The sequence below is a fragment of the Felis catus genome, chromosome B3 (genome assembly GCF_018350175.1).
Source record: "Felis catus isolate Fca126 chromosome B3, F.catus_Fca126_mat1.0, whole genome shotgun sequence".
NCBI lineage: Eukaryota > Metazoa > Chordata > Mammalia > Carnivora > Felidae > Felis > Felis catus.
This window is the reverse complement of record NC_058373.1, coordinates 11,629,570-11,700,282: the sequence shown is the minus strand read 5'-3', so window position 1 is coordinate 11,700,282 and position 70,713 is coordinate 11,629,570. Positions and strand designations below refer to the sequence as shown.

Genomic DNA, 70,713 nt, shown 5'->3' with positions numbered 1-70,713 from the left:
GAAATTCCCTGCAGTCACATCAAGGAACAGAATAGTTTTCAGAGATGGTTTTTATTGCTAGGCTGTTACACAAACATGCTTTCACCCAAATAGAGCAAAGACTCGGCAATTTCCTGAAAATCAGAGCTTGGAAATCACGTTCCCCAGAATATTTATAATTACTGTTAGCAATCCACTTATCAGCATTTCAATATGCGTCTGAAGGGGGAAAGACCAGCCAACCAGCACAAGCCCGTATCAACACTTAGTGGAGCTACTACTTTTTCTTAAGTTAATTACAAAATCTGACTTAATAAAGTTGTCTGATGGCTTGTACCTTTTTTAAAGATTGGATAAAACTTAGAATTTATTTATGCCTTTACATTATTGTATTTTAAGCCCTGACCTACTATATGGAAATAAAACCTGAGATGTGATAAGTAATAGGTGATCGTGTTTTCCTCACCAGAATATTTGGGTTGAATAAAAAAATTGACACGCTGTTATTTTTTTTCCTGTTTTAATCATTGCCCGTTTGTTTAGAACGTATGAAATTCAGTTCATTCCAGGGTCTCTACCACCACCATCATGCTCATCATGAGAGCTTGTTTTAGAACATGTTGATAACAAGTTTGCTGACACATTAACTTTATGAAATCAGAGTGAAAAGTTGGGGTGATGTATGCATCTGGTGCTGATACTGCTAACTTGCTCTGGTTATACTTGGTTAATACTTCCAGTGGACAACTTTGCAGTTGGTAGGGGGCTGAAATCCTTTCCACCAGTCTTAAAAATAATTCATTTTATTAAAAAAAAGTTTTAAAAGTTTATTTATTTTGAGAGAGAGAGAGAGGGAGTGAGCAGGGGAGGGGCAGAGAGAGAGAAAAATCCCCAGCAGGCTCCAGACTGTCAATGCAGAGCCTGACATGGGACGGGAACCCATGAACCCCGAGATCATGATCTCAGCCGAAATCAAGAGTCGGATATTTAACCGACCGAGCCCTCCATTGTGGATTCAAATAAAAATTACCATCTCTCTACTTTAGATATCCTATGTATTAAATTTTTTTAATGTTTATTTATTTTTGAGAGAGAGAGAGAGAGAGAGAGAGACAGAGAGAGAGAGAGAGAGAGAGATGAGTGGGGGAGGGGCCTCCAGGCTCTCAGCTGTCAGCACAGAGCCCGATGCGGGGCTCAAACTCATCAACTGTGAGATCATGACCTGAGCCAAAGTCAGATGCTTAGCCGACTGAGCCACCCAGGTGCCCCTAGATATCCTATATATTTTAAATGGTACAACTCCCTGTAACAGTGGGATACACAGCATACAAAGAAATGGACGATTCATATGTTTATTAGGGGCATTAGTAAAGCTATATTGTATGCTTTTAGCACTGACTGGGTGCCAGGAACTCTGGGTTTATTATCGTGATCCTCACAAGTCCATGGGGATGGTTTATTGGCTGGGGAAACGGAGGGTCAGGAGAGGAGAGGAAATTTGCCCAAGATTTCACCGCTAAAGTGGCCAGAGACATTATTGTAAGATACTCCTATGCTGCTGTTGTTTGACACAGAGAAGCTACCCATCAGGGTGAAAAGGAAATAAGGGAAGAAAGGATTGGAAAGGAAGAAATAAAACTGCTCACATATGATCTAAATATCTACTTAAATAATCCAACAGGATCAACCAGTAGAAGTAATAAGTAGACTCAGCAAGATTTTGCTGGATATGAGATCACTTAAAAGAAATCAATGGTGTGGGGGGGGTGCCTGGGTGGCTCATTCGGTTAAGCATCTGACTCTTGATTTTGGCTCAGGGCATCATCTCATGGTTTGTGAGTTCCAGCCCCGAATCAGGCTCTATGCTGACAGTGTGGAGCCTGCTTGGGATTCTCTATATCCCTTTCTCTCTCTGCCATGCTTGTATGCTCTCTCTCTCTCTCTCAAAAAGAATTCACATACGTAAAAAAACATTAGAGTGGTTAAGAGCGGCAGAGGTGTGTGTGCAAGTGTGTTTAAGTAGGAAAAGGGATCAAAAAGGAAAAAACAAAACAAGAAAGGGTTTTGCACTAATCCGTGATGATAGTACATCTTAACTGGGGAACCAGAGGGCATTTCTCTAGTTACAGGCTCAGATCTTTGAGACCAGATGGAGAAAGGCCTTGGCCCAGACAAGTAGGGAACCAACTACTCTGGAAAGGAGAAGCTTAGCAATACAGTATCTGAGATGAGGAAGGTCCGACAAAGCAATCAATTAATCCATTGAGGAATACTTAGAATTTAAAAGAGCCAGAGGGACTGGCCATAGGAAATGAAACCAAAGTTCCTTGACTGTTTTCTGTGTGTCAGGCACTACTAGGCATTATTTCATTTAATGCTGACACTAACCGCAGAAGGTGCTAATGTTTGCTCCTATTTTATAGGTGAGAAAATTGAGTTTGGGAAAATGTCTTTTTCACTTAGGATTGGTTTTAGCGACAGGTACCAGTGGCTTGGACCCACAGGACATTTTAAATTTCATTAGCAAGATTTCTAGAAGTAGGTAGTCTCAAGATTGCTCAGAGGCCCAACAAGATCACCAAAGACACTGTCTCTGTCTTTCTGCTGCTGTCCTCGGTGTAAGGGCTCGTGTCCTAGGCTAGTCTCCCATTATACCTTCTGGTGTCCCAGTCTCACCTGAGAGCCTCTAAAGCAAGATGTCAGAGAAGGGGTCAAAAGCTTTTTTTTTCTCACAAGCCCCTCTGTTATCACGGAGGGAGAGAAACCTTTCTGGGAAATCCTCAACGGCCTTTCCAGAACTAGATCATGTGCTCACATTTAAACCAATTGCTGGAAAAAGAGAATGCTGGCCATGATTATTTTAGGAATGGGCGTGTGACCTACGTTTATCTAATGAGATACAATTTGGGGACTTGTGTTAGAGCTCTTGGGTACTAAAGAATTGCTGTTTCCATTAGGGTTGCTGAGAGGGTAGGATCTCCCAGTTTGACGCTGGGGCTTTGGCCCACCATATCATGCCACCATGATATGCAGAGAGAACCTGCCAGAGAATGCATCCAGTGTGCAGGAAAGCAGAGGTAGGAGACAGAGTGGGATCTCAATGGTGACACGTTCCCTCCCTGAGCGAGGGAACTGCTGTCACTTGCTACTGGACTTCGTATAAAAGAAAACTGACTGTGGATATAATCCCATGCTAATGTAATCATAATTATTGCAATACAGGAGTATTGGAAATGAATATCTGTATTAGGATTCTTCTGAGAAATTAAGATGAGACATATATCTTTCCTGTTGAATAGGGCAAGAGAGACAGATTTGTTGTAAGGAACTGGCTCATGACATTGCGGTGGCTGAAAAGTCTGACATTTGCAGGGCAAGCTGGAAGGCTGGATGTTGAGGCAAGAGTTGATGTTGCAGTCTTGAGTCCAAGGCTGGAAACTCAGGGGGAATTTTTGTGTTGCACTCTGGAGGCAGAATTCCTTTTCTTTGGGGGACCTCAGTCTGGACTTAAGGTCTTCAACTGGTTGGATGAGGCCCACACTATGAAGGTTAATGCATCTTACTCAAAATCTACCGATTTAAATGTTAATCTCACCTAGGGGTGCCTGGGTGGCTCAGTCGGTTAAGTATCCGACTTCAGCTCAGGTCATGATCTCATAGTTCGTGGGTTTGAGCTCTATGTTGGTGTCTGTGCTGACAGCTCAGAGCCTGGAGCCTGCTTCAGATACTGTGTCTCACTCTCTCTCTGCCCCTCCCCCGCTCACACCGTCTCTCAAAAATAAACATTAAAAAAATAATAAATGTTAATCGCATCTAATACCTTCACAGCAACATCTACACGGATGTATGGCCGAACAGCTGGACGCCATAGCCTAGTCAAGTTGATGCGTAAAAGTAACCATCATGGGGCACCTGGGTGGCTCAGTCAGTTCAGCGTCTGACTTTGGCTCAGGTCATGATCTCACGGTTAGTGAGTTCTAGCCCCGCATCAGGCTCTGTGCTGACAGCTCAGAGTCTGGAGCCTGCTTCGGATTCTGTGTCTGCTTCTCTCTCTCTGCCCCTCCCCTGCTCATGCTCTGTCTCTCTCTCAAAAATAAACACTAACAAATCTTTTTAAAAAGTAATATAGGCTGTTACAGGCTGAGTTGTGTCCCTGCCCCTCCAGCCCCCAACTCATATGTTGAAGTCCTAACCTCCTGTACCTCATTATCTGTAACCGTACTTGGAAAGAATGTCTTTAAAGAGGTAATTTAGTTAAAATGAGGTCTTTAGGGTGGGTCCTAATTCATTATGACCGGTGTTGTTATGAGAGGATTTGGAAAAGACCTGTGCATGCACAGAGGAACAACTGAACCCCAAAGTGAATACAAAGTGAGGAGGCAGCCATCTGCCAGCGAAGGAGAGCAGCCTCGGAAGAAACCAGGCCTGCTGACACCTTGACCTTGGACTTCTGGCCTCCAGACTGTGAAACAGTACATTTCTGCTGTCGAAGCCTCCCACTCCGTGCTACTGTGATACAACAGTGAACAAATATAATATCAGACAGAACTGAGAAGAGCTGATTTTTTATGCAGGATTTCTTGGAGCAGCTAGGAGGAGGTGAGGAGAACAGAAAATGGGGTTTGATATTCCAGACCCACTGGGTCCCCTCAGGGGTCCAGGTGACAGGAACTCTCTGCCAGGGAGGAGGGCGCACATTCTGGGGGTTCTGTGAATCCTGGCTGAATGGGAAGCCCCCTCCCACATACCCACCAAGTACTGGGAAACCTGGGCTTGGAAAAGTCTGGCGTCTCTGGGCTTAAGGCTGGGGCAGCCTCTTGCTTTCCAGAGTACGAATTGCCTCTCCTTGCTGGGAGCTTAGGAGCAAGGGGCTTCTCCCCAGTCCAGGGCTGACCTTACGTGGGGAGGGACCCAGTAAATACTGCTCTCCCTGCCCACGTTTCCTGGGTGGGATTGGAGTCCACTAATTAGTTTCACATAGGTAAACAAGCATGGCAGACGTGTGTACGTTTGATTAGTCATTTACACCTTACGGAAATAAAAATGCAAATCTAGTTTGCTTAGTTACAACTAGCTAAAAAGTGCACAGGAAAGGAGGGCCTCACCTCCAATGGCCTTGTGATGGGAGAAGTCCCTATTCCTGAGGGGAGCATGCTGTCTCTCTGTGCAGCAACAGGGCCAGCCCTGGGCCCCACCATTCCCCAGCCTCAGCCTGACCCCTCTTGCTCTGTTCCCCAAGGTTCCCCATCTCCCCTTGTGCATCCTGTGGTGAGCTATTCAGAAATCTAGAGAACATTCAGGATGACCTTATATGGACGAAAAGAGGTTATGGGCTGAGGTTAAAAACCAAAGCCCAAAAAACATTCTCCTTCCCGGCTGGCCCAGAGCCCCCTGGGGGGATTTGTGGGAACTCTAATGGCGGCATGGAATGTTCCCTGAGCAGTCCTCGGGAAGGGGCATGTTCTGTGCCTCCTAGAGAGTTCTCATCTTTTTTAGTCTAAGAAACACCTCATGACAACAGCCTTCTTCTCTCTGTTCTGCATTAAGGAACCTGAAGCTCAGAGAGCCTGTGTTCAAGGTCAGTGCCTGGATCAGAATTCTCAGTCGGGTCTGCCCCCAAACCCTTCTGGGCTTCATCCTCTACCTAGAGTTGTTGTGAGAGGATCACAGAGCCACTGGAAGGTGGAGTCAGAGGATGGTAGACCTCAGGAAGTGAGGTCTGGTGGGGATGGGTGGGGAGGGGAGGAGAAAGGGCTCAGTAGTGATGAAGTGACTTGGCCAAGGACACATAGCTGTTAAGTGACAAAGTAGTCTCTACCTGTGTTGACAAAGCAGACTTGGAGCCCAGGGAGTGTCCCCCACTCCAAACTGCTGTTGCTGACCTCTGTATGACCAGGGCAGGACCTGACAGTGCCCCCAGGTGATTCCGATCTATCACCACAAGTTTCCAAACCAGGAAGGAAAAGATCATGGAGGACAGACAACAAAGACTGGAATTATTTTTGTCATCTCTTAATTAGGTATAAAATAAAACTAGATAAAACTGTTCATGCTTACAGCTCTTATACACCTATAACCTCCCCCACCCCGCTCCAAAGTTATAAATTAAAAGCAAAAGAAAGTGCATAGGCACAACATCTAAATAAACGGTATTATTTTGATGGGATTTATGGTCAGGCTCTACTAAAAATAAATCACGATTGCTGGCTTAATAATGGAAAGATGTAGCCTCGGGTCTAGTTTCTGTATTTCCACTTCATATTCCCAATGCAGAGACTCTCTCTTCTCATAAGAATAGTTACAAATGGTATCAGTCGCACCCAAGCTGTATTTGCTAGTGCTGGACAATCAGACAGTGTATAACCACCAGTGAGCCAGTGAGCAATTCTCAATTGCTGATGGTAATGAGGTTTTAATGAAGTGAATCATTATTTTAATGATCTGTAGATGACTCACGTTCACTAAAAGATATGGTTAGCCTTACTAAAGTCTATTTTATTTTAGAGAGAGAGGGCATGAGCTGGGGAGAGGGGCAGAGAGAGAGCATCTTAAGCAGGCTCCCTGCTCAGCTCGGAGCCTGATGTGGGGCTCGATCCCACGACCCTGGGATCATGAACTGAGCCGAAATCAAGAGTCAGATGCTCAACCCACTGAGCCACCCAGAAGCCCTAAAATCTACTTTAATTTTTTTTTGACATTTTTATTTATTTTTGAGACAGAGAGAGACAGAGCATGAGAGGGGGAGGGGCAGAGAGAGAGGGAGACACAGAATCGGAAGCAGGCTCCAGGCTCCGAGCCGTCAGCCCAGAGCCCGACACGGGGCTTGAACTCATGGACCGTGAGATCGTGACCTGAGCCGAAGTCGGACGCTCAACCGACTGAGCCACCCAGGCGCCCCCCTAAAATCTACTTTAAATGGGAGGGGCGCCTGGGTGGCTCAGTCAGTTAAGCGTCTGACTTCGGCTCAGGTCGCGATCTCATGGTTCATGGGGTCGAGCCCCACGTCAAGCTCTGGGCTGACAGCTCAGAGCCTGGAGCCTGCTTCAGATTCTGTTGTCTCCCTCTCTCTCTGCCCCGCCTCCACTCGTGCTCTGCCTGTCTCTCTCTTAAAAATAAACATTAATGAAAAAATTAAATGGGCTTTCTCTACCTAGGGTTTTGGAATGGGAAAAAAAGTATCCTAAATGTATCTTCAGTGCTAATTAGCCGCTTCGAACATTATGAAAAGCCACACACAAACTGGCTTTGTTTCTACAGCTGATTTGACACTAAGGCTACTTCCTGGTCACTTTGAGTCTGTTTTGCTTCTACTGCCTGGTGCCATAGCAGGACTCAGTTTTCTGCCTTGCTCCCTCTGTTAAGACTATTCGGAATCTGTACGTGTGCACGGCCTTTATGTTACAAAGCACAAACCCGGGCACTCAGTTCCTGCAGTGGGTCTCTTAAGACGGGCCGACCAGAGGATGTGCAGTGGTCACATTTTAGATTATCAGCAAGTCGAAAAAGCCAACAAAGCTTTTCTCACGCCAAACTGGTTGGTCCCTGAGAAGATGTCTGTGGAGCCCCTTTTGAGAAATGCTGGCTGGAAAAGAAAACCATCTGTGCCCTTAGGGTAGACACAGATAAAGTGACCTCTTTTCATTTCTTTCTGTTCCTGAGAGATCACGAAGCTGTGAGGAGGCTGAGGGGAAGGGAGCAGCAGGGGCCAGGCCAAGGCTTTAGAACCAGGTAGGGTACCAGCCTGGGATGGGTAACAGGAGAGGCCAACGCCTGCTCCCCTCAGGTCAGCTGGAAATTCTCCAGTTCTTGCCCTGAGGTCAAGGGAGGGGGACAAAGGGAATTAAGCCCTTTTGACTGCTGACAACAGCTACATTAGGGATAACTATTTGGAAAGACTCAGCCCAGCAATTAAGAGTTAAAGAGTGAGGAACCTGGTGCCCTAAGGCAGAACTTCTCAACCTGGCCGCCTATTAGAATCTCCAGGGGAGCCCTTTAAAGGGGCTGATGTGCGGATTCATCACTGGAGATTTGAATTAATTGGTAAGGGGTTGGGCATCAGTCTTTGTAAAAGTTCCCTAGGGGGTCCTAATGTGCAGCCAAGGTGGCTGACCACTGTTTTAAGGGCTGCTTTTTTTTCCTGTGGCATAATTACACTTAAGGCCACCTGCATTCATTTATTTAATGGCAGGAAGGGAGCAGCCTTTATTGAACGCACTGTGTTAACTCTTTAAATAATAATACATAGGACAATAGTAATAGCAGTTAGCATTTACTGAAAGCTTGTTATGTGCCAGGAGTTATTTGAACCACTTTACATCCATTTAATCTTTGCAACATCTCTATGAAATGGATATTATTATCTTCCATTGTACAAATGAGCAAACAGAGGCTCAGCGAGACCAAGAAATTTGCCTCGAATCATTTGGGGACAAACAAATAAATATATAAATGAAAGTAATAACTTGCCCAAGGTCATGCAGGAAGGGGGACAGGATTTGAGCCGTGGCCAATAGCTCTTCTGCTGCCCCAATTAACTGTTATCTCAGTGAATACGTTTAGCAAATATTTATTGAATATGGACCATAAAATTTTAAATGTGCCTGACACTAGTCTAGATGTTGGGGATATGAAGATAAGCAAGACAAAATTTGTGCTCCACAATCCTATCAGAAAGACAGCTAATTCCTAAACAATGTGATCGATGCTATTAGGGTGACCAAACGCCCCATTTGCGTAGGACTCTCTGGTTTTAGCACTAAAAGTCCTGCATTCTTCAAAACCCCTCAGTCCTGGGTGAGCTGGGAAGGTTGATCACCCTAGCTGCCATAGAGGGGTGTAACTGGGCTGTAGTAAGTTTGCATGGGATGGTGGGGGGGGCGTGTGAATGAGAGATGAGGAAAAGCTTCACAGAGGAGTCTATGTCTTATTTGTAGAAATGATTAGGAGGGGAGAAGGGTAGAGAACATTTCTCCTAGAACTAGAGACTAGCTCAGACAATAGTCTGGAGGGGAGGGACAGCAAGTGGTTTAGTAGAGTTTAGGGTCCATGGGGTTGAGGGTAGATGAAGCTGGGGGTGGGAAAGCTGAGGCCAGGTTATGGGCTTTGGTCTCTAGAGGCGGAGTTCACCTACAGGGTTTCAGCAAAGGAGTATTAGGCTCGATTTTGCATTTGTGAAGATAACTCTGGTTCTGAGAGTAGGGTTGAGGACTCACCTGAGGGGAGGAGTCTGGACCCTGAGGGACCAGTTTGGGAGATGATATGACACAGGTGGGATCTGAAGACAGGAAAGAATGACAACAATCATATCTAACGCCTACTGATGCCTTCACGTGTACCTGGCACCGGGATGAGCTCTTTACATGTGTTTTCTCATTTCATCCTGACAATGAACTCTTGAGTCATCTGCTATTTTTATGCCCGCATTAGAGATCAGGAAATTCAGACTCAAGGCAAGTCAATTCAGTTTAAAAAGTCACACAAAGAGTAAATGGCAGAACCAAGACTCAAACTCTTGCCTTCTGAATTTAAATAGATATGCTTAACCACCATGTTACCTGACATAAACTCAGTCATTATGTATTTGTTCATTCAGTGGAGTGACATTTACTGAATATTCACTCTGTGCCAGGCATATTTCTGTCTGGTGGGGATATAGCTGTGAACAAAACAGTCAGTTCTGATTTGATGGCTATTGCATTTGTGTGTGTGTGTGTGTGTGTGTGTGTGTGTGTGTGTGTGTGTTGGGAAGAGAGATAAGCAGATGAATGTGGGTGGCTTTGGAACTTCATTTTGAGGGAGTAGAGACAGGGTTTGGCAATGTGGCAGTGAGCAGGGGGAAGAGTATGGGAGCCCCCCAGGTTGCCAGTAGAGCTAGGGCGTTCTGGAGGCAGGAGAGGTTGGGGGTGGGAAGATGAGAATCCAATTTTGCACATTTTTGAGGTTTCTGGAATCAGAAGATCTTTTATTTTATTTTTTTAAGTTTAGTTATTTTGAGAGAGAGGGAGCATGAGCGAGGGGGGAGGGGCAGAGAGAAAGGGAGAGAGAGAGAATCTCAAAAAGACTCCACACCGTCAGCTTGGAGCCCAACGTGGGACTTGAACTCATGAACTGCGAGATCATGACCTGAGCCCAAATCAAGAGTCAGACCCTTAACAGACTGAGTCACCCAGGTGCCCCTGGAATCAGAAGATCTTAAGAATGGTCATGGGGCACACGGAGAGGGTGGTTTAAAGCTGGGGCCATGGTTGAGGACCCAGGGAGATGGTGCGGAATGAGGAGAGGTCTCGGGTGGAAGCCCTGAGGACTGAGCTACAGGCAGAGGTGCCGGATGCAGAGAGGGAGACGGAAGGTCACAGAGAAGATGGGACACCCGGAGAGAAAGAGGGCTAGGCCCTCCAGGGAGCAGAGACTTCGAAGGCAGGAAGCCCCAGCATCATTAAAGGCCACCTAGAGGTTCGGGGGAGGAATAGCAAGAGATATTGAGGGACGAAGGAGACAAGCAAAGTTCAGGGATTTTTTTTTTTTTTTTCGAAAGCAGGGGTGTCTAGCAGAGGACTGAAGATCCTGGAGAAAGTAGAGGCGGTTGGTGGAACAAAAGCCTTCGAGGACACAGAGGAGACGGGATCCAGGGTCAAGGTGGAGGCGGGCCACAGCCCTGAGACCCCAGGGGAACCCGGAAAGGTGGAGAAGGATGCGGAGTAGCCCTTCTTGGGAAGCAGGTGGCAAAGTCATTTTGGAGAAAGAAGGGTCCAGAGTGGAGCCAGGGAGGCATCCACAGAGGGCTGCAGGTTGGGAATTCGCAGTGTGGGGTTTGGGAGAGATGCCACCTGGGACCATCTCAAAACTTACCACTTCTCTGCCCCAGTCCTTCAAAGAGCTCTGCCTGGGAATCAAAACATGAACTTTCGCAAACGTGCAACCTAATTCGGGCCTCCGGCGGGGGCTGATGATGCCAGTTGTGGGAATCACAGCAGGACAGGCCTGGAGGGGTGTCTCTGGACACAGGTGGGTGGGTTGGGGGGGGTGGCTCCCGCTTGGAAGTGCAGACCCTGAAACACAGAGACAATAGCTGATGTGTTCTCGTCAAGCAGGCTGGAGTTGGCCTCATGATGTTCGCTATTTATTTTATAAACAGCCCCCCAGAGGGTGAGCTGCCCCCCTCCTCACCCTCCACTTGGCTGGAGAAAGAAGTCTGTGGCTTGTTTAGTTCTGCCCAGCTGGTCTTCCCCTCTCAGAATCTTCATTTTGAGAAGAAAGCAAATGGATGTGACCTTGACATGTATGAGACCAGCACGGCAGTGCAAGACGAGCCGTGGACAGAAGGTGCAGCCCGGGCTCAGAGGTGGGGCCCCCCCCACATCATGCCCCCAGGGCTTTGTGTCCTGTTGAAATCCCATAGAAAGTTCCTCACTGCGTGGTATCTTCTGCTGCAGCGTGATTGTCCGGGAGGGCGCCATCAGCCAATGTTATGTCATCACTGGTTGTTGGGCGGTCTCCTAGGGGACACTGGAGAAACTTTGATAGAAATATTTCTCTTTGGCAACGGCCCACCGTTTCCATGGTTTGACAATACTAACCAGATGGAGGCCAGCAAAGGAGAGGCCGGCCTCGGGGAGAGAAGGCCCGCAGGCACTCGTGTCCAGCCCTGGGCAAGTTACATGACCTCATCAGGCCTCCGTTCTCTCTCTCTTTTTTTTACTGTTTATTTTTGAGAGAGAGAGAGAGAGAGAGAGAGACAGAGCACGAGTCGGGGAGGGGCAGAGAGAGAGGGAGACACAGAATCTGAAGCAGGCTCCAGGCTCTGAGCTGTCAGCATAGAACCTGACACAGGGCTTGAACTCACGATCTGTGACATTGTGAGCTGAGCCGAAGCCCGACGCTTAACCAACTGAACCCCCCAGGCGCCCCTCTAATCTTTGAAATGGAACAACCACGAGAGCCCCACTTACCTTCCGGTGTTGTGAGAATGAGTATTACAGAAGTTTGTACAATTTTGAGTTCTTTGGGTGAATCATGGTAAAGTCCCTTAGAGTATATGTTTTAGGAACTAACGGAATAATAAACGAAGCAGAACTTAAATGTAATAATGTTAATTTTGCACGGGTCTCGTAAACTATCGTTGGCCGTTTGTAGAGGTCTAACTCATTTTAGTAAAGAGCCCTCTCACCTGATAGTAACAGCACATTTTTAAACATGCTATTAAAACATTTTTATCGCACGTCCTGGTAGCACAGACTGCTGTGTGGGGGAAAGTTGGATGTGAAATAACCTTTGCTTCATTCGTTTCCATAATACTTAATAGATCCAGGCCTATACTTTCATTTTCAAAATGTATCATTTTTATTGTTACAAGGCAATACATACCCATTTCAGAAAGATCAGAAAATGCAGACAAGAAACAAAGATACTTTTTTTAAAAAAATTATGTTTATTTTTTTTTGAGAGAGAGAGAGAGAGAGAGTGTGTGAGTGGGGAAGGGCAGAGAGAGAGAGAGAGGGAGATACAGAATCCGAAGCAGGCTCTAGGCTCTGAGCTGTCAGCACAGAGCCCGACGTGGGGCGTGAACCCATGAACCGTGAGATCATGACTTGAGTCGAAGTCGGATGCTTAACTGAGCCACCCAGGCACCCCAGCACTTTAGTATTTTAGATTGTTTTCTGTTTCTTTTTAAATAAAAGTGAGATCAAAACATGCATAGTTTGTAACCTGCTTTTAATATATTTATTATTTAATGTATCCCTTAATATATCAGGAACATATTTCAGGATAAAAGATTCCTCTACAGCATCATTTCGGGCACCTGGCTGGCTTCTGTTGGCAGAGCATGTGAGTCGTGACCTTGGGGTTGTGAGTTCGAGTCCCATTGAGTATAGCAATTACTTAAAAAAAATAAAATCTTTAAAATTGTTACATATTATTCTACTGTCTGGACATTATTATTTATGTTTGCAAGCTGCTATTGTTAGATATTTACGTTGTTTCTGTCTTTTTACAATCACTAACAATACTGCCACAGATGTTTTGGTTGCTAAATACCCAAGCTCGTTCTTATTTCCTTACCACAAATTCCAAGAGGTGAAATCATGTAACATTTGAGATGTTTCACCTGTCGTCAGATTTAGAGACAATGGCTTCAGTGGGTATCCGTCAGCTCAGTTGCTTTTTCGTGGTGCTGCGTTTTAGTCCTACCTAGTTGTGTGGATTAAACTTGATCAATGGAGCATATACCATGGGATGGAGTTTAATGGTTTGTACTCCTTTGGGCAGGCTCGAGAGTATCACCTTGCTGTAAAACACAGGATGGTGATTAGTACTTAACAAAACATTTCTAACTTATTTTTTGGAACAAGTAATAAACTCACATGGTTCAGTGTTCCAAATGTGTGTAAGGGTATATCGTCAGCATTTTCTCCCTTGCCCAGGGTCCCAGTGATCCAGAGTCCCTCAGCATAAGTGGGATGTCCAACTGGTTCTGCTTTGCCTGGGACTTTCTGGCTTAGCCCTGAGAGTCCCGAGTTCCAGGAAAACCCTCAGTCACCAACCAAGTTGTTGGTTACCCTGTGTCACAGGCAACCGACATTATGAGTCTTTGTGTGTTCCCCTGAAGATAATATGGCAAGAGTAATCTTAGTATTTGAGAGATCATCACAGGTGGCAAAAATAAAGATCTTGTAAAAGACATGATGTCAAGGGGAAGGGAGGACCCATGGTCACACGGGCGCCCAAATCTTATTGTCTGCCAGTTGTTTCTAAGCGTTTCCAACTCTGGAAATGCTGTCTCTGCAAAAGAACTCTCCCTGTCAGCCTTGGGAAAAAGGCTCACGTAAACATTAACAATCTGTGGCCCCATTTTCCATAGCTGTGGCTGACCCTAGACTCCATTATCCTTTTGTTTATGATTTATTTTTTTTTGTGGAGTTAAAAAAAGCATTTGTGTACCGGGGGCCTGGATTTTATAAATATGCTATTTGCCAAGTTGTCTTTTAGATTTCCCTCTGTGAATGTAACTGATTTGGGAAAGCCCGCATTCAGAGAAAGCATAACACTGCCCTTATCAAGTGTGAACTGAGAAAGACATCGGAAGGCCTTTTCCAGGCTAAAAATAGCCCCAGAACTCGGTGTATTTTAGCTTTGGGACTTTCACAAACTGTCTGGCAAACCAGCACATTATTATTTTATGAATAAGGCACCAACGTTCCTTTTAAATGTTCTGGCTTCAGGCTGTTTAACTTTTCGTGCAAAAAAAAAGATGAATTATTTATAAAAATAGGCATGAATATCCTATGATAATATCCTCATTTCTAGCGGGGAGTAAAATGAGCTGCAGCTGGTGCTCTGTCAGCTCCCCCAGAGAGCTGAGTGGGGAGCAAGTCGAGGATGGGGACCGGGTGCCTGCTTCGGAAGGGGTTGCCCAGATGCAGCATGTTCTCCGGGAGGATGATCAAGTCTCCCAACTCACTCCTGCTCTCTCTCTCTTACCCTCCTTCGTCTCTCCATCTTTCTTACATCTGTTCTCCCCCTTCCTTCCCTCTTCTCTTCCCTCCCTTCCTTCTGTCCAAACTTCCTTCCTTCCTCCCTCCCTCCCTCCCTTCCTTTCCCCTTTCCTTCCTTCCTTCCTTCCTTCCTTCCTTCCTTCCTTCCTTCCTTCCTTCCTTCCTCCTTTCCCTCCTCCCTTCCTCCCTTCCTCCCTTCCTTCCTTCCTTCCTCCCTCCCTTCCTTCCTTCCTTCCTTCCTTCCTTCCTTCCTTCCTTCCTTCCTTCCTTCTTCTTTCCCTTCCTTCCTCCCCCCCTCCCTCCCATCCTTCTTCCTTCCTTCCTTCCTTCCTTCCTTCCTTCCTTCCTTCCTTCCTAATTTCCTTCTTGAATCCTTCTTGACTTCCACCCTCCCTCCCTGTCACTCTGGCAAACTTCAGAAAGCAGAGTAAACTTGGTGGCGGGCAGAAACTGTTTTATGGAGCTATTTGCATATGCATTGTTTACCTGTCTAAACCTCAGTTTCCTCATCTGTGAAAGGAGGTGATCATTGTAATTTCTCCCTGGTCCTGTGCCGAGGTTTAAATGACACAACTACATTAAGTTCCTGACCCCAAGGAAACAGTGATGACGGTGTTAGCTGCTAGCAAAGCCTACCCTCCGGGGACCACACGGAATGGGGCATTCACGTGGCTGGGAAAGACAAGAGCAGGAGGTCACATTAGGAGAGGTTGGGTGAGGTGACCAACTTTTCTTGGTTTGTCCGGGACTAGCTTGACTTTAAAAGGCAAAATCCTGCCTGCTGAGTGCTCTCTGAGACGCCGGTGCCCTGGAGAGCTGGCCACCCTCCTGCGTTAGTTCGGATGCCCACTTTCATGTGCCCTCTCTTCTCAGCTGGAGAGTGTGGCAGTGCCAGAGCTGTGGCACGCATGAGGCCACCTGTCCTCCTGGTGACGAGGACACTGACTGCCCTGGCAAGTGGAGGGGAGGGGGAGAGCCACCTTGCATGCCCCTCCGTCCCTCCCGGCCACTTGGTTGTGGGGCACAGGGACAGAATGGCTGTGAAGCCAGCTCCCTGTCCCCCAGCAGGCCCTCCAGGCCTCCTAACCCACCCACGAGAAGCGGGAGGAAACTGCAAGAACTCAACGGTAAGAGAAGTATGATCCCTTTTATCACATGGGTGACGAAACTGTGCATCAAAGAGCTTATTGTTGACTCTGATTTGAGCGTGACATTTACTGGTATTCCAGGCGTGTGTTTTATACCATTGGCTGAGGCCTGTGCAACAGGGTTCCGGAAGCTTCTCCCACCACACCAGCATTACTCTCCTAAATGCACTCTGATACTCACAGCACGTTGGAGGCTCACAGGACATTTCTAATTGAGTAACAGACATCTGGAGGGGGTCTCAGACTTGATTAGGAGTCGGACAGACCGGGGGTAGGGATCGGGCTCTGCCCCTTGGTACCAACTGGGGTGGCTTCAGACAGTCGTCGGACCCCTCAGGGCTTCAGGTCCCCAGGGGGACCACAGGCCACAGAGGTTGCTGCGAGGATGGAAAGAGGGAGTGTGTGAAGTGGGTATGGCACACAGCTAGCACTCTGTAAATGAGTTTCCTGTCCAAACTTCCCTAGCAGTGATTGTGTAGTACAGCCAAAACCTATTTATCGACTCTCCCTGACCCCTTTCTCTGAGGTCTGGAAACTTTGTTCACTAGTGATTAGATTAGTGGCCGATAGGTCTTGTCTGCGAATCGGAATGGCTTTCATTAAGGCCAAAGGCCACGTGTCACATGCTTCTTCGCTCCCTGCAGCGCCTAGCTCGTAACAGGAGCACACGCAAAAAAAAAAAATCCATTGCCATGGAAAGAAGCTTCCAGATGACATGAGCTCTGCTGATGGAATAAGGAAAAGTGAAAGACTGGCCGAGACAGCGTGGACTGCTCCCCTGGGTTTCTGGCCGAGGAGCGCCGGGCCTTCTCCAGTCCTTTGCTATGAGTGCCCTTCAGGAGGGTAGCTGGTCGCTGCTTCCCCAGCCTACAGGGGAACCCCCACCAGGCCAGACCTTTCTCCTACTGCCCGAGCACATGTGTCCCTCTCGAGTCCCTAAATTGAGAAGGCAGATGAGCCCCGGGTTCTTCATCTGTAAAACAGGGGTGCCGATGCTTATTTACTCCCTGGGGTTGGATGGTTCAGTGCAGTCATGCATGTAAAGCTCAATGAACAGTGGCCATTATTATCTGGAACTTCTTTATCCTCATGAAGTCTTTTGTTAAAAATTATTTTCAGTGAGCCTGGGTGGCTCAGTCTGTTAAGCATCTGACGTCGGCTCAGGTTGTGATCTCGTGGTTCGTGAGTTCGAGCCCCACGTCAGGCTGTCTGCTGTCAGCATAGAGCCCGCTTCTGATCCTCCGTCACCCCTTCCTTGTCCCTCCCCTGCTCTCGCTCTTTCTCTCTCTCAAACATAAACATAAAAAAAATTAAAAAAATTATTTTCACTAACAGGCACCTGGCTGGCTCAGTCGGTGGAGCATGTGACTCTTACTCTCAGGGTTGTAAATTCAAGGCCCGTGTTGGGTATAGAGATTACCTAAAAATCAAACCTTGAAAAAAGAGAGAGAAAAATTATTTTCACTAAAGAGTGTTGGGGGTTGAGCAGCCCTGAGGTTCCCAAGCCCACCTTTCACGTTTTCCTCATACACACACTCTTAAGTGTGATCTCAGGTCATCTGCATACACGTGTTCCCAAAGTCATATTAAAAAGAATGATTGAGGGGCACCTGGGTGGCTCCATTGCTTAAGCCTCCGACTTCAGCTCAGGTCACGATCTCACAGTTTGTGAGTTCGAGCCCCGTGCCGGGCTCTGTGCTGACAGCTGGGAGCCTGGAGCCTGCTTTGGATTCTGTGACTCTCTCTTTCTCTCTGCCCCTCCCCTGCTCATGCTCTGTCTATCTCTGTCTCTCAAAAAATAAATAAACGTTAAAAAAAAAAAAGAGTGATGTCATGATCAGTTTTAGACAAAATCATTAAAATATATAGTGTATATTTTAAATGTAATAAATAATATGTGAATACATAATTATATATTATTACACACAAAGATAACAAAATTAATATGTATTTATTTTAGAGACTAGAAAATTCTGGTAAGGAAAGGAAGAAAATACAAACGCCCCATGACAACACCCTTTGGGATAGTTACTATTAACATGTTGGTTAAAAATTATATAGATGTATATTTTCCTTCAAACTTTTCTCTCTGGTGGCCTGAGGACTGAGATCTGTCTTCTTTTAAATTTTTTTTTTTTCAACTTTTATTTATTTTTGGGACAGAGAGAGACAGAGCATGAACGGGGGAGGGGCAGAGAGAGAGGGAGACACAGAATCGGAAACAGGCTCCAGGCTCCAGGCTCTGAGCCATCAGCCCAGAGCCCGACGCGGGGCTCGAACTCACGGACCACGAGATCGTGACCTGGCTGAAGTCGGACACTTAACCGACTGCGCCACCCAGGCGCCCCTGAGATCTGTCTTCTGAAGGTTTAGGGTACTTGCCTGAGACTCACTGCCTCTGGGCTGATAGGGAAATAGGTGAGAGCAAATAGGTGAGACACGTCCAGAAGTTGTCTTGCTCTGAGGTCAAAGGTGGCATCCATGCTGTTACCTAAGGTAACTAGTTTTGCTTCTCAGCCCCTGACCCTGGAGGTGTCCCCAGCAGGAAATCAGAAACTTTCCTCCTTGGCTATTGGTGAGCCTTGAAGGTTGAGAAAATAATTTTCAGTTAAATATATTCTGCCATGTCAGCGGGCCTGGGTGGCTCAGTCGGTTAAGGGTCTGACTCTTGATTTCGTCTCAGGTAATGATCTCGAGGTTCCTGAGTTTGAACCCCACGTCAGGCTCTATACTGACAGTGTGGAGCCTTGGGATTCTCTCTCTCCCCCTCTCTCTGCCCCTTCCCTCTCTCTAAATAAATAAATAAACTTAAAAATTTAAAAATATTTTCTGCCATGTCAATGTTCCTTCTTCACTGCTCTGGTATTAATAATGAACATTTCTAGACATTGTGCTAAGCATGTTACAAATACTTTAGTCTCTGCAATATTCTCATGAGGTAGGTTTTCTTATTATCCCTGTATTACAGATAGCAAACAGAGACATAGGTTTAAGCAAGGGCACACAGCTAGTAAACAGTATACTGGAATTAAATGACTTCTCGTGCTTGATATGAATAAATAAGTAAGTAAATAAGCATAGCTTTGTATGTATATATAAAGTATGTGTATATAAATTTTTTTTAACGTTTATTTATTTTTGAGACAGAGACAGAGCATGAACAGGGGAGGGACAGAGAGAGAGGGAGACACCGAATCCGAAACAGGCTCCAGGCTCTGAGCCGTCAGCACAGAGCCCGACGCGGAGCTCGAACTCACGGACCGTGAGATCATGACCTGAGCCGAAGTCGGATGCTCAACCAACTGAGCCACCCAGGCGCCCCAAAGTATGTGTATATAAGAATCTCATCCGTGTCTGTCTGTCTGTCTCTCTATCCATCATCTACCTACCTATCTATCTATCCTTGTTTGATCTGAGTTATTTCTGAAGAATTTTCATCTGTTCAAAGGGAGTACTTGTCATTTTTGGCCACCTGCATCCAGATGTCCTTATTTGGGTGGCTTTCCTCCGGGGCTGTGAGTCTTGGTGGAAGGGCCACGCCTCTCCCGTGGGAGCTGAAGGGGGTGGGACATGCCCTCTCCTGCTCCTGACAGTGACATGCGGCTTGGGTAAACCAGTCTGATGCTCCATCCCGGGACTTTGGATTCAAGTGATGCAATTCAAGGTCACTTTTGCAGCGGCGGTAATGGCAGTGGCATCTATGGTCCAGTGACAAAGGAGACAGTAGTTGTGGTGGAACCAGCAGAACATCTGCTGGACAGAGCCACTGGTTACTAGCTTGCTAGCTGGATCCTTCCTGGGGTCTGATTTTGACGTTGGCACTAGCAGCCCAGCCAGACTCATGTCTCTGTTTTCCTGCCCGTTGGAATGAGAGTTGCAGCCTATGTGGCATCTACTTCTTCCCTTCCTCCTCTCTTAAGAACCTTCCCTCTCCTTTCGTTTTCCTCAAGGGGCTGCCCAGACCTCAGCTCCAAGGCAGGTCCAGTCAGATCAGTGCATGGCATTCCCCTGGTGGGTGCTAACTCATGATGGACTGGTCAGACCAACAGGAGGGTTTATATTCCGTGGGCAGCAGAAGGTTTTCTCTTTCTTGTTTCTTCTCTGCTGTATGTGGACAAGAAGACATGCCACTCTGATTGTCACTGTCATGATCTTGTGACCACCTTCCTAGGGTTGAAGCCAAAGCTGTGGGCAGCAGAGCAGAGGAGTGGAAGGGTCCAGGGTCCTTGATGTGATGTAGCTGCTGAGTCAACTAACCTTGGAGCAGCCCCATCTGGGACTTTCTTCATGTGAGAGAAGAGATTTCCTTTTCCTTTAAATCAGTTAAAATTGAGTTTCTTTTCTTTAATGCTTATTTATTTTTGAGAGAGAGAGAGAGAGAGAGAGAGAGAGAGAGGGAGAGAGAAAGGGTATGATTGGGGGAGGGGCAGAGAGAGGGAGACAATACGAAGCAGGCTTTAGGCTCTCTCACTCTGATGTGGGGCTCAAACTCATGAACCGGGAGATCATGACCTGAGCCAAAGTCAGACACTTAACCAACTGAGCCACCCAGGTGCCCCCAAATGGAGTTTTCGGTTTCTCATAGCAGAAAGTATCCTAACTGATTCGCTTCTTTTCTCCTCCAGACCTGATTCTCTAAGCTCAGCATTTCTCAAATAGAGTTTTAGTCTCTGAATGTTTTGGTTCCTTCTTGATTTCTAGTCTTAATAAAGATGAAGGACCTTAGAGAGTCTTTGTTCATGTAGGTTATACCTATTGATATTTACTGTATTAGAAGTTTATTGTTTAAACATTTTTAAGCAATTTGTTTTATGTTAAGTAATTTCTACCCCAGCCTGGGGCTCGAACTCATGACCCGGAGACCAAGAATTGTACGCTCCACCCAGTGAGCCAGTCACATACCACGTTAGAAATTTAAAATGGAGAAAACTTAAAAATACTTATTAATTCATTTAAAAAACTTTAAGGTTTATTTATTTATTTTGAGAGCGACAGCGCAAGTGGGGGAGGGCCAGAGAGAGGGAGAGAGAGAATCCCGTGCAGGCTCTGTCCTGTCAGCGCAGAGCCTGATCTGGGGCTTGAACCCACGAAGCTGTGAGATCATGACATGAGCCAAAACCAAGAGTGGGACAGTTAACTGACTGAGCCACCCAAGTGCCCCTATTAACTCATTTTAAAAACAAAATTACAAATACATTAATATGTTAACATTGATAACATTGTTATGGAAAAATAACTGTTTTCTCAAAAGTTTTCTCAAAAAATAGAAGAGTGGCATTGTTTAACTTTTTGTTTTTCAATTTTTTTAATGTTTATTTTTAAAGGAGAGAGAGAGAGAGACAGAGCGTGAGCAGAGGAGGGACAGAGAGAGGGAGAGAAAGAATCCAAAGCAGGCTCCAGGCTCTGAGCTGTAAGCACAGAGCCTGATGCGGGCCTTGAACTCATAAACTGTGAGATCATGACCTGAGCTGAAGTCGGACGCTTAACCCACTGAGCCACCTAGGCACCCCAACCTTTTTATTTTTGTAGATATTTTTAATATCTGACTCAATAGAAGATAAATGGATCTTTATATTTGCTTTTGCTTTCAATCTGTTGCGAATCTGAAGAATATGAAGGAAATCCAGCCTTACCCAGATATGTGCTCAGACAAGGGAGGAGAATTTTAATAGTCTTCAAATAGTATAGACATTCTTCTTTGATACTACATCCGAACTTACAACTAGTAGTTTTTTTTAACGTTTATTTATTTACTTAGAAAGAGAGAGAGAGAGAGAGCATGTGTGCACATGAGTGGGGCAGGGGCAGAAAGAGGGAGAGAGAACGCAAGCAGGCTGCACGCTGTCAGCACAGAGCCTGATGCTGGGCTCGATCTCACCAACCTCGAGGTCATGACCTGAGCTAACACCAAGAGTTGGACTCTCCACTGACTGAGCCACCCAGGCTCCCCACAACTAGTCGTTCTTAAACATCAGTTACAATGTGAAATCTAAAACCATGACAATGGACTGCTGCACTTTGTTTCCTCAAAATCTGTTTGTTTACCTTGCACTTTGAATGGATCTGTTACCCACACGTGATTCCCCCACCCCCACCCCATGCATGATTTTGTAACATTGCACATTGGCCGTTTAGAAAAATTGGTTTGCTGATTTATGCAGAGCTTCTAAATGTTGACATATATCATTATATAACATCTAAATTCGAAAGCTAATCAGAAAAGTCTTGAAGGATTGGGAAGCGGTCTAGCTCACTGCAGAGAGCATCCTAATTGACAAGTTTTCTAAGAATTCAAATTTTCACTCGAAGGTTTGAATTTTATCATTGGCTACAATGCAGTCAGTTATTATTTGTGAAGTGACAGGCTCATCTCGTTCATTTTTGAGAAAATGCCTGCCAAAAACCAGGTTAAAAGCACTCTTTTGATTGGAAATGGTATTCCATGAAAAAAGTGGCTTGTTCAGTTTGCAACTCTAAGAATGGCACATGTGCTTTTTCTTAAGACAAACATCATGCTTCAGTGTGCAGCAGAAGTGACTTATTCATACTTTCCATTTCATCACATGTAATATTAAAATGTTCTGTTCCCAAGGGTCAAGATTGAATAATTTCATGGCTATAGCTTTTTTTCCCCCCTATCGCGCATGGTTGTGAAGAATTCAATTACTATGGGTATAGTTTGTGTTGATACATGATAAGACACCATCAGTTGTCTTTTTTTTTAAGTTTAATTTTAGTTACTTGATGTGCAGTGTTCTATTAGTGTTATATGTACAATGTAGTGATTCAACAATTCCATACATTACTCCACGCTCATCATAATCAAAGTACTCTTAATCTTCCTCACTTATTTTACTCACCCCCCACCCACCTCCCTCTGGTAACCATCAGTTTGTTCCCTAGAGTTTTTTTTGGTTTGTCTCTTTTTTTTCCCCTTTGTTCATTTGTTTTGTTCCTTAAATTCCACATATGAGTGAAATCATATGGTATTTGTCTTTGACTGACTTATCTCACTTAGCATTGTACTCTCGAGCTCCATCCACGTCCTTGAAAATGGCAAGATTTCATTCCTTTTAATGGCTGAATAACATTTCACATCATATATATATAAAACATTCCATTATAATATTATATATATCATATCTTCTTTTATGTATATATCACATCATCTTATACATATCACATCTTCTTGTGTGTGTGTGTGTATGTGTATATATATATATATATATACATATACATAACATATATGTATGTAACATATATATACACACACACACACACACAACTCACATCTTCTTTATCCATTCATCAATTGATGGACATTTGGGCTGCTTCCATATCTTGGCTGTTATAGATAATGCTGCTATAAACATACGGGTCCATGTATCCCTTTAGTTAGTGTTTTTGTATTCTTTGGGTTAAAAAAAATAGTGCGATTGCTGAATCGTAGGGTAATTCTGTTTTTACCTTTTTGAGGAAACTCCAGACTATTTTCCACAGTGGCTGAATTCCCACCAACAGTGCCCAAGGGTTCCTCTCTCTCCACATCCTCACCAACGCTTGTCATTTCTTGTGTTGTTGACTTTAGCCGTTCTGACCGGTGTGGAGTGAAATCTCATCGTAGTTTTGATTTGCATTTCCCTGATAAGTGAGGATGAGCATCTTTTTGTGTGTCTGTTGGCCATCTGGATGTCTTCTTTGGGGAAGTGAGACACCATCGGTTTTTGTCACCATTGTGTTTGCAATATTAGTGCAAATGTTAACTCAGTGAAAAAGTCAAATACTATTTTAGTATTATTATGGCATTAATCTTCACTCCATCAGTGAAATTCCTTGAAAGGATCTCAGAGACTTGAGGGGTCCACAGACCACACTTTTAGAACTTCTGCTCTAGTTACCAGTTGATTCTAGAAGCAACCCAACATGCTTCCAATAAACTCCCCTTTTCTGAAATCAGCCAGAGTTTTCTGTTGCTGGTCATCTGTGTTCCATGTTAAAAATGTCACTGTCTATGGATGGTTTAATCTAAATGTTTAAGGAACTCTAATTTAGGGCAATTTAGAAATAAGTCCTTTGTTATGATGATTTGTGCAGTAAATAGGAGGAATGAAAGATTCTAAAGTTTCACTTTACTAAAAATATCTAACATTTATACTTTTTACATCCTTGGTGGTAAGTCGATGTTAAATAATCAAAATAAGTCTACACAGGTCCAGGAATTATAGCAAAAGAAGGATAAGGTACTAATATTTTCTCCTTTCTTATGGATACTTCCAGTGACCTTACTGAGTTAAGTATTATTGTCTTTATTGTAGACATTAAAAATAACTTGGATTTGATGGTTAAACACCTTGACCGAGGCCACTCCGTGCTTAAACCTCCCATCCTGGCTGAGAGACTCCAGAGCTCAGGACCTCTCTGCTCCACTACACAGGAATTTTGGATAAGGACAAAAATATGAACCTGTGATGTCTAAGGTTTATGCCCTTGAACGCTGTGCTGTAAAGTCATGGGTGTCAGAGTAAGCTCTTCAAGGAACTTCTTTTTATAAATTCTGTCATGCTGATATGATAATGTTGGCTTTCTACCAAAGCAACATTTCTGACATGCCATAACGTGGCATTTTAGAGATGGAAGAGACCTGAATCATGTGATCTGTCCAAATTTATCACCACTGGGGCACGCTAAAATACTCAACATACATTTCAAATAGTATTTGCTGGGTGATAACCCGATTACTGTTCATCCCACTGAATCAAAATGTATCACATACAGTGGCAGGCATCTTCATGGATGGCCTCAATAATCCCTGCTTCCTGACTTTCACACCCCTGTGTAATCTCTTCCTCCTGAGTGTGGACAAGATTGGTAACTTGCCTGTAACCAACAGAATACAGCAAAGGTGCTGGGATGTTGCTTCTATGATAAGGTTTCATAAGATAGTGACTTCTGCCTTGGTAGTAGACTCCCATTGGCTTCCAAGCTTGTACATTTTGATGAAGCAAGCTGCCATACTGGAAGGGCCCACATGGTAAGGAACTGAGGGCAGCCTCAGGCCATCATCAGTAGGGAACTGAGGCTGTCAGTCCAACAGTCCGTGAAGAGTTGCTTCTGGCCAACAAACACTGATGGAGCTTGGAAGAAGGTCCTTCTCCACTTGAGCCTTCAGATAAGACCCCAGCACCTGCTAACCTGCATATACCCCTGAGAGATCCTAAAACAGAGGTCTCTGTTAAGCTATGCTCAGATTCCTAGCCTACACAGACTGTGAGATAATACATGTGTGCTGTTTTAAGCCTCAAAGTTTTGAGGTAATTTGTTAGGTAGCAACAGCTAACTGATACACTGTATTATCTTTATCTGTCTCTTTCTCTAGCAGGACCAGGAGAGAGCTGTTTAAGGTCAGTGAATCCTTGTCATGTGTCCTTACCTGTTCAACTGCCATTAGAGAGTTTACTGCCACGTTCGGTCCTCAAAGTGAAAGGTGGCAGGTCTTCAGTGTAGTTTCTAATGCTCCAGGAAAGCCCTCAGTTCCCACCTTTGGGCCTCACACTGGACCCTCCACAATGATCTTTCTCCACTTCCGCATCATGTAGCTTCCAAACCAGAGGCAGCCAATTACTTTTGGAGCCTAAAACTTTGGTCTCGGAGGAAGCCTGTCAATGCCCCCAACTACTGTTCCACAGCAAAGTTTTCAAGGCAGGAACGCACTTCCCAATCCAGTTCATAAGCAGAGGTGCTTATGTCTGAAAACTGGTAACATAAGAAACGAGACACAGAGGGAAATTGGGGAGATACTAAAATATACTGCAACGCATAGGGCATGGGGCAAACCCTTCACTCTGGAGGTCTGTTTCCTCATCTGTAAAATGGGGGTTTACCTCTCCGTCCCATAGGCTTTGGTTCTTAGTCTGACAGAATCTGGGTTACTGTGAGCTGGCTCTCTGGGTCCTAAATCAACGATTAAATGAGGATAAAGAATTACCTGCCTCCTAAAGGGGCTTTAGGATTAAATGAAATAAATAAAACGTACACTCTGAAGCACAGAGCCGGCGCAATAGTGAGCCTGACCGTGATTGCTTCCACGCAGGGGTCCCGGGCTCCCCGGGGTGGGGATGGCGGGGGGGATTGAAGCCGCCGGTGAGCGGGGCGCAGCCCGCACCGGGGCCCGGGTGGCCTGCTCCGCCCACGTGGGGCCGCGGCCCGTCGAATGAGTCCGTGCAACGTGTTGGTGGCAGCGGCGGCGGCTGCGGCTCGGGCTCTTCCGGGCGCCGCAGCTTCCTGCCGAGCACCGCGCAGCCGCCTCCGCCGCGGAAGCCCCAGGTGCAGGCCTCGGCGCCGGTGCGGGACCGGGGCTCCGCCGCGCGCGCGCGCCCCGCGGGGCCCGGCGCCGCCCGACCGCACGATGCGCGCCGCGCCGTCGCCCGCGCCGCTCCTGCCGCTGCTGCTGCTGCTGCTCGCGCTCCTGGCCGCGCCCGCCGCCCGCGCCCGCAGAGCCGAGTCCGCCCCGGCGCCGCAGCCCCAAGCCGAACGCCAGCCGCGGCCGTCGCCCGGCCCGGGGCCCGGCAACGCCACCCGGACGGGGTCTGGGGCCGCGGCGGCGGCGGCGGGCGGCGGCGGCGGCAGCTCCAACAGCAGCGGCGACGCCCTGGTGACCCGCATCTCCAGCCTGCTCCGCGACCTGCCCACCCTGAAGGCGGCCGTGATAGTGGCGTGCGCCTTCACCGCGCTGCTCATCGCCTGCCTGCTGCTGCGCGTCTTCAGGTGGGTCCGCACGCTCGCTGTCGTTCCCCCGCGGGCCAACCTGCCCCGCCAACCTGCTGTCACCGCGCGCCCGCCACCCCCGCGCGCACGGCTGCTCCGGGCGCGCGGCTCGGCTCGGGGCCTCGGTGCGCTCCAGCCAGCCCAGCCGAGCGTCTCCGGCCCTACCCGGCGGGCGTGCGCTCTGCCGACCGCCCCGCACCCCCCAAACGTTTTATAAATTTTCTCCCCCCTTTAACGATAGCTGTCGTGAATACTGGATTCCTTTGAACTCTCTGCTAGCACTTAAGCTAACCGTAGCGCTCCAGTTCTGGTAATTAATTCAGTATTTATTTTTACACGGAATTTATTTTTACACCCATTTCACAGATGGGGGAAAAAAACCCTCCAGAAAAGCGGGGTGGTGTATCCAAGTGAACTCAGTGGTGGAGGTAGAATTTGAGCCCAAGTCCGTCTGCCTCCAACTTTACCCATCTTGCTGTTCTTTCCTCTTTTTGCTTCGGAGGTTCCCCAGTGCTCCACCTGCCCTTTTCCTTTTCCCTCCTTGTGCTACCAAAAAGAAAAGCAACAACAACAACAAAAGCATCGAGGATGGAATGCGCCCAGGGCGTGTGTTGGAGGTGACTTTGCACCAGGAATTGGAGCTGGGCACCAGGGTGGGTGCTCGGCGACCCTTGGTGGTCTGAGGGACTTCCTCTTGGGGGATACAAATGGCTCTCCTGTGCTCCTGCCTGACGGGGCTGCCCCAGTGAAGACTTACTGGGGCATGAGGGTCTGGGGGAGGCTTTTGTAGGTTGCTCAAGTTCAGGGGGAAAGTGTATGGGAAATAAGGAAGGAGGACCCTGGGTCCTTGGAGCAGAGATGGAGAAGACCACAGGGAATGCAAGGGGGACATTTTCTCTGAATGCCTGGGAAATCCTGTTTTTGCAGGAAATGATGCAAATGTGTCCTGTTGCTCAGGCGGGCCACCTGGAAATCTGGGTGTGTGTGTGTGTGTGTGTGTGAGTTATTCCGTGCCCACCCCACCCCCCTTCTAAGTGTACACAGTGTGCTTTGCTGTTTGATCAGCTGTTGGAGGGTTGGGGCCAGGGGCTGACTCTCCTCGGGGGAGCGTTTTCAGCACAGGAGTGGAAACCAGACCTGGAAAGGCAGGGTCGGGCTGTCTGTTGAGGTTTGCTGTTGGTGCTGTGCAACTCTGCGTCCAAGTGTTTCCTTGCGGGTCTGTAGGATTACATGCCAGTGGTCCTGAGAAAATGGAGAAAGAGGAATAGTGTTCCCACATCCACCCCCCACTCTGTCCCCTGCCCTGGTCCCGGCCATGTTGTTCCTCACTGTGCTGGTCCCCTTGATGTACTTTGGTCATTGAATTGCCCCTCATCACCCCATCCTTTCCACTGCCTTCGCTCCTCTGCTCGCAAACTTCGGTGGCTCCCTGTACTGCTACCTGGGTGTGGCCTTCAGGGCTCTTACAGACTGGCCCCAGCCCACCCGGTGGCCATCAGCCAGCCCTTCTGAGCTTCTCTCCGTCCCTTGCTTATTTTGTTATGCTCCATGGTTGGCCTGTGCCTTCCCACTGCTGGGCCAGCTCCTGCGGCACACCTTCCAGGTCTGCATCAAGCTCCCATGCTCCTTCCTCTGAGTAGTTTTCTGGACATTCGAGTGAGGTCCACTTCCTTTTCTGGCTTCCCCCAGCGCTAGCCTTGCGCATCCTCCGTGCAAGCCTTCTTGCGCAGGGCTGGGTGGCTGGGTTTGCTGTCAAGCTCCCATTCTGAGCAGACAGGCCTGGGAGACAGGGATGTCCAGTCCCCCCTCGTATCTCAGTGCCGGATGCTGGCCTGGCATCCAGCGGATGCACCAGAGTCCTTCACTGACTCCCTGATCGTTCAGCTGGAGTGAGCTGTTGATGCCTAGACTGGCTCTGAGCACAGAGGTTTGAAACATTTTGCTCAAAATAGGCCTCTGAGCCTACAAGGCAGTGTGCTTTTTAAGAAGGCATTTGAACTATTTTGCTAGTCTGCTCCTTATTACCAAGGGGTGGGGGAGAAAGGCAGTCAGCATGTGGCCAGATGTGAGCTGCCTGTTGCTCAGGCCTCGTCTGCTTGTTTGCTTCGTGTAGGAAGAAGGTTCTGATTTTGTAGAAGCTGGTCATATATGACTTGCCTCTTCGTCCATGGAAGGTGTCTTTCTTGGGGTGAGTTTGCAGGTGGACCACTGGCATCCTGGTTTCTGATGCCGACAGGAGCTTAAAGCATTTTACAGCTGGGAAGGGCCTTAGTGGTACACAGTCCCCATGTGGTCCTTTGCAGACGAGAAAGTCACATTCCAGGGAGTAGAGTGAGTTGCCCACTAGATTCTAGAATGTGCTATAAATCTGTGGCTGAGACAGCACCAGCGCCCCATCTTGCTCGTGCTCTGTACCGTGAACTTTCCTCCTCTCCACAGCCCTTGGCAGGCTCGGTTCGTCGGGCCTCCCTGACCACCTGCTGTCCCGGCCGGGTGTCATGCTTTAATGTGCTCCCTCTCTCAGATCCTTAGCGTGTAGTCACTGAGTCCTGGCCATTCCACCCTTCGAGTGACCCTGAGGCTATCTCGCTGTGCCCACATCCCTTCTTCCCCCATGGAGCTTCTCCACCTGCCAGTACTACTACTTCTCCTTCTCCTTCTCCTCCTCCTCCTCCTCCTCCTCCTCCTCCTCCTCCTCCTCTTCCTCTTCCTCTTCCTCCTCTTCTTCTTTTTTTAATGTTTATTTTTGAGAGAGAGAACGAGAGAGAGAGACAGAGCAAGCGGGGTAAGGGCAGAGAGAGGGGGACAAAGGATCCAAAGCAGGTTCTGTGCTGACAGCAGACAGCCCGATGTGGGGATTGAACTCACCAACTGTGAGATTATGACCTGAGCTTCATGACCTGAAGTCTAACGCTTAACCGACTGAGCCACCCAGGCGCCCCTTCCTGCCAGCACTTCTGCTGGACTTGCCTCCCTACCTTGTCTCTAAGTCACAGCAGTAGCCTTCACACTGGTGCCTCTGCTGCCAGCCTTGTCCCCGCCCTGTCCATCCTCCCTCTCTGGTCTTGTCCTTCCTCTGCCCACCTGTTCCCCCGCTCCCCCCCAAACAAGCTCCTTAGGCTGCAGACTATGTTGGCTCTTCATGAACAGGGCTCTGCCTCTCTCTCGAGTCCCTGTGTCAGCTCTGCCCACCGTTCCAGCCCCGCGGGGCTCCCAGAGGTTCTCCAGAGGTGCCACATGGCCTGGGACCTGCATGCCTTGTTCCGCTCTGACCCTCTGCCTGGAGTCCCCTCTGCCACCGAGACTACACGGCCAGCTCATGGCTCTTTGCCCTCCTCTGTTGCCTCCTCTGAGAAACCTCCTCCAGCAGGGCCCTCCAGGGCTCCCTGAGCACCTCTGGAGTTTGGAAATTCCTACATGGAGTCGAGACAGTCACTGAACGTGTGTCCCTCTGCTTTCCAGCCTGGGGACTCCCAAGAGCAAGGCTGGCCCTTGATTGTCTGTGCCTCTCTGGCACCAGGTAGCCTCCAAGCACAAGCTGGCATCTAATGAAGATGTTGTTAGCAAATGAATGTTGAACTCCTCTAAGTATTTTATATTACTGCTGTTTCTCAAAATGTCCTCTGTGCCCAGATGCATGGCTCATGCCAGAAGCCTGCGAGGTAGGGATATATTTGGATGGAGACTCTCCATTTCCTTAACAACGCAGACAAGGGAGGAAGAGTATAGTCAGGGTATTGCTTACCAAGCAGCAATGCTAGCCCCTTTGTGTGTTTTCCCTGAAGGAGCCACCTGGCCAGACAGCAGGAAAAATGTGGAGCCAAGGAAACTGTTAAAATGGAAAGCACAGAGGGGCACCTGGGTGGCTCAGTCTATTAAGCATCTGACTTCGGCTCAGGTCACGATCTCGGTTCGTGAGTTCGAGCCCTGCCTCGGGCTCTGTGCTGACAGCTCAGAGCCTGGAGCCTGCTTTCGGTTCTGTGTCTCCCTCTCTCTCTGCCCCTCCCCTGCTTACTTACGCTGTCTCTCAAAAATGAATAAACATTTAAAAAATTTAAAAAAAGAAAGGAAAGCACAGAATGTATATTGTAGTGAAATATATAGATACCTTTAATGAAGCAATTCCATTCCCAGGGTACACACATTTTTCACTGTGATCCGTCTTTCTTCCAATTTTATTAATTAGAAGAAGCAGCAAAGGTCCATGGGCAGGAAGGTTCAGAGCAGTTCTGTTTGGTAGTAAAAGGATTTAAATAACCTCAGTATTTAACAACTGGGTCTTGGTTAAATAACTTATGGAACATGTGGAATACGGTACAGCTGTTAAAAATGATGGCATTGATCTAATAGCTATTATTGAGTGGGACGGGTTACAAAATAGTATGGATAGTACGATGGCATTTAAATCATACATTATATGCATACAATGAGTGTGCAAAGAAATCTGTGTGTGTGCACATTTATGGATGTGGGTGATTATTATTTTTCAGGTTATGTTTTTACATAACCTGAAAAATAAAAATTTTTACATGCTCTGAGTTTCCTTACAACAGACACATGTTCTTTTCAGCTGTCCCTTGTCTGTGCACTCAGTTCGTTGCTGTGGCTTGGGACATGTCTTTTCGAGGACCTGTGTGGGGGCATCTGGGGTGTGCACGTGGGGTTTCTGGGCCCCAGGGTGACTCATAGATGATTCTCTGGAGTATGTACCAGTTTGCCCTTCCGCCTGTAGTGCCTGAGGGTTCTGCCATCCTATCAAGTATTAGCACCATTTGGCTTTCTCACTGTTCCAATTAGGTGGGTGTAATTGGAATCTCATTGGTTTGTTTTGCATTTTTCCATTTTCTTTTTTTTTTTTTTTAATTTTTTTTTTCAACGTTTATTTATTTTTGGGACAGAGAGAGACAGAGCATAAACGGGGGAGGGGCAGAGAGAGAGGGAGACACAGAATTGGAAACAGGCTCCAGGCTCCGAGCCATCAGCCCAGAGCCCGACGCGGGGCTCGAACTCCCGGACCGCGAGGTCGTGACCTGGCTGAAGTCGGACGCTTAACCGACTGCGCCACCCAGGCGCCCCTGCATTTTTCCATTTTCTACTGAGGTTGAACAGCTCCCTCTTCCCGGACTTATGAATCGAGCCGATCCTGCCATCTGCAGAATCATTGACACCTTGTTCATGTGTTTGAATCATTAAGCAACACTGTTTTAAGATGAGACAAAATTGGAAGGAGAGAAGGGCAGTGTGGATGCAGGGTGCCTTCACTCTGTGTGTGTGTGTGTGTGTGTGTGTGTGTGTGTGTGTCCACACGTGCAGTTCTGCCCAGCTGGTAGTGGGGCTGCCTCCCCAGGTCTCTTACTTGATCTGTTTCTGAGAGCTAGCAGAGAAGCAACAAGGAGGCTGTCTAGGAAGTAGAAAACAGCAATTCCTCTAACTTGTGGACGTTTGGAAAGATCTGGCGGGTTGCATGGAGTCAGGGATAACACAACTTAAGCCAGTATTGTGCCCCACATGCTCTCTCAGGTCTGACATTTACCCTTTGCAGTCTGGGAGGAATCTGGCTCTCCTCTCCGGTGTCTTATGACCGGGGTGGAGACGAGGCAGAGAAACTACCACCTCAGCCACGACTTTCCTCTCCTCATGGGGATCCTTTCCCCATCTTGGCGAGTCTCCGAGCTCCACTGCCCAGGCCACATTTCTCCCAGATCTCTGCTGGCTGCATTCCCAGCCATTTCTTATTTCAAAAGCTTTGCAAAATCCTCTTAATGTTGGAAGGAGGGTTTGGGTGCTTCCTGGAGGACGGGGGAGGAAGATGAATCCTCGGTGGTCTGACACTGCCCGGCTGTCACATTTGCCACAGTGGCAGAGGTGCGTGCCGCCACGTCCTGAAGACGTTGGGACCCCAGAAGCTCCGTGAATTTATTAACCCAAGTAGGGGTGCCTGGGTGGCTTAGTCGGTTGAGGGTCCAACTTCAGCTCACGTCATGATCTCACAGTTCGTGGGTTCAAGCCTCGCATCAGGCTCTGTGCTGGCAGCTGGGAGCCTGGAGTCTGCTTCAGATTCTGTGTCCCGCCCCCCCCACCCCTGCCGCAATCACACACTCTCTCTCTCAAAAATAAATAAACGTTAAAAAATTAAAAAAAAATCTAACCCAGGTCTTTGAAAAGGAATGAAGACTTTTCTGCTTACCCCAGATTCCCCAAATTTCCCATCGTCTGTGTATTTACATTTATAATAAGAACAAATGTTATTTAAGAGAAAACATAACAGCTTCATACTTTTGGGATTTGGGGAAACTTAACCGTTCTGACATGTTTTTAGTTATTGCTCGTTAGCGTAGGAATATTCTTTTAATAAACAGGCTGTAGGCAGAGCATGGTTAGAAAGTTAAGCCCCTTTTTATGACTTTGAGAGAGATCATGCAGTTTGTTTTGCATCAGGTAATTTTTGATTGTTTGACCAAAGTTTTTGAATTGGGGGGAAAAGCTATAGAAGTGACACATATTTATCCTAATTTAATCTTAATTTTTTACTGGATTTTCTGTTTCCTTTTCAGTTTCATTGTGATAAAATCGACATACAGCACTGTAAGCTGAGGGTATACAGCCGAATGGTTTGGATTACGTATATTGTGAAACAATTAGCACAATAAGTTTACTTACTATCTATCACCTCATATAGATACCAAACAAAAAAAAAAAGAAAAAAAATGTTTTTGTTTTCTTCTTTATGACAAGAACTTTTGGGATCTACTCGTTTAGCCATTCTCAGAAGCACTGTACCACAGTGTGAGCCACGGTCATCATCAGGTTAACATTATACCTTCCAGAACTTGTCTTCTAACTGGAAGTTTGCATCCTTGGGCCATTTTCATCCAATCCCCCGCTCCCCCCTTCTCCCGTTTAATTTTATATACCACAGTGAAGAAAGAGTGTTAAATAATACAGCAAAAATTCAGATTAAATTTTTTTAAATGTTTATTTTTGAGAGAGAGAGAGACACACACACACACAGATAGTGTGAGCGGGGGAGGAGCAGAGAGAGAGGGAGACACAGAATCTGAAGTAGGCTCCAGGCTCTGAGCTGTCAGCACAGAGCCTGATGCGGGGCTTGAACCCATGAACCGTGAGATCATGAGCTGAGCTGAAGTCTGGCACTTAACCATCTGAGCCACCCAGGTGCCCCTGGAGATATTTTTGATTGTCATGACTTGGGGAGAGGGATGCTAGTGTCATGTGGTATTTCGAGTCCAAGGATGTCCCAGAATCCTCCTATAGCACAGGACAGCCCCTTAACAAAGGATAGCCTGAGACTTCGGTAGTGCTGAGGTTCCCTGACAGTCTGGGCTGGGAGGCTGTTGGTCGCCTCACGTGAGCGGTTTACTGGGCCTTTCTGGGCATTCACTGGAGTACACGCCTCCAAGGCCTGTGGGGATATTTAGAATGACATCAAGTCGACCAAGTCCCTGGCTCCCCTTTCAATAGCGAAGTATCCTCTTGTATTTAAAAATCCGATTCTGAAAACAGATGTAATTTATATCCAACCTTTTGGTCCTGCTTCTGCCTGTCAATGAGGACACAGCCATATGGCCAAAGTAATCAGGCAGGTGCATCTGCCTCTGAGAGCCTCTTTCAGATGTAATTGGTGACTCTAACGTGCGTGAGCCTCCCTGGACACACAAGACCCTGAGTGGAGGAAGTGTCTCATGGCTGCTTATCCAATGTGTCTATGAGGACTGGGCACCTGCCAATGATTTCTTCTCTCAAATCCGAAAGGGAGAAAAATCCCTCTTTAATTTAACCCTGAGCCCTTTGCCTTATATAACTTTACCTATAAACTTCCATGCGCACGTATGCATTGGTTGGGGGGGTGGGCTTTGCAAACTCAGGTCCCTGCTGACACATGAGGCAGGGGTGGGGTGGGTGGGGTCTCCAGTGTTAGTGTCTGTGTAGCACCCTCCTAGCTTTAAGCAGAGAACGCTTGAGGGGTTGAGCTGGTATTTTAGTTTTACGGCTGATGCTTTGGCGCTAACTATTTGCAGAGGTAATTTCTGCAACCATGCGTTTGGAATCACGTTGTCATGGTTTCACTTAAAAAAAAAATCCGTACTTAATCTAAGGGTGATCTGCCAGGAACCCAGACTTTATTTTCCTCAGGGTGCAGGGGACAGGAACTCCACGTTTATTGGCAGGTGTGGCGCAGGGGAGAGGCTGTGGCAACAGAGAGCTCCCTTGACCTCCCTCCCTTCATACGGATGAGAAAACTGAGGGCCACAAGAGGGGAGGGTTTACTGAGGTCATCCAGTGAGTCTGTAGGAAAAATAGAACTTAAGTGCAAGGAGTTCTGATGCCCAGCTTGGTCCTTTCTGGGCCTCCAATCTGTGGTGGGCTGGGTTTTGGTCTGGTCCCGCTGTGTCTCCCCAGCATATTCGGCCAAGGACCCAGGAGAAACCATGGTTGAATGGATGGAGCATTCTTCTTCCCAGTGTATTTACCGAGGCCCACTCTCAGCATAGGGGGGACTGTGCTGTCCTAGGAGCTTCTAGTGCAATCCAGGAGATAGGCTGATGCCCCTGGATGATTCTACTGGGTAGAGAAGAAAGAATCCAGTTCAACTGAGGAATGATATAACAAAAGCCACACTCACAAGCAAAAGCATACACTGCAGAAGGTTGGCCCCAGGGGCTTTGGCCCCAGACCGAATGGTCTGGGAAGGCAAGTGGGGAGGAAGAGGATTTTGTCGTGGGGGGGTGTGAGAAAACAATCACTTGGAAATCATGATGATGACAATAATAGTAGCAACTAATATCCATGAAGCCCTCACTGTGTGCCAGGCTCTGTGCTAAACATTTTCTGTGTTTCCTCATTCCTCCAATTGGTGTGAGGCCAGAGCGCCCAGTTTCCAGATGAGTAAATCAAGGCACAGAGTGGGGCGCCTGGGTGGCGCAGTCGGTTAAGCGTCCGACTTCAGCCAGGTCACGATCTCGCGGTCCGTGAGTTCGAGCCCCGCGTCGGGCTCTGGGCTGATGGCTCAGAGCCTGGAGCCTGTTTCCGATTTTGTGTCTCCCTCTCTCTCTGCCCCTCCCCCGTTCATGCTCTGCCTCTCTCTGTCCCAAAAATAAATAAACGTTGAAAAAAAAAATTAAAAAAAAAAAATCAAGGCACAGAGTGATGTAGTCTTGCTCACGGCCATGCCGCTGGTGAAGGGCTGGAATCTGACTTCCGAGCCAGGGTTCTCTGCCCTTCCCTTCTCGCCGCCAGATTTTGGAAGACACCAATTCTAGCTGGAGGATTTGGGGAATTGTAGTGGATGGGAGAATCGTATGGAATGAAATAAAGTGCTGCTTTAATGCCGACCCAGGCTAGGTGCTTAGTAAGTATTTGCTGAGTGACTGAGTGAATAGTGATGTGGCTACAGTGGGGACTCAGGATGGTTGTGGAGACCTGTGGAAGGGGCTGGAAGGACCAATAGGGAGGGCTGGAGGTCTGAGCCTATGAAGAGGAAGAGGGGGAGGAGAGTGTCAGGAGGCCCTGAAGGACCTGGAGAAAGGGGTCATGGTGGGGTTAGGCAGGGGAGAAGGGGAGAAAGAAGATGATGCAGGGGCACCTGGGTGGCTCAGTCGGTTAAGCATTTGACTCTTGATTTCCGGCTCAGGTCATGGTCTCATGGTTTGTGGGTTTGAACCCTGTGTCGGGCTCTGCACTGTGTCAGTGTGGAGCCTGCTTGGAACTCTCTTTCCCTCTCTCTCTGCCCCTACCCTACTTGCACACACACACACTCTTTCTCTCAAATAAATAAACTTAAAAAAAAAAAAAGAAGAAGCTGTATAGGTGACACTTGCTCACAGAAATTCCATCCCACACATCTGGACATCTGGGCTGAGCTTCTGTGAGAAGTGACTGCCCCTGAAGTGAGGTGCGGGTGGCAAGGAGTGACATTCCCATGCCTCCCCTACCACGTGGCAGGGACAAGTGGGTGCTGAAAGGATCACTCATGACATGTGTCCCAAAGCACAGTGACTTCACAGTTTCCAGGCTGTAGTTGGGTCCGCTGGGTCCATCAAAAGAGTCCTTCTCCGTCATCTCGCCACTGCCCTTGAAACCCATGGAGCCGCCCCTGGAGGCTGCCTGCGTCGCGTTTATGCCTCGCCTCCCTCACCTGGTACCTCGTATAAAAACAAGGTGGACCTAGGGGCACCTGGGTGGCTCAGTTGGCTAAGCAACTGACTTCAGCTCAGGTCATGATCTCACGGATCATGGGTTCGAGCCCCGCGTCGGGCTCTGTACTGACAGCTCCGAGCCTGGAGCCTGCTTCATATTCTGTGTCTCCGTCTCTCTCTCTTCCTCCCCTGCTCATTCTCTGTCTCTCTCTGTCTCTCAAAAATAAATAAACGTTAAAAAAAAATTAAAAAAAAACAAGGCGGACCCAACCCTTTGCAAACACACCTGGCAGCTGGAGGAACAGGTCTTGCTTGGTGCGTTGGCTGTTGCCGTACCGCACGTGACTCCTCCAACTGGTTAAAGCCGGTGGCGTGCATATTTTTTGTCTTGGAAGAATGAAAGTTGGAGACAGTCCCCAGGGAGCGACAGACAAACAAGTGTGGAGAGCAGACGGAGGCCAGAAGCTGTGGTGTTACGAAGAAAAGCCCTAAGGCTTGTGATCAAGCTCTTTGGGGTCCTGTGGCCCGTTTTGTATGATCCGTGTTTATATGAACTGTACGCAGCCCCGGGGCACAGCGCGCATTGTGTGCCGGATGTAGGATTGGGCTCCGTCAGAAATGACACCACTTCCGTGAACCCCAAGGGGATGGTGCCCAAGAGGGAGGGAGGCAGCTAGGCTGTGTGAATAACAACTGAACTGCTGGGGAGCAGGTATGAGGAAGGCCTTGGTTGAACATGCGAGTCATTCCATCTTTCTGGGCTCATGATTTTTTCGTTGAGTTGTTGAGTATTGCTCCTGCTTGGCATCCATGACCGTGGCCAGGAGCTAGAGGTTGCAAACTGATGGTCCACAGATACGTTTTTTGTTTTGTTTTGATCTGTGCTGTGTTTTTGAAAACTGAGATGGTTGAGGACACTTACAAATTGGAAGTCTTCATGTGAGAATCGAGGTCTGCTTTTCTCGACAGACGAGAATCCCTGGAAACATAGGGCCTCTGTTCCAGGTGACAGTCGCGGGTAGGCGCTGGGTCGCAGCCATCGCTCTCGGCCGGGGCTGTGAACACCTTGCGTCTCTGAGTCAAAGAGCGTTGGTCGCCGTTTGTCATCCCGTTCGTTCCGATGTTGGTGTCGCACCAGGCCTGCTTCACTGGTTTCCTGTGCCTGCGGGGCTCTGTGGCATTTGGGTTTTTGACGCGGTGCTTTGAGTCACTGCACTTGACCCGGAGCCAGGTGCCGGAGCTGAGGAGCCCTGGCATGGTGGGGAGGGTGCAGCCCAAGGACAGAGAAAGGCGTGGAGGTGCTTGCTTCTGGGTGCACCTGGAAGGCTCTCGAACACCAGTGTTCAGGAGGGCCTGACTGGAGCCATGTAGAGCTGGGCCGCTGGAGACCTTGAAGCTCACACTGTGCTGGGGGAAAAGCTTTGTCTCATGGACCTGACCATCAGTCCCCAGGTGCCCACCCGGAGCTTAGCGCGATGAGGTTCCTGTTGGAGCTTAGCGTGTTTACCTCCTTCAGTGGCTTGTTTCAACTGCTTTAAAAGGAAGGTTTTGGGTGGGGCGCAGGGGCCGGGCCCCAGGAAGGAGGGTTGTACTTGGGAATTGTATCCTGGCCACCGGCCTTGGTGAGCAGTGGCGCTGGCCTTGCCTCCTGAGCTGGGGGCTAATCCTAGACCTATTCTCCAGGGACAGCACTGTTGTTCCTTCCTGCAGGGAAGCTTGAAGGTGGGTTTTGGAATTGGGTTCTTTCTTCAGATTTACTTAGTTTTCTTTTTTTTTTTTTTAATTTTTTAAAAATGTTTTTATTTATTTTTGAGAGAGAGAGAGAGAGCACGTGTACGTGTGCGAGCAGGGGAGGGGCAGAGAGAGAGGGAGATGAAGAATCCGAAGCAGGTTCCAGGCTCTGAGCTGTCAGCACAGAACCCAACACAGGGCTTGAACCCATGAACCATGAGATCATGACCTGAGCCAAAGTTGGAGGCTTAATCACCTGAGCCACCCAGGCGCCTTACTTTTCTTTATTTTAATTAAAAAAAAATATGTATGTATGTATGTATGTATGTATGTATGTATGTATGTATTTATTTAATTTGAGAGAGAGAGAAGGGGAGAGGGGCAGAGAGAATCTTCCTGATGCAGGACTTGATCCCATGACCCTGGAATCATGACCTGAACCGAAATCAAGAGTCAGACGCTCAACTGACTGAGCCACCTGGGCACCCCGAGGTTACTTAGTTTTCTAGGGAAGCCTCAGTAGTTATGTCTTACACTCTGAGGTTGGAGGTGCAGGGTCAAGGTCAGAGGGAAAAATGGGAAAAGCCCCTGACCCCAGAGCAGAAGCCCCACCAGGCATTAAGGCTGTGTGGCATCTCAGCCAGCTTCCAGCACCTTCTTGGTTCTGTGTCCCCCACCCCGTTTCGTTATTTTCTTTATTAATTATTTTTTTTAATATTTTATTTAAAAAAAAATTTTTTTTAATGTTTTAATTTATTTTTGCGACAGAGAGAGACAGAGCATGAGCAGGGGAGGGGCAGAGAGAGAGGGAGACACAGAATCAGAAGCAGGCTCCAGGCTCTGAGCTGTCAGCACAGAGCCTGATGTGGGGCTCGAACCCACAGACTGTGAGATCATGACCTGAGCCGAAGTCGGACGCTTAACCGACTGAGCCACCCAGGCGCCCCTAAATATTTTATTTTTATTGAGGGAGAGAGGGCGCAGGTGGGCAAGGGTGGAGAGAGAGAGAGAGAATCCTACGATGGCGGGGGAGGGGGAGTAGAGAGAGAGGGAGAGAGAAGTGGAGTTCGCCCAAAGTGGGGCTTGAGCTCACCTGAGGCGGGGCTCGTGCTCACTGCACGTGGGACTTGAAACCATGAACCGTGAGATCATGACCTGAGCCAAAGTCGGATGCTCAACAGCTGAGCCACCCAGGGGCCCCTGTTAATTTTTCTAAATGTCAGAGGTGACATGCTCTTTGTGACAAGTAGTGTGGTTTCTGCAGCAAGCTGGTCCTGGAGCTACAGACCTACTTCAATGGGCTTAAAAATGAAATCAGCCAGGGTGGAGGAAAAAAGGTTCGGTTGCTGGGTTTGGCTCCTAAAGTCCCCAGATGAGGGGAGGCACCATGAGGCCTCTGGGCGGGGCAGAGGGGCCCCTGGGCCAGCTCCAAGGGGAGAGCAGGCCTGATGCATTTAAAGTATTTTTTTAATTACTGACTTTGAATTTTACTTCCTCGTTTGTTCCTTTTAAAAATAGATCGTATGTTCACATGGTTCAAAATTCCCGAGGAGCCAAAGAATATATTGTGAATAATGTCCTTCTTACCTCTTGTCCCCTCAGCCACCACGCTTTCTTCTCTGCTTGCCATCAATTTCCTGTGTCTCTTTCCCGGGAGGTTTTAAAAGTAGAGAAATGAGCGTGATGTATGTACAGACACATATAAATAAATACATATCTTTCCCTGTTTTTTAAAAATGTTTATTTATTTTTTGAGAGAGAGAGGGTGTGTGTGTGTGGTGGGGGAGGGACAGAGAGAGAGAGAGGGAGAGAGAGAATCCCAAGCGGGCTCCGTGCTGTCAGCTCAGAGCCTGATGTGGGGCTCAAACCCACAATCTGTGAGATCAAGACCTGAGCTGAAATCAGCAGTCAGATGCTTAACTGACTGACCCACCCAGGCACCCCATGTTTACGTTAATTTTTTTTTTAATGTTTGTTTATTTTTGAGAGAGAGAGTGTGGGAACCAGGGAGGGGCAGAGAGAGAGGGAGACACAGAATCTGAAGCAGGCTCCAGGCTCTTAGCTGTCAGCACAGAGCCAGACGTGGGGCTTGAACTCATGAACCGCAAGATTATAACCTGAGCTGAGGTCAGACTCTTAACCAACTGAGCCATCCAGGCACCCCTGTCTTTCCCTGTTGTTAGTAACAGCTTTATAAGATAATTCTCATATCCCACAATTCACCCATTTAAAGTGTCCAATTCATGGTTTTTAGTGCATGCACAGACTTGCGCACCATTACCCCAATCAATTTAGAAGATTTTCATCACCCCAGAAAGAAACTCTGAGCCCATTAGCAGAACCTCCATCTCCCTCCCAACCCCCAGGCTTAGGTAAACCCTATTTAGGATCAGGTTCCCTTCAAACTCCTCTTTTCCAGAATTTTCCTAGCTATTCTTGTTATCCATTTTTTCCCCCTTCTCTGAGCTTTGGGACTAACTCGTCTAGATCCCCCAACAAAAATCTGTCCATATTTTATTGGATTTCGTTAAACTTGTAGATTAATATGAGAGGCGTGACATTGGCGTGGACACTTTGTCGTCGGAAGCACGGCGCCCTCCCTTTGCTGGCACGGTCCTCCGTCGGTTGTTTTTCGGTGGTGGAGGAAGCAGGGGGCAACCACAAGAATTTGCAATTGCATTCTTGCTGTCTGACAGTGTGGGGATCCCCGGTGTCCCCGGTGCGTCTCCTGCTTTCTGTTGGAGTGTGAAGAGCCTGGGTTCTGGAATGTGGTAGACGTAGCCTTGAGCCCCACTCGCGGGGCAGGTCGCTCAGTGCCTCCTGGCTTTTGTTTCCTTGACTCCACGATGGCCGGAGGCTCCACTAGGAGTACGCGGGTGATGCCTGGCACTGAGTGTTGCCCTGTTGTGGTGGCTGCTATTACTGTCACCCCAGCGGAACAGTGATGCAAGAGGGCCACACGTGGTTCAGAGTCACATGCGGATGGTGCCCCACAGCGGGGGCAGTGTCTGCGAGTGGAGATCACAGAAATCTGAGGCAGCAGGAAACCTGACCTCTGTGGGGTGTCCTGGGAAGGCCTCGTGGGGGAAACGGGCGTGCTGTGGCCCATGGAGTGGGTGAGGCGGGAGGCACCATGAGGCTCCATCACCAGAACCCCAACTGAGCCTGGCCAGCGGTACCAATGGACATGAGGTTAAGATTCAGGGGCGCCTGCGTGGCTCAGTTAAGCATCTGACTTCGGCTCGGGTCATGATCTCTCCGTTCATGAGTTCGAGCCCCGCGTCGGGCTCTGTGCTGATGGCCCGGAGCCTGGAGCCTGCTGCGGATTCTGTGTCTCCCTCTGTCTCTGCCCCTCCCCTGCTTGCACTCTGTTTCTCTCTGTCTCCCCAAAATAAATAAACATTAAAGTTAAAATTTTTTTTTTAAAGATTCAGGGGAGTGAGTCATCCGGAGGCACATAACAGAGGAATTGGGGAGCCGAGGTCCAAACCCCATCTCTGGATGTGCAGTCCATGGATCTGACTGCTGCACCCCCAGCTGGATTTCTCATAACAAACTAACCCTTAAGGGTTGGTTTAGTTTTGTTCCTCCTCGCGGGGAAGGGCAGGGACGGAAGGCCCCCCTCCACGTTGGCCCGCTGAGCCCCGATGCTCTGCTCCCCGGCCTCTGTGTTTGCATAAGCGGAACAGCCCCCCCTCACTGGGAAACCCGCTTCTGGGCAGCTGCTGACAGGGCCTCTGCGTAAACAAATCCTCTGGCTTTAGGATCACATTTCAGAGTAAAAGAATCTTGAACTTCTCCTCTGCCTTGTTAGAAATGTGTGTTTTGGCTCCTGTGGAAGGATCCTTTGTCTCTTAGAACTTCTCTGGTCTTGCCTCTTCCTGTGAAACACAATGTGAACATTTACTTAAAGCCACCGCTTACCATCTCTTCGTTGAGGCCATCTGGTTCAAAGGGACCTTGTTCCACGGGCGCCTGGGTGGCTTAGTCAGTTAAGTGTTGAACTCCTGATTTCGGCTCAGGTCATGATCTCATGGTTCCAAGCCTCGGGTCGGGCTCTGCACTGACAGCACGGAGCCTGCTTGGGATTTTCTCTCCCCCTCTCTCTCTGCCCCTCCTCCAAGCACTCTGTCTCTCTCTCTCTTTCTCTCTCAAAAAATGGATAAATAAAAAAATAAAGGTACCTCATTCACTGAAGAGAAATGGTGTGAACGGGGGCCATGCTGTAGAGCACAGGCCAGCTATATCTTTTCCCTTCTTTGATTCTCGAATCTTCTTTAGCTGGAAGCTGTATGCCTGACAGTTTTGGCAGGCTCCTCCCCTGCCTGCTCCCCCCCCCCCCCGCCCCCGCCCCTGTGTATGACTGTGGAAACAGGCCTGTGTATAGAATTGCTGGGTTATGAACTCAGATCTGACTCTGCACCTGGGCTCTAGAACCAGGTGTCTAGAACTTTCTTCCTCAGGTTGGTGACCGAGATGAGGGCTGTGCCCACAAGCTGACGCACTGTCCCCTGGAGAGACTCAGGGGACTTCAGAGTCTTTGTGGCCATGTGGCCTTGGCCTTTTTCGCAGGCCAGTGTGCTTATAAAACATCCCTGTGGGAAGGAGTCACCAGGATGTTTGTGTTCTTGGAAAACCTGTTCCCTGGTGGCTCTAAGCAGAAATGTTTAGGATATTGTCACTGAGGCACTTTGTATGTATGGGTTCTTTCTTTCTAGAGCAGGGATGAGTCCTGGGGTTTTGAAGGGTTAGAAGAAATGAAATTGTATGTACATGTGGAAGTTTTACCGTTAGCAGGTAGGAAAGTCCCAAGATGGTTTGTATTGTTACAGCGATGGTTTCACTTCATGCTGTGCCTGCCTTCGTTCCATCAGGATCCTGTGACTGCTTGGATTCTCCACGTGGTGTGTGACAGAAACCTCACCCCAGGCTGGTTTTGGTAGCTGTCAAGGAGGGCTGGCTTTATTTTATTTATTTATTCATTTATTTTTAATTTTTTTAATGTTTATTTTTGAGAGAGAGATGGAGAGAGAGAGAGAGAGAGAGAGAGAGAGCGAGAGCACGCGCGTGCAAGTGGGGGAGGGCCAGAGAGAGAGGGAGACACAGAATCCGAAGCAGGCTCCAGGCTCTGAGCTGTCAGCACAGAGTCCGATGTGGGGCTCGAACTCATGAATGGTGAGATTGTTACTTGAGCTGAAGTTAGACGCTCAACCAACTGACCCACCCAGGCGCCCCAAGGAGGGCTGGGTTTATAGTAGATTTGGAACTTGATCTCTCTCCCTCCCAATCTGCCTTCTGCCATATGGGCTTTATTTTCCATTTCTTTTTTTTCTTTTTAAGTTTATTTGTTTATTTTGAGAGAGAGACAGAAAAAAAGCATGAATGGGGGAGGGGCAGAGAGAGAGAGAGAGAGAGAGAGAGAGAGAATCCCAAGCAGGCTGCACACTCTAAGTACAGATCCAGACGTGGGGCTTGACCCCTGAATTGTGAGATCATGACCTGAGCCAAACTCTGATGCTTAACCAACTGAGCTGCCCAGGCACCCCTTTACTTTCCATTTCCAGAAGGTGGCAAGATGGCTTGCTTCATTTGGGTCTCAAGACCAGTGGATGGAGCATTTACTGCCCCCGGTCCAGCCTTCCTAGCAAAAGGCCATTGGCTCTGATTGGTCCCCAGTCCCGCCCCTCTTGCCGTGGCCTGGGGATTGCAACACACTGATTGGCTTGGGCTTCAGTCCCACAGCTACTCCTGGAACTGGGGGTGTGGTAGGTGACCAGGTCCCCTCAACCGCGGGGACTACGTGGGAAGGGGACTCACCCAGGCCCCTGAAGATAGACTCCGAAAGGAGGGAGGAAATGGAAACTGGCCTGCTTTGAACCGACTCACGTCCTGAGGGTCCACGATTTAGAGCGAGTTCATTAGGAGTGTGTGCAGATCAATTTGGAGTAGGAATGTGCGAGCTCTGTTAAGTGGCAGGTCCTAGAAGGGCAGAGAGTTTCTTGGTGTTAACGTGGAGTGGGGGTGGAGTCTGGCGGGGGTGCGGAGTGGGCTTGCATTTGAGAGTGAGCAGGAAGTATCTAGAGACAGCTGGCACCTTGCCTCTTGGCAGGCACGGGTGGTTCAAGGTGACCGCCAGGGAGCTTTGTTCTGGGGCAGCCTTTGGCCTTGGCCGTGGGAACATCAACCTCTCTGAGCCCCCTTTTCCTCAGTTGTGAGGCAGGCGGCGGCACCTTGTAGAGTGCTTGATGAGCTGTGACACGTGATCGTATGTGTAAATGACTTAGCCCAGCAAGAGCTCACCTGTCGTGGACTGGTATTAATTAGAAAAGACACATTAGAGTGTCCACACTCAGAGAAGACAGAGCAGGACTGGGTGATGTTATTCGGGCTGGAGAACTATCCGTTTTCTGTTTTCTCCCATTCTCCCTCCTTGAAGCAGGATGACACTGTTCTCCAGCCCCAGGACCCTTGGAGTCTGCGGGAAGTGCTCACTGACTGTTCACGCGTTTCCTTGCTTCTGACTTGGGCACTGCTAGGAAAGGAGGGGTTCGCCTCCTCTGGTGACAAATATGTGGGGAGCCTCCCATCCCGCCCCACCTGAATGCGTGCGTAGCTTGTGCATTGACCGTGACCGCCCCCCTCCACCAAAGGCACTTGTCCCTGGAGGCCTCTGTCCATGCGTCTGGGTCTCTTCAACCTCTCACTGGGTCCCAGTTTCCCTGTTAACACATCCAGCCATGGAACAGTGACATTGCTCCTTGTTTGTGATGTTTCTGTGTCTCAGAGAGCCGATCATTTGAAATGTAATTTCTTCAGCTCATTACGTCAGAACTGGCATTTAAAGCACGCATGAGGGCCCTTGTTAGTGGCCTCTTGTCCCTAGTCAGGGTCCTCCTAGTGAAACAGGACCAAGAGGGTCGATGGATGGATGGATGGATCGATCTATCTTTCTATCTTTCTAAGAGCCATGGAACATATATCAATATGTAACACATTAATTATATTATTAAACCATTAATCACTTGTATATAATCAGTCAATAGATTTATATATATATATATACATGTATACATATACACGTGTATATATATATATATATTTTTTTTTTTTTTTTAAGTAATTGGCTTACAAGATTAAGGAGGCTGACAAGTTCCAAGATTTGCAAGGAGAACGTGCAATCTAGAAACCCAAGAGCTTGCAGTGGTGTAAGTTCCCATCCCAAGGCTGGCAGGCCTGAAACCCAAGAAAAGCTAGCTTTTCAGCTTAATTGTCAACATAGGGAAGAAACAAACAAAAAACAATGTCCCAGCTCAAAGGCAGTCAGGCAGGGAGGTCAGTCTTTATGTTTTGGTCAGACCTTCAGCTGATTGGATGAGGCCCACCACACCGAGGAGAGCAGTCTGTTACTTAGTCTGTCAATTCAGATGTCAATCTTATCCAGAAATACCCTCATAGAAACCCCCAGAAGTAATGTTTGATGAAATACCTGAACGCCTTGTGGCAGTTGACATACAGAATTAACATATAGAATTAACCATTACACCTTTGGTGTAATCTTGGGGTTTAAAATTATTTGCTGAGGTCACATGGTTGGAATGGGTGGCATTAAACCAAGTAGGCCGTGACATTCTAGAAGCTGGTGGTGTTTTCCAGTTTCTCCCCTGGGTAACTGTTCAAGGGTCTTACTTTAAACTAGCTAAGTTAATTTTCTCATGGCGAGACTCTATAAACCATCAGGAAGAAGGGAGGTGATTTTAGGGGTGATAGGGATCCACTCCCATGAAGCAGAGCTAAAGTCAGAGCCTCCAGAACCTTCTTCCAGAGTCAGCAGTCAGTCCTGCTCCAGGGCCGATGACTAAATTAGGTTTCAAGTTCTGAGTGTACAACGAGGTTTTCAGATCAGATTTCGCATTTTCTAGGCTTCCTTGTACCCAAAAAAGAGCTACAAACAGCACTGTGATTCCTCAGCCCGAAACCATCAGGCTGTCAGTCTCTTTGGGCAAAAACCTTTGCAAAGCCAGGCTTTGCAGAGAGCTCTGAACAGCTGTGAGTCATCTGGGTGGAGATGTGGGGCTGTTTTCCTGACAAAGGTGTGGTGTGAGGGTCTGCGTAGATGGGGATGTTGACCCGTCTTCAGGGCTTGGGGATGGGTGGCTCCTTGTGCCTTTGTCTTGGGTGGCTTGTGGCATCTGGAGCTGTTTCTAATCTCCCCTGTCCAGTATCGGAGATGGAGTTGGTCAAGGATTATGAGTCAGCTAGGGCAGAAGGCAGAGACTTATTTTACTCCTTTGGGGGGAGGTGGATAGAAAAGAAGAGTCTGTTGAGGGTTGAGAATGTAGGACTAGTGGTGTTTACAAGGTTAGTGTTTATACTCCTGCATAAAGCCTCCTTCTAAAATGCCATTGTCCAGGACCGCTGGGGAGGCGACTGGCTGTGCCCCTCTTACCCCCCCAAGCTTGGTACTGGTACCATGCCTCATCTCACGTTTGAAATATAAGCAATCACACCCGTGCCTCTGTGTGTGTGTGTGTGTGTGTGTGTGTGTGTGTGTGTGTGTGTCTGTCCAGGGAGGGCAGATAGCTTTATGGTAGGGTGTGGTGATCACCAGACTTTTTATTTTTAATGTTTCATATCTTTTTGAGAGGAGGCAAATGGAGGGGCAGAGAGAGAGGGGGTGGGGACAGAGGATTCGAAGTGGGCTCTGTGCTGACAGGCTGACAGCAGTGAGCCCGATGTGGGACTCAAACTCATGAACCGCGAGATCATGACCTGAGCCAAAGTCGGATGCTTAGCCGACTGAGCCACCCAGGTGCCCCAATCATCAGAATTTATAGCTGGTTTCTCCCTGTCTCTCGAAGTCTCTCCCTGAAAAACCACAAGGAGCAGGTACTAGAGGTTGTATCGGGTGCTTTATGCCAAAGATACAGGTACACATACAGATAAATATCTTTCTCTATGTGACACTTTCGTGTTTTTGGTAAATCATACCAGGTAAGACAAGAACAATTTGCTGTTGCTAAGAAATTATGAGAAACCTGACAGTTGGGGCGCCTGGGGGGTTCAGTCAGTTAAGCATCTGACTTCGGCTCAGGTCATGATCTCATGGTTCGTGGGTTCGAGCCTCGCGTCGGGCTCTGTGCTGACCGCTGACAGCCTGGAGCCTGCTTCGGATTCTGTGTCTCCCTCTCTCTCTATTGCCCCTCCCCTGCTCGTGCTCTGTCTCTCTCAGTAATAAAGAAATAAACTTAAAAAATGATATACAAAAAAGAAACCTTAAAGTGAATTTCTTATTTCATCACTTTACAAACTGAGCAAAGAATTTCTGCATGTGGGGGACAAAGAGGTCTTGCGTGTATCCTGGATGTGGTCACCACCTGGGAAGAGCTGACAGTCTGCAGGAGGAATGTGCAGAGTGTACGATTCTTCAGTGCCCCATTTATGATTATTTGCAGGGAGGAGGTTGTCTGGCTTCTCATAGACAGTATCAAATGTAGTCAAAACGGAGAGACACCGTGGAATACAAGGCATTTGGGAAAATAGTCAAGATAGTGGAGAAATAAATGCAAAGAGCATCAGTAGTCATGATAATAGTATTATTCCCAGTGGCATTATAAACTTTCAGGCCTGCCCTGATAAATGTAGCATCCTTCGTGCAGAGTGACTAACGCCAGAGACCGAAGGACGTGTCTTAGCACTTTCCCGGTGGCTCGCGGTGACCCTTCACCATCCCAGAGGTAAAAGCTTCGTGTTATAACTCACTGTCCCCATAAATCCTCATGCTGGAAATGATATTGACTTGTTTTTTTTTTTACAAGCCCTTGTCATCTGAGAGAGGCTATAGCACTTCTGTTTGTTTATTATTTTTACTAACAGTAATTTTTGCTGAGAGCCTCCTGTGTGTAGGCTCCTTGAATTCACCATCTCGTTTAATTCTCTCTTGGCTGTGAGGGGCAAATACTGTCTGTATCCTATTTTATTTAGGAGGAAACTGAGGCTTAGGGAGATTAACCGACTTGCCTGAGATCACACAGGTGGAGAGTGCCTGAGCCTTGACCCAGATCCCACCTGGTTGGCCTGTCAGTGCCACCTGTGACATCTATGCTTGGGGAGGTGGGGGGAGGAGGCAAGGGGACAGATGTGTTACGCCCATGCAAACCCAGGGCTGGATCCTGTCTTCATTGAACATTTTCACCTTTGGCTCATGGCAGATTTTCTTTGCATTAATTTTGTCCTTTTAAAAATATTGCATTGGGGTACTATTTATTTGCTCACTGGGCTTTTCAGTGCTCAGGGCAGGCATGATCATCTCCATTTTGCAGGTGAGGACCAAGAGGATTGGCGAGGTCCAGAATCTGTAAGAGTTCCCATGGCCGAAAGGGAGGGAGCTGGGACGTCTGCCAGGGCTGCCCGGAGCAAGCGGGAGGGGGCAACGTCACTTACCTCTGGGCATCATAGAGTTCTCAGGAACGTGCCTCCCTTCCTCCAGGTCGGGAAAGAGGTTGAAGAAGACCCGCAAGTATGACATCATCACTACTCCAGCCGAGCGAGTGGAAATGGCCCCGCTGAACGAAGAAGATGATGAGGATGAGGACTCCACAGTATTTGACATCAAATACAGGTACGGGGGTTGGCGGGGGGCAGCAGCTTCCTCCTGGGCCCTCAGGTGTTGGGGTGGTGGGATGGTTCACACCCACCTTGGAAAACAACGCAAGGCCAGGTGTGGCGTCCATGTGTCCTTGTTCTTTGGTTATGTGTTTGACCTTGGGGTGTTCTGCTTATGGGGGGAACCGCTTTGATCCCTTCCTAGAATGCACAGCACCCAGAAAGCTGGCAGAGAAATGGTTATTCCCACTTTCCCCAAATGCGAACGCTGGAGGAATCAGCTTTGCGTGAAGAAAAGGGGGACTGAATATCAGATGACGAGCTTCTCGCGCACTGTCTGCGGGGATCTGGTTCCGGCAGCTGCCTGTGCCACAGACTGCCCACAAATGCACACTTCTCTTTCAGCCACTCTAAAACTGATGGCTGAGAGCATGGAGTGGGCCGAGGGTTACTCCTTGGCTGGAATTTACCGATGAGAAAGGGAGCCTGTAGGAAAGTCAGAATGACTTTGTGACTTCAGGATTGTAGTTTGCGTTTTGGATTCTTTTGGAGTGTGCTCTTTGGATGTATGAGATTCTCAATGTAAGGACGGGGGTGGGCATAGATTAGAGATGAGGGCTCAAAGCCTCAGAGAAGAGGAAGTTGTTTGCTTAAGTTTCCAGTTATTGCCGACAAAGGGGAACTACAGGTCCAGGCTGGACCCAATCCTGAGTTTTCCCTGGACAGCTCTCCAGAGAAACAGAACCAATAGGATATGTATCTACATAAAGAAAGATTTATTATAAAGGTCCAAGTCTGAAGGTCTGAGAACCAGGAGAGCCAGGGATGTAAGTCCTATTCCAAGTGATGGAGGAGACCAGTGGCCCAGCTTGAAAACAGTCAGCAGGGAGAGTGAATTCCCTCTTACCCGCCTTTTGTTCTATTCCGGCCTCTAACTGATTGGACGAGGCCCACCCACATCAGACAAGGCAATCTACTTCATTTGGTCTACTGATAAAATTGTTAATCTCTAGAAACACCCTCACAGACACACTCAGAATGTTTGACCAAATGTCAGGATACCTTGTGACTCTTGTCAAGTTGACATGTCAGATTAACCAGCACATGCAGCGTTTCCATTCCTGAGAAGGCCAGTCTTCCACAACCTCTCCTGACTTGTTCTTTGTCAGCACAGCTGTTCTTGGCCCTTCTTTATAAATCAGTTGTCAGGTTCAACAAAAGCATGTTTGGGATTTTGACTCCATGCATCAGTTTAGGGGGAAATCAGCCCCTTTGTGAGAATCCTTCCAATCCATGAATATGGGATGACTTTCCATTTACTTAGGTATTTAAAAAAAAATGTCTTTCAGTACTTTCAAAAATGTCTCCATAAATGTTTTATAAGTTTCTGTTACGTATATTGCCAGGTGTCTTACATATATAGGTATGTATTTTAACTTAAAAAAATGCTATTTTCTTGGGGGTGCCTGGGTGGCTCAGCCGGTTTCTTAACTTTGGCTCTGACTTTGGCTCAGGTCACGATATCATGGTTTGTGAGTTTGACCCCTGCATCGGGCTGTCTGCCGTCAGCATGGATCCTGCTTCAGATCCTGTCTCCCCCTTTCTTTCTGCCCCTCCCCCACTCATGCTCACATTTTCCACCCCCCCCAAATAAATAAACATTAAAAAAAATCACACCTACATTTTATTAAGAATACAGAAACATTAAAGCATAGATTGATTATAGTAGATAGCAGAGCAAAACCATTAGCTATAATTTGCATGTTAGGTAAATAGTAGCCCTTTGAGTAGAATGGGAACAATCAGTGATGTTCATCCATACTATCACATAATATACACGTAAGAAAGTTCGTGGTCGTACTGGTTTTATTGCTTAGCCATTTCATCTGTCTCATGTTCAATGAACAGAAATAAAACATAACGTGAAGAAAACTCTGTCCTCGTTATTAGTCACAATGAAGAGGGTTTGCTGTGTCCTGCAGGCCTGGAAGTATTATACAGTAGGGAGCCCTTGTGGGCTTACGGGGCTCAATGTACTGTTTTGATGCTGAGACACTTAAATAGAATCTCATCCATACTTCATGACTGAACTAGCTGTGGAAGCCTTGCATCTCACTAAATAGGAAAAGACCCTAACAAAGAAATACATCAATCAATCTGTCCAGATAGTCTATCTTTAGGCTTGTACTTTAGTGTAAGGTAGGAAAAGGGGCCCTTTCTTTCTTTTATTTTTTTTTAACATTTTTTTAAATGTTTATTTTGAGAGAGAAGGAGAGGGTGAGCGGGGGAGGGGCAGAGAGAGAAGGAGAGACAGAGAATCCCAAGCAGGCTCTGCATTCTTAAGCGCAGAGCCCAATGTGGGGCTCGAACCCATGAACTGTGACATCATGACCTGAGCTGAAACCAAGAGTAGGACGCTTAACCACTGAGCCACCCAGGCATCCCCAAAGGGGCCCTTTCCTGAGCACATGGACACAAGTATTATTGTGGCTTAAAGACTGCTGGATTGGTATTGTGTCTGGTATCATGAAAAGAAGTATTGAAACCACTGTCAGATTAAGAAAATTCCACGGCTCATCTTAGTACTTCAAACAATGGAGCAAGTGCCTCTTCTAGGCTGACCGTACGCGCTGAATTGACATTAGTACTTTGTTAGCAATTTCCAGGTACACCATAAGGCAGTGTTAGCCACAGCTATCCCCAGTACGTATTATCTCTTAACTGGATGCTTGCACCTTTTGACCATCTTCACCCGAGTCCCCCAACCCCAACCCTCCACCTCTGCTAACTACAAATCTGGTCTCTTTTTCTTATGAGTATGGTGTGTTTTTTTTGAGATTCCACATACGAGTAAGATCATGTTGTATTCATCTTTCGCTGTCTGGCATATTTCACTTAGCATAATGCCCTCAAGGTCCATCCATGTTGTTGCAAATGGCAGGATTTCCTTCTTTTTTATGCTGAATAATATTCCATTACATATATATATATACCCACTACATTTTCTTTATCTTTTCATCTGTCGATGGACACTTTGGTTGTTTCCATGTCTCAGCTGTCATAAATAATGCTGCAGTAAACATAGGAAGGCAGGTATGTCTTCGGCATAGTGATTTTGTTTCTAAAAGCAGATGATTAAATTGAACCCCCTGGTAGGTGTTAGGTAACAGATAATACATTTTTTTTTAATGTTTATTTTTGAGAGAAAGAGCATGTGTGAGCAGGGGAGAGGGGCAGAGAGAGAGACACACACACAGAACTTGAAGCAGACTCCAGGCTCCAAGCTGTATGCACAGAGCCTGACGCGAGGTTCGAACTCAAGAACTATGAGATCATGACCTGAGCCGAAGTTGGATGCTCAACCGACTGAGCCACCCTGGAGCCTCACGTTTGCTTTTACGAAAGTCTGAGTATGCTCCCTGGTTTGTTTCAAGGGCAAGAACAGGTAAAAAACTGGGTCTGAGGGGTGCCTGGATGGCTCAGTCGGTTCAGCATCCGACTTCGGCTCAGGTCATGATCTCCTTGTTCCTGAGTTCAAGCCCCACGTTGGGCTCTGTGCTGACAGCTCGGAGCCTGGAGCCTGCTTCGGATTCTGGGTCTCCCTCTCTCTCTCTGCCCCTCCCCAGCTCGTGCTCTCTCTCTCTGTCTCTCAAAAATAAACAAACATAAATAAAATTAAAAAAAAAAAAAAAGAAACAGGGTCTCAGAGCATATGCTCTGGAGTAGGTCTTTGGCCACTTTCATAGTGGGTGGCTCCAGCTCCACATGACACAGCAGTACTTGGGGCCCCTCAACACGTGGTGACTTTTTAAAAAGATATTTCTTTATTTATTTTGAGACAGAGAGCATGAGCAGGGGAGGGGCAGAGAGAGAGAGGGAGAGAGAGAATCCCAAGCACAGACCCCACTCGGGGCTTGGTCTCCTGAACTGTGAGATCACGACCTGAGCCAAAATTAAGAGTCAGACGCTTAACGGACTGAGCCACCCAGGCGCCTCTGCCTCTAAATCATTGTTAAATAGAAGTGATAGACATTCTGCCTTATTCTTGACCTTAAAGTGTGTGCTTTCCATGCTGGCCACTAAGAGTGGTGGTGGCCATAGGGTTTCGTAGAATTTCTTTCCTGCAAAGGTTCCCTCTGTCCCTAGTTTGCTAATGTCAAATTTTATTTTAATGCCTTTTCTAGCTCTGTTGAGAGGGTCAGTCATACTGTTTATTAACCTTCCATCTGTTAAGGTGGTGAAATTGTGTTAGATTTTTCTGATATTAAACCAACTTTGCGTCTGTGCAACAAAAGGAGTGTGATTGTCATTGTGTTATCCTGTCATGCACGTCGCTGCCTCTACTTTGATGATAGTTATTTAGGGCTTTCTTTGGTTGTCTGAGTGACCAAGATTGCTTTGTCCTTTTCCTACTTTGTGATATCTTTGTCAGGCTTTGGTAAATGTTTTACCAGTAAGACACGTTTTCCTTATAAAGCAAGGTAGGGTAGGTTCCTTATTTGCCGTGTCTCTGGAACAGTTTGTATCAGATTAGAATTATTTGTTTCCTAAATGTTTAGTAGAACATGCTGAAACTCACCGGATCTTGATGTTTTCTGTGTGCAAAGAGTAAAAAAAAAAAAAAAAAAAAAAAACCAAAAAAAAAAAACTATTGATGTTCAGTCCTTTGAACAGTGATAGGACTACATAGTCTTTGTTTCCTCTTGGGTTAGTTTTGATATGGGTCGTATTTCTGGGATTTTTTCCACTTCATCCAAGTTTTCAAATTATTGTCCCAACGTTGCTCACAGCATTCTCTTACTATCTTTTTAATCTTTGAATCGTGTAGACATGGTCCCCTTTTCATGTTTTCTTTCTTTCTTTTTTTTTTGTGTTTTTCAGCCCTACATGGGGCTTGAACACATGACCCTGAGATCAAGATCTTAGCTGAGATCAAGAGTCAGACATGCAACCAACTGAGCCACCCCGGCGCCCCAGTGTTTATTCTGTAACAATCTACTTTAGCTGCCTCCCACAGGCTTTGCTCATCACCAGGCACCATCCTCCTGTCTGTCGAACTTCAAGCAGCTCCTGGTTGTGTTGTTTGTGGTTGAAATGATACCAGGATGTGAGCGAACTTGGAGCTGGGTCACCAGACACAAGACTGCTCTAGCCCTCAGGCCCAGAGATGACCGACCATTTAGGAAGACTGAGAGTGACAGCTTTCCTTATTACAGATGTCATGTGTGCTATAGACATTACAGAGAAGAGAAAGGAAAAATCAAATTGCTGTAATCTCACTACTTAGCGGTAACCACTAGAGTGTGTGTGAGTACATATCTGTGAATTTTCTTTTTTTGTAGAAGTAGGACCGTGTTACACGCGCTGCTTTGGAACAGTTTTCCACCTGGATGGAATGTTACAAACAACTTTATACGTCAATAAGTTTGAAAGAACACGAATTTTAAGACCAGTTTTATGTTCGGGTTAGTGTTTTTTGAGAACTTCTCTGTCTGCCCCTGATAATCTCTTCACAGGTACTTGTCTTTCCTGTTTAGACCTAGCTCAGCAAAATATTGGGGTTCCCTCTGGGAAACAGACTGCATTTAAATTGATGCAGCTGAATTATGACCTGGGGTTATTTTATGAGTGACTGCAAAGAGGAAAATCGTGTTTTCGGTGCCCAGGGCAGTGAGGCAGTAACTTGGTCCATACTATTACACGCGCTGTTCTTTGATGACATTTTGGGACGCAGAGCCTGGCCACATCAGCCAGGCAGGAAATGGAGAGAAGGTGGCCAGGGCTTCCTGACTTCTGTGTGTAGCCCTCTTTTTAGGCTCCTGGGCAACTGGGATGTTCAAGTCCATGAGATAAGACCTCCAACGTTTAGGGCCAGATGGGGCAGGGGCGTGGAGGGAAACAAAGTCTGTGGAAATGTGTTCCCCATTCTGTCCTTAAAAAGGCTAATTAGAAGAAATAAATGACGGCTAACCGGAGTACAGAGAACCCTGGGGTTTTGGAATGGTTCCATGTTTCCAAAGGCGTTTGAACCCCGGCTGTTTGTGCTTTGAGCTTGGTTGGCCTGGCGTGCGGCTGTGGCTGATGTTCTGGGTCTTCGTGCATCCCCACTTTCCTACAGGAGACCCCTGTGACACCCGTTGGGTGTGTCCCCCGGTGGCGAGACAGGTGCCACCCTTCCTCCCGGTTTTCTGTAGGTGGTAGTGGCGGCTGTGACACGTGGGGTGCAAAGGTGGGTGCTGGGAGCTGGGGAGACCCACTGCTCCTCCCGCCCAGGCTTGCATGCTACGTCCCTCTGCTTCTTAGGTTTGGAAAAGATGTGGCCTGTGGGAATCCAGGCATGCATTCTACAAGTGCCCGCCTCCCACCCTCTTGTGAATAGAGCTTCCTGTGGGAATCTCATTAGAAAGCCATGAGCTTTCCGCCGGGATGCCAGACGCTGTGCCTGGCATCTTGTCTTTGGAACAAAGGGCATTAGGTGGCTGTTTGCAGCAAGAGGCCCCTGGAGGCAAGGCTGGGAGCAGGAGAAAGCAGATTGACTTACTTGTGCTAGACTGAGCCCGGGGCTCAGAGTCCTGGGCACCTTATGGAAGTTGCTAAGCACAGAGTAGTGACTTAAAAAAAAAAAATGTTTTTTTTTAATGTTTACTTATTTTTGAGAGAGAGAGAGAGAGAGTTGGGGAAGGGCAGAGAGAGAGAGGGAGACAGAATCTGAAGCAGGCCCCAGGCTCCTAGCTGTCAGCACAGAGCCCGATGCGGGGCTTAAACTCATGGACCGTAAGATCATGGCCTGAGCTGAATGAAGTCAGATGCTTAATGGACTGAACCACCCAGGTGCCCCAGAGCAGTGACTTCTTGAAGGTTGGGCTCAAATGGCCCTTCTGTTCCCTGCTTCCTTGTCTTCTGGAACGAAGGTTCTAGAGTGAGGAACGAAGCTGTTAGGAGCATCAACATGTGGGCAGCTGTGGGGGCAATGGGGTATGGTGAGCTTCTGAGGCCGGGAAGGAATCAGCGACCCACAGGTTCCCCTGAGGATGCCAGAGTAACCTACCTGGACCTCAGACAACAGCAGGGGTCACCCCCCTACCTGCTTGGACGATGCTCTGCCAGCCCTCTTCTGTACAGGCTGAGCTTCTGTCTGAAAGACGGGCATGTCAGGGGACGTTTCTGTTTCTTTGAAGAGCAGTATTGGCCATCTGGGGGCAGTCCTCCGCTAAGGTATCATGCACCGTAAAACTATTTGAGTTTTAGGTCTCTGAGCAGAGAACCTATACCAACAGGAATTTGCGTGGCAATGAAAATTTACCACTAAGTGAATGTGACTTGTCTCCTGCCTACACACATGTGCGTGCGCACACACACACACACACACACACACACACACCAGAGCTTATAGGGCTACAGAAGAATCAAGTGAAAAGAACAAAGGAAAAAAAAAACCCACGAAACAACCCAAAACCTAGCACAAATAATCTTAGCAATGCTTTTGCAAAAGCTGGCCACATTGTTTGGTTGCTCCTTACTGTGGTTGGTGTCCTGGATGAAAGCGGGAGCACGGTTGACATGCAGTGGTGGTCCTCGCCTCACCTCCCTGAGGTGTCCTGGACCGCTGTGCGGAGAGGTCGGCTGCTAGGTGCTCACAGGTACAGAGATGCAACACCCTGTGTGTTGAGGGCTCTTCTTTTTTAAAATGTTATTTATTCTTGAGGGGGGGGGCAGTGAGAGAGGGAGACACGGAGTCCGAAGCAGGCTCCAGGCCCTGAGCTGTCAGCATGGAGCCCCATGCAGGACTCGAACCCACAAACCCTGAGGTCATGACCTGAGCCGGAAGTCGGATGCTTCACTGGCTGAGCCACCCAGGCGCCCTTTTCTGCTGACAGACAAAGCACGGGACACAGACAGGTGGGGACACGTTCTTCTCCTTCTCCGGGATGGTTATAACCCAGCGTCGTTGCACAGGACGCTTGGAGGTTTGAAAGGAATAAGCATGGGGTATGGAGCCCAAATGTGTCTTCACTTCTCAGGGAGCTGCCAGGGAGGGCGGGGGGCTCAGCTCTGAGACTCTCTCGGGTTTCTCTTCTTGATGAAGCAGGAGTGTTGTTAGCAGTTTGGCTGTTCTGGGGGAGAGAAAGAGGCTGAGAGAGTCCTTCTAGAAATCTCTGCGCATCCCCCACCTCTGTGTGTCCGGCTCGCGAGCCTGCTAATTCCATTCACTGTGAGTGAGGTTGGGTGAACCTGGCCTGTGCCCCGGGAGCTTGTGCGGAGACCGGGGCAGCGGTTGGGGAGGGACAGCCAGAAACCTGGGAACCGCTGGGAGGAAAGAACGGGGTGCTGTGGACAGCCAGGAGGGTTACCGCGCCGGGGCAGGAGGCTCTTTCCAGAGGAGGTGAAGCTCATGGTGGGTTTGAAAGGAAGCACCCCAAGGCGGACTGAGGGGCGGGGAGGAGTGAGGGGGAGAGTCGACAGCATGTGTGATGTGTGTGGGTTTGAGCGAGTGGAGGGAGAGCCGGGGGAGCTGCAGCCGTGAGCCTGTCCCCCACCCCACGGGGCCCTCTGGGGGAGAACCCCAAATCTGCATGGCCTTGTCAGGGAGATGAAACAGAGAGCCCTAGTGTCCGTGTCCACGGTCCCCTGGAGCTTCCTGAGTCACAGCGTCACCGGAGAGTCTGAAGCCAACCCCACGGCCCAGATTTGTGATGGGGCTCGCCTCCTTCTGGAGAGCTGGTGACCCCCTTGAGGGCGATCGCAGGCACCCAGGGTGACTGCTCCCCTCTGGAGGTGTGTGTAAACTCTTGTTTCCTTTCCCCCCTGTCCCACTGTGCTGTGGAGGAGCTGAGTAGTTGTGCAGAGCGTGGTGATTCATGGGGGGCCCCCTGCGCCCGCCCCGTCCCACTCCGTCCTTCGAGCACATTTATTCTATAAGCACAGGGGTGTTCGCGGCTGCCTGGGGGCGTGGGCACAGACAGGGGCCTGGCGGACGACCCTGGGTGTGGTCTCACGTCATCCCTGAGATGTATGTCCCCGGAACAGAAGGTGAGTCTCCGGCCTGTGTGCCCTACGTGAAGTCCGTGCCTCTGTGACTCCTCATGCTCTGCTCCTCCCAGATGCAGCAGGCCAGCGCCCAAGTCTGCTCCCCTTCCTAGGCACGGCCGCTTCGGTGGAGCCATTGGGAATCCAGTCCCTTCACTCAGGTCCCTTTCTTGGTCTTTGGAAGCTTTGAAAGCTCGGTCCCCAGTCCCTTGGCCCCCCTACGTTGAACCCGCAGTGGATGTAGCCTGACTCTTGTGGGAGGGGGGCAGCCCTGGTGGGAGTCTTTACATCTGAGGTCCTCAGGCTGCATCTGTAGAGTGGGGGTGAGCATCTGGGCTCCGTGGATCTCAGTTGGGGGAGATTAGCCCCCACTCCCCAGCCCAAGGGAGGAGGGCGCATGTGGATGCTGGAAAAAAGCCACCCTGCACAGATTGGACACGGCTGTGGCAACTTGTCTTTTCCTCCCACCAGTCTGCTGCGTAGGGTATCCTAGTGGCCAATATGAGTGTATCTTTGTGTTTTTTCTTTTTTTAAAAGTGTATTTTTTATTTGAGAGAGACAGTGGGGGTGAGGTAGAGAGAGAGAGGAGACGGAGAATCCCAAGCAGGCTCTGTGCTGTCAGTACAGAGCCCAGTGTGGGGCTCAAAGTCGTGAACTGTGAGATCACATCCTGAGCTGAAATCAAGACTCAGATGCCTAACCGACTTAGCCACCCAGGAGCCCCTGCTTTTTTTTTTTTTTCTTTTTTCTTGAAAGTTTTTGTTAAATAATTTCAAGCCTAAAAGAAGTTGCAAAAACAAAAATAGCATACTCTTTTGTAAAACATTTTTTTGCTGATGTTTGTTTTGGAGAGAGAGACAGAACTCAAGTGGGGGAGGGGCAGAGAGCAAGGGAGACAGAGAATCCGAAGCAGGCTCCAGGCTCTGAGCTGTCAGCACAGAGCCCCATGCGGGACTTGAAGTCTCTGTGAGATCATGACCGGAGCCGAAGTCGGATGCTCAACCGACTGACCCACCCAGGTGCTCCCCAAAATAGTATACTCTTTACCCGAATTTTCCTGGTATAATGTTTCACCTCAGTCGCCTTATGATGATGGCTCTGTGTGTGTGTACATACAGATTTTTTTTTTTCCTGAACCATTTGAGGGTAAGTTACATATATCATGTTCCTTTCTGGCAAATACTTAAGTGTGTATTTCCTAAAAATAGGATGTTTGTTATCTTTTAGAAAATAGTTACCTGATGATGATGATGATAGTATTTATATTTGGGGTCATGGAACATTATGAAAAGAAATTCATTATTTTGTAAATTCTCCTAAATCCCCACTATTTTTACATGTATGATTTTTTGATGCCCATGATCAAACATGAGCAGAGGACATTGGTGGCTCTGACCTCACAGATTTTCCCTCCTCTCTTGAGTCTCTTTGGATGACGTCTTGAGTGGATTTAGTTTCCAGGCTTTCTTTCACTCCTGGTATTGTGGTTGGTGCCGGGGGTTTAAAGATGAGTGAGCTCAGACATGGGTCTTGCCTACAAGGAGCCCCCAGCCTAAGCAAGAGCCAGACATGAATCAGATAATTGCATAAACCAGGGATTTGCAAGCTATGGCCCATGGGCTAAATATGGCTGTCTGCCTGGTTTTGGTACAGCTCGTGAGCCAAGAATGATTTTTACTGGTTGAAAAAGAATTAAAAGAAGGCTACCGTTTCATGACCTGTAAAAATTTGCAAATAAAATCTCAGTGTCCACAAATAAAGTTTTATTGGAACACAGCCATGCTCAAGCATGTTCCTATTATCCACAGTGGCTTTTGTTCCACAGGGGTGGAGTTGAGTAGTTGCCACAGAGAATGTAGGGCCCACAAAGTTGAAAATGTTTACTGTCTGGATTTCGACAGAAACATTTTGTGGAGCCCTGGAGTAAACACCAGTAGCACTGCTAGGAAGGAGAAGTACAAGGAGAAAAGCAGCTCTGTACTAGGGGGTCTGCATGGGGAGCTAGGATCCTGAGCGAGGAGCTGAAGGGACGGAAGGAGTTACCTTCCAGATAGCATGTTCAAAGGTCCTGTGGTTGGGTGAGTGTGGCCTATGGGATGGAGACTGTGAGGGTCAGAATGGATGCAGGGTTCTGCCGAGGGCATTGACTGGTTCTTCTTTTTCTTTTAGGTAAAATCTATATCCAGCATGTTAGCATCCTGTGGAACGTTGGTCAGCTGCAGCCTGGGATGTGAAGGATCTGGAAGCTGTCTTGTCTGAGATGTTGAAACCAAAACAAACACTATGAAACGCTGGCACAGTTGTGTGTGTCGCACATCAGCTCAGAATATCACTGCAGGAGAGTCGCCTCTACCACCCTCTGGATGCCCCTTTAAAATGTCACCCTGTCTTCCTCAAGAGGGTTTTTGCCTTGCTACGGGGCAAGGGATAGAAACATTTTGACTTAAAAAAAGTAACTTTAAGGCAACTGTTCACAAAAGTAAAGAGATCAGAAGTTAACAGGAACCTAAAAAAAAAAAAAGCCTAGAGGATATTCAGCTTCTAATTTCTGATATTCTGCTCTCCTGGATCTACGACATTCTAGACGTCTGACCCTTCAGTGGTCTTTTGGGCTTGGCCAAGTTCTGGCCTTTGGTGACAGCTATGTGAAAGTTCAAAGTTGAAATGTTTAGAGCCAGCCAGCCCTAGCAGAAATATACTGGTGTTTGTGGCTCCTTTTCTCTCCTTTTTCAAACAAAGGGTCCAGCAGAATTAGACATAGCTAGTTCACAAAGAATTTTGTGTATCAGGGAAAAACCTATATGTATGTGCGTGTATGCGTACATGTGTGTGCACACGCGTGTGCACATGTGAAATAACTTCTCCCTTTCTGGGAGGAAAAGACAGCACGAGGCAGCCTTTGGTTAGTAACATCCTTCGTGTGTTTCTCTGCCCTGTTCTACACTGTTGGGGCTTGGAAGTGTAATTTTAGAAAATCACCGTGGTGATTCAGAGGGATGGGGATTTGGTTGCCTGAAAAAGGCACAGTGTCGGGGACCACGTTTGAAGTTGTTCTAGGCCAGGCTGGACCGGACACCCACCGGGACCCAGCAGGTGACAGCAGGAAGGCCCCTCCTGAAGGTGTGGATCAGGGGTTTTGGGGGGCTGGCTCGTTTCAGAGCTGTGTGCCCAGACATGTGCTGGCTTCCGGAAACAGGGCCTTGGGCTGACCTCTCCGGAGGATGGAGACCTTCCGTCTTGCTCTTTTCCCGAGGTTGAGATTAGCTGCTTGAGCAGTGCCTTTGGGGCTCTGGGATTCTGTTCTCTCTGGAGAGGGGTTTTGCGTTTTCTATCCCCTCTTTTCTGGCATTCTGCAGGGTTCGTGCACTTTGCCTGCTTATGGCCTGTACCACCGCTGTGGGTGAAAACTCCGTAGCCGTTTCTGACTCGCCTGTTCTCAGGTTATTCAGTTTCCGGAGAAGGGCCGTCAGTGCTGCGGGGTCCACGGGTTCCCCAGGCCCTGGCTGTCGGGACGGTGCGATGGCCTCTGCAGGAGAGAGGGGGGTGTCTGGGGAGACTGCTGGGGCAAGGGCGTGGTGCAGAGCCTGCCTGTACAACCAGCTGTGCCTCTGTTCCCTCTTTTGCACGTCCTTTGTTGACTTTCCTCCTGCTCTTCTCCGCCCTGTTTGTCCCTGGGGCGGGCCTGCTTTACCTCTCCCCCCACAGGGTGCTCGGGGGCCAGAGCGGTGACTCAGTGGGACCGGCGCCTAGCAGCTGTGTGCCCTCTGAACCTTGGGACTGGAACCCTGTGCGGGGAAGCCGGATTCTTCCGCCTTACACAGAAACCCCGGTGCCGCCTTCCAGGTGCCTTCCACCGGGCCTGGCAGGCGTGGCCGCCAGGAATGACCTTCCAAATTCCAGAGCTGCAGCGCTGCGGGCTCTTAAATAAAAAAAAAATAAAAAAAACAGACCAAAAAACGACCCTTTTGGCATGACCCATGCGTGCGTCGGTTTGGATGTTTTCTAAGCCGGGGAGGGAGGCCAGCGAGGTGCCTTCTGGTGATCAGGGGCGCGGGCACAAGGCCTGGAGGAGGGCAGAGGCGGGGGGCTAAGGGGGAGGCACCTGGTCCTGGTGGTTTAGGGAAAAGCTGAGAACGGGAATGGTGCTGGGGGAGAGGCGGGCGTGCGGTGTTTGTGCACGTACGTGTAGGCACATCTGGTCATTTCCTGGGAGCTGCCGCGGGGATTTTGGAGAATCTTGGGGGTGTCTCCAGGGAAGAGAGTGTCAGAACGTGCTGGCTTGTTATTGCCTCCTACCTACCTGGCTTGGAGGGGCAGGAACGGGCCAAGTCCAGGCTGGGTCCGCCCGCCCGAGCGAGCGCCGGGAAGGAAAGCTGGCTATTTGCTTCTGTCCTCACGTGGTGTCCTTAGACGTTCTGGAGAAGCTGGGTGGGGGGGCGGTCTGCCCTGCTCTTCACGTCTCTTGCAGCTGCAGTCGTCCGGGGCGGTTCTTTCTCCCAGCAGGGCTGCAGGGAAGGTGGCCGTGGCGGAGGGTCTCCTGTGGGGTAGGGTCCTGTGGGCACCCAGGGAGGGGCCGGGCTGGGGGTGCGGAGAGGAGGCGTGTTCCAGAGTCGGCAGGAGGCCCCCAGGGTTGGCCGCCACCTCACCTAACCTTCTATTTTGGGGGATTCAGTTGGGGATCAACCCCCGCAGTGCGCCCCCTTCTACACAAAGCAAACCCGCCCTTCCCAGTGTGCCGTCGGTACCTACAGAAAGCATGAAGGGAAAGGAGACTCATCATTATCAACCCCTTCCCTCTACCGCCCATGTGTGCTGTCCTGAACGTAGTCATTATATGGCTGTTCTCACGTTGTGGCCGGGGCGGGGGGGGGCTGTGCGGGAAAGTTTGGGGCGTTGTTGCAAAATGACGTGTTGTAAGGAATTGGCACATTGTCCCTGAAAGTCTTGTCGCCCCTCCCTGCCCTGTTCAGTGGGATTCCTGTGTTTGGATACCATTTAAGTGCGATCAGGGGGAGAGGATCATGGGGTGTGCCCATGCCCCAGACCTGCGGTGAGACTGTGGCAACCATGTCAGCAGAGTGGACATTGGTGGTGTCATTTCCTGAAGAGGGAAGGGGAGGGCAGGAGGGAAGGGGAGGGAAAGGAGTTGGAGAAAAGGGGAGGGCAGGGCAGGGGAGGGGACTCGGCACCGGGCAGTACTCCCTGATAGAGCCACCTGCAGCCACTTCCCCCCTGCACACCTCTTCCCAGGGCCCCGGAACCGTGAATTTGCAGGACCCAGTGTTCCATACATTTCTCCCCACTAGCAGTTCCCTGTGTCTTCTGAGGGCTCGGGGTTAGGTCTTGTCTTAGGCAATTAGGTGGTTTCATCCTGTGAAACCACCAGGGCCAGGGGTGAGTGAGCTCTGGGGCCTGGGGAGGTGTCTGCTGCAGCCCCCCCTTCACCCAGTGCAGACAAAGGGTCTCCCCCAGGAAGCCCCCAAATGGCTCCTGCTGAAACAGGTGGGGGCCAGGGCTGACCTTGGGCCTGGTGGTGCTGGCATCTTGAAACGTTCTTGTGATTTTATGAGTGAATTCAAGAGCACTTGATGTGGACTCAAGGGCAGACACACACAGTAGTGAAAACAGGGTCTATTTTGCATGATTTTGGGGAACCAGACAGACTCAGGTGGTTGTGAGCCATACCCTATATTGTTACCCGAGTCTTTGGTCCACCAAGTAGCTGGCTGTGGGTCTCCTTGTAAAGTATACTCAAAATGTGCGCCTGGTGAGGTGAAGGGCGCCCGGGTGGCTCGGTCGGTTAAACATCAGGCTCTTGGTTTTGGCTCAGGTCATGATCTCACAGGTTCACGGGTTCGAGCCCCGCGTCTGGCTCTGCACTGACAGTGTGGAGCCTGCTTGGGACTCTCTCTCTCCTCTCTCTCTGCCCTCCCCCACTCGCATGGTCTCCGTATCTCTCAAAATAAATAAACTTAAAAAAAACGTGCTGAGGTGAGACACTGTTGGGTCTTTTCTGGGTGTGGTTGGTTGGCTTATCTGCAAGCTCCGTCCTCCTGGGGATGGGCTTTCTGGGAGCTTTGCACACAGGACAGGAGCACAGAGAGCTCTAGGGTGTTGGCAAAGCAGGGGGCCTGGAGTCTTGGCCGCGTTGTTTAACCTCCAGCCTGTCCTGGGAGCTGGGGGCAGGTAGGCGTGTGGGGGGTTCTCCTCAGAGTCTGCAGGAAGACCAGCTGAGGCGTTGAGCATGGTGTGGCGGGGGGGTGGGGACTGGGAAGGAGGATTGGGAGGCAGACGGACGGACCCGAGTGCGATTCCTGGCCTGGCTGCTGACCAGCTGGGGGATCCTGGCCTCACTCCTCTCAACGGCCATATGAGAGCAAAGCTCCTCTGATTGTTGTGATCAAAGGAATGATCTCGCAAAGCGCACGCTGCAGGTGCCTGGCACAGAGTCACTCAAGACGATGTCGCTGCTGCCAGCCACGTCACCAGAGGCGTTCGAGTCCCTCCTGTGGGCCAGGTGCGTTTGCATCCACTCTCTTGTTCAGTTCTTTGGAGAGTCCTTTCTGCAGCTGTCCTTCCTGGAACCCACTTGGGGTTCCGCTGTCCTTCCCACGGACCCTGGGCTGTTCCCATCCAGAGCCACACCTCCTCCTCCCGGGATCCCCGTTGGAAAACAAGTGTCCTGTTGGCCTAGTGCCTTAACAGCCTGGGAGTGCGGCCAACCACGTGGGGAGCCTGGGGATGGTCTTGGTCTTCTAGAGGACCAGGATCAGGAAGGTCTTGTCACTGCGGGGTCTGCTGGTTAAAGGGGACAGATCTTGGGCTGTGAGTCTCCTGGGCTCTCTAGCACTTTCCCCTGAGGGAAGGAGGCAGGGAGCTTCTCTTCAGAGGCCATTGCAGCTTACTCGCGGGATGGCCTAAGACGTCTGAGCTCTGGGTCAAGAACACTGAAAGGCACACTTCCCAATAGGCACCCCACACTCTGGAAGGCCCCCTTCTGTCTGTGGCCTCTTCACGGGCCCATGACCTTCCCTTTTCGGATCTCACGGTTGAATTCTCTGCCTGAATGTCCCTGGCTTCCGGGCGTCCTGCCTGGGCCCCTGGTGTGCCTACACCTTGGCTGAGCAGCTAGGGATGGGGGTGTGCAGGCTGCAGTGTCCACAGGTGTGCACAGGGCCCCTCACGATGCGGACCAGGCGGGGATGCAAGAGAAGGGGAACAGGCTGGGGGCCGGGACCCTCTGCTGAAATCCTGACCTGGACGCAGCAGACGTCGGCAGCGGGTGGGCCCAGTCTGGGGGACTGACACCGGCTGCCCATCGGGGAAAACTGTGTGTGTGGTCTCCATCCTTGTTGTGAGCGTTGTTGTGCAACGTGAGAACCAATGGCGGGGAGACCAGCGGACGCCCACCCGTGATGACGAGCCCGCTCTGGGTGCCTGTGCCGTTAGGATGGACCGTTTGCTAGATTGGAGTCGGGTTCACAAGGGATCTTCCCAGTCTCCTTTTTTTTTTTTTTTTTTTTTTTTTGGAAATCAAAGATGTAGTAGGGTTGTGCTTTGACATTGCCACTGTTTTGAGATAGCGTTGTTTTTCTTTATAATGACTCTCTCACTATAAGATGTGAGACCATTATTGATTCAGCTGGCCTTGACATCAGCCCTTGTTTTCTGATGCCCTCACTCTCCCTCCCAAGTCCCTCGAGGTCTTGGAGGGCAGCTGTGTACTTTTCTCTCCTTTTACTTGGAATCACTATCCGTGGAAATAATTGCTGGGCACGTTATGGAATAGAAAGTGAAGAACAACGGAGTTGTATGCTATAGAAATGGGATCATCTCATTTTCATTTGAAAGCTACCCCAGGGGCACATTGCTCTGCCTCGAGGATCCCTCCACGTTCACCCCTCGCTTGTGGAGAGGCTGTAAGGTCAGGCAGGCCAGCCTGGGGATGCCCAGCACCTAGCTTGGACCCTTTGGCTGAGGCAGTTCTCAGCTGCCCACACCGTGTATGTGTGTGTGTGTGTGTGTGTGTGTGTGTGTGTGTGTGTGTGTGAGGGGTGGGGGAGGGAGGGAGAGAGAGATTTGAATGAGATAAGGTGCATGTGGTGGGTGCCTGATAAATGTGTCATTGTATTACCTGTGCAACGGGTGTTCAGGGAGCCACAAGGCACGATGGGGGGTCTGCTGGGCCACGGAGGTGAACGGTCCAGACATGCTTCTGTCTTGGAAGGCTGGTAGAGTAGAAGGAAGCGGTTGGCACACAGAGCCCCACCTTGGCCACCCTCTGCTTTACTAAAACATCTGCAACACCAGAGCATCAGCTGCTATTGGTCGTGCTTTAAACAGCTTCTAGACGCCGTCTTGCGAGCTCAGGCTCTGGAGCCAGACTCGAGTCCTGGTTCTAATATTTACCAGCCACGGGACCTCGGGGGCACTGCTCTGACCTCCCCACGAGCCCCTCTGCTCATCTGTAAAAGGGGCGCAGTGGCACCCGCCTCATCGGGGCGCTGCAAAGTGGGCGTGTCATCAGCACTAATGTGTTCATGTGTTCGGCACCACTCAAGTAGCTTCTGGTATCCTTTCTGCTCCACAAGCTAGGAACCCGAAGTATGGTAGTGGACGTGCCCAGGTCCAAAGCCCCGAGTGCTGTGCACAGTGCTGCGTCGCTACCCGGTGCTGGCTCTCGGTCCCAGCCCGGGAGGCCACGTTCCAACCAGGGCCTGCTGCCTGGAGGTCCCGCTGCAGCCAGAGGCCCAGAGAGGGTGCCGGCCCCTAGGGCTCTCCTGAGGCCGCTTTCTTTCCCCCTGGGCAGGGCGTTCGTGGCCACAGGTGCTCGTGCTTGGGACAGTGGGGTCCACAGGTGTAGCACCTGGGCAGAGGGGAGAAGGGAGGGTGGGGTGGGGACTGGAGGGTCTGTCTTTACTTGGAAAATCCAGCTCCTCCTCTGGGATGAGAGTGATTTCCTAAAAGCAGAATGAGTTCAGCCTTGGGGACGCAAAGTAGGTTGGAAGGAAGATCGGACCCGGGTAGGGTGTCTTCTTCCTTAACGTCTCCCTCTCTCCATCCTTGCCATGGGCCTTTCAGAGCAGCCGACCTCAGGGTGAGACTGGCCCATCGTCCCAAGGGATCCCACAGCCCCCAGGGGTACTACTTTCTTTCTCGAGGGGCATGCCTGTTCCTCAGATGTGGGGGTCTTGCCCAGAATCCAGCTACTCCGTTCCATATCTTTTCTGAGCATTTGGGAACTTGTGGATCATGTGTTCCAGTATTGGCTCTGGAACATGTGGGCACCATATAGACATCACCTAGCACCAGTGTCTTCTCGACTCACCTAAAATAGGACTTGGAATGTTATGAGAAAACATTTCAGAACGACTTAAATAGAATTTTGATAAAAAGTGGATTTATTATAAAAGTGATTTAAAAAAAAATTGGTGACATTTTGGAAGACAGGCAATTGAAAAGGAGGCAAAATAAGTTAGCCAGAGAATAGTAACCCTCGACATTTTGGTTGTGTTTTCCTCTGAGTTTACCCCTGTCTCCTCCCCTCCCCTACTTCTTCCCTTCTCTCTTTCCCTTCCCTTCCTTCCCTTCCTCTACCCTCCTCTTCATTCCTTTCTGGCTCCTCCTCTCCCCTCCCTCCCTCCTCACTCCCCTCTTCCCTTTCCCTTCCTTCCTTCCTTCCTTCCCTCCATCCATCATTTATCCACTCATCATTTGCAAACATTTATTGAATGCCCAGTTATGCCAGGCTCTGTGTTAGTTGGGAGGTTCAAGAAGTTGAGTCTAGACAAAGACCAGATCTAGGACTTCCGGGATGATGGAGAAGAAAGGGCTGTGACAGGCACTGGGGGCTGGGGTGGGGACTCAGAAGCCCTGACAAGGGAGGGACCAGCTCTGCTTGGATGATGAGTGACCTCTGGACTTGTGTGGGGGTGACCTTCACATTCTTCTTTACGACATTGTGGCATAGCACTGGATTTTTGCACTCAGTATTATGAGCATTTTTGGTGCTGCTATTATGAGCATTTCTGGCATCCGTAAATATTGAAGACAATTATTTATTAAAAAAATGTTAATGTTTATTTTTGAGAGAGAGAGAGAGCATGTGCGCAAGAATGGGAGAGGGGCAGAGAGAGAGAGGGAGACATAGAATCGGAAGCAGCTCCAGGCTCCGCGCTGTCAGCACAGAGCCCGATACAGGGCTTGAATTCACTTGACTGTGAGATCGTGACCTGAGCTGAAGTTGGACGCTCAACCGACTGAGCCACCCAGGCGCCCCTAGACTCAATATGATGAGTGTTTCCGGTGCGTCCGTAAATAGTTAAGACAATTCTTTAAATGGGAGCCTTAGAATTGGATTTTGTAGGATTGCCACCGAGTGACCCTGTCCCTAACCTCCATTGGCTGAGGAGGGGAGAGGCCCCAGCACCAGGTACAGGGAGCGAGGCCTCTGGGGTCTGCACTGGCCCCCAAGTGGAGCCCAGATAATGGCTAGTTTCCTTTCCTCCTCCTCTTTCCTTCCCTTTATGCCCCTTCCAACTATTTCAGCCTGGCCAAGAGGAGGCTGAAGCCTGTGTGAGCCTGAAACTTGGCCCACCGCTGTCCGTCCTTACCTCTGCGTGACCAGGGGGCTTCGGCTCGCTGCTGGGCCCACAGTCACCACTGGGTTGTGTGTGGTCCTGACCCTCTTCTGTCCTTCCCCTGGTGGACGGCCACTCAGTGGCCATCTGTGCCTCACTGACCGGAGCCCGTGGAGGGTCAGCTGCCGGCCACGTGGAGCCTGCCCAGGGAGGGCTCTGTGGCCAAAGTGAGCTGAAGCCCCCCAACCCCTCACAGCTCCGCCAGCCTTGTCCCCCTATAGGTATCGCCCCATGAGGAGCGCCCGGTGGTTCTGATGTGCACGCTGGGTTCAGAACCACCAGTCTTCTTGGGCTCTGCCCGGCCCTGAAAACAGCTGTTGTGTGAGGTTGGGATTCCATCTTACCTGTTTTCCATCTAGTTGTCCCTCAGCCACTGACTTGAGACAGTCACCTCTGTGGTAGTATATACTAAGTTCTATGTCAAAGTTTTCTGTTGAAAGCTTTTGCTTAGCTTAGCGCCATGGTGTTGGTAATTGTCCTGGTACTAAGTCCTAGGTCCCACCTGAAGTCTGTGCTAGAGGGTCCCGCACTGCGGAACAGGAGGACATGGGATTTGTCACTTGGGGTCATGGAGTCCAGTGTCCTCGTGCTGCATACACTTGAGGAGACTTGGGGTCCTAGAGTTTATGGGAATTCCAACTCTTGCCTCCACAGGAGGGCAAGCTCCCTCTGAGGCCCGGCTACCTGCACCCAGAGCCCTAAGCAAGACTCAGCAGGAGGCCCCTCCTCTTCTTCCAGTTCTTTCTTCTACACCTGTGCCTCATTGTTTTCCCACCCTGTCCAGGCAAGGGTGCCAGGGTGTGTGTGTTGGGGAGGGGGCGGTCACAGTACACCTGACCCATGTCCCGACTGGGAAGGGTGTGGCCACTGCACTTGGGCAGAGAGTGGATATGGGCCCATCTATAAAGAACCTCAGATTCGCAATGTGGGGCTACCAAAGGGAAGCACCGTAAGGTGCTTCCTGAAAGCAGCTCGGTGACCCAAGGGACTCAGGAGTCTGAAAGCCTTGAACTTCGTCCCCAGGGGGACAGAGAAGGACTGGGGAGAGCGGTGGCCCCACCTCACTGGCTGTGGCCAACCATGGCTGTGGCTGCTGGGGCTTGGCGGTATAGCTCTCAGTCTGGGGGCTGTGCCGGAACGTGCCTGCCCTGGGAGGAGGCAGTGCTGGAGCTGGGTGCTCTGTGTGGGGGTGCCAGAGTCCCCAGAGCGGGGAGATGGCAGCCGGGCCCTGGACTGCCAACAGCCAGGCCAGCGGGCCCCACAGGAGGCCCACTTGGGGACCACTGTGAGGTCCACCAAGGCCAAGGCCACACAGCCTTGAAGACGCGTGAGAACTCGCAGGCCTGTGGCCTGACTCTGCATTTCCAGTAAGCCCCCCGGGGAGGCCGGAGATACCGGTCCAGGGAACCACATCCTGAAGAGCAAGGGTTTAGCTTGCTTTTTTCCTGTACCCTGCTTCATTGTCACTCCTCGACTTTCTGAGGTCACCTCTGACCTGCCCCCTCTTCCACAATGGTCCCCAGAGACAATGATGCCCTCTGTATTAGAATCTCACGGAGGTCCTAGCCAGACGGTCCCACGTGCCGACTCCACAGACCATCCCTGATACCGAGGCCCGGCGCCCTGCAGGAGGGCCGGGAGCAGGGACTTGAATGGGGTGACGGCTTCCTTCCCACGCCCACGAGGGCCACCTTGTTGGGAGGAACGGGGTTTCCAGGATGGAAACCATCCTGGATGGCCGGTGCCAGGAAGATGGCCCTGAGTCTGAGAAGCAGCCCAGTGGGAGGGTTGGTTGCCAGAGCACATGAACATGTGGCTTTTTTTCGTGAGCAGAAAAGACTTAAGAAACAAAACAAAGCCACTATACTACAGTTTCCTTTCCTTCTCAGCAACCTACAAGTGAAAAAAAAAAAAAAAAAAAAAAAGCTCCCATTCGGAAGCGAGAAGGTCTAAGCCCTTGAGAGCCCACTGGACACTAAAGGCTGGGTTGTCACAGAGAAGATCTCACCTTGGCGTCCCAGCCGGGTCCCGGCACCCTCCCAAGTGTGACACAGGCAGGTGTCAGGCAAAACGGGCCACGGCTGGGACCTGCAGTCATCGGGTATGGCGGGGACAGATCAGCGCTTTTGGGGGGGCGGGGAATCTGTCAGCGCCGGGGGTGGGGGGAGGCGGG

At 49.1% G+C, this 70,713-nt stretch overlaps 1 protein-coding gene and 1 long non-coding RNA gene across 2 annotated transcripts; one reads left to right on the top strand and one right to left on the bottom strand.

Annotated features, from left to right (window-relative positions):
- The first annotated feature begins 25,851 nt into the window (after positions 1–25,851).
- On the top strand, positions 25,852–60,614 carry FAM174B (family with sequence similarity 174 member B). Its single transcript, XM_023254951.2, has 3 exons — positions 25,852–26,383; positions 48,758–48,889; positions 60,070–60,614. Exons 1-3 carry the CDS (start codon positions 26,025–26,027, stop codon positions 60,071–60,073), a joined length of 495 nt encoding a protein of 164 aa, XP_023110719.2. The 5' UTR covers positions 25,852–26,024; the 3' UTR covers positions 60,074–60,614.
- LOC123385819 lies at positions 59,641–67,531 on the bottom strand. The gene is made up of 2 exons (XR_006598880.1): positions 62,201–67,531; positions 59,641–61,819 (listed from the first exon to the last, which is right to left on the bottom strand). It is a non-coding gene; the product is annotated as an uncharacterized LOC123385819 (long non-coding RNA).
- Between the last annotated feature and the right edge of the window lie 3,182 nt (positions 67,532–70,713).

Coding starts and splice junctions, on each gene's coding strand:
- FAM174B (XM_023254951.2), top strand. CDS start 26,025: ATGCGCGCCGCGCCGTCGCCCGCGCCGCTCCTGCCGCTGCTGCTGCTG. Junction 26,384..48,757: donor CTGCTGCTGCGCGTCTTCAG/GTGGGTCCGCAC, acceptor CCCTTCCTCCAG/GTCGGGAAAGAGGTTGAAGA.